The sequence below is a fragment of the Lactuca virosa genome, chromosome 2 (assembly GCF_052849685.1).
Source record: "Lactuca virosa cultivar CGN04683 chromosome 2, Lactuca_virosa_CGN04683_v6, whole genome shotgun sequence".
In the NCBI taxonomy this organism is placed as follows: domain Eukaryota; kingdom Viridiplantae; phylum Streptophyta; class Magnoliopsida; order Asterales; family Asteraceae; genus Lactuca; species Lactuca virosa.
In genome coordinates this window covers 287,284,102-287,356,190 of record NC_136427.1, presented here as the reverse complement: position 1 = coordinate 287,356,190, position 72,089 = coordinate 287,284,102, and the positions used below count along the sequence as shown (strand labels likewise).

General features: G+C 35.7%; 5 protein-coding genes and 1 long non-coding RNA gene across 8 annotated transcripts; 4 read left to right on the top strand and 2 right to left on the bottom strand.

Annotated features, from left to right (window-relative positions):
* Positions 1-7,592: 7,592 nt before the first annotated feature.
* LOC145158615 (protein FAR1-RELATED SEQUENCE 5-like) lies at positions 7,593-27,976 on the top strand. Its single transcript, XM_079077490.1, has 6 exons — positions 7,593-7,716; positions 24,812-24,904; positions 24,985-25,808; positions 25,918-26,175; positions 26,393-27,031; positions 27,356-27,976. Exons 1-6 carry the CDS (start codon positions 7,593-7,595, stop codon positions 27,974-27,976), a joined length of 2,559 nt encoding a protein of 852 aa, XP_078933616.1.
* Positions 27,977-39,634: 11,658 nt separating this feature from the next.
* On the top strand, positions 39,635-42,299 carry LOC145158614 (uncharacterized). The gene is made up of 5 exons (XM_079077489.1): positions 39,635-40,574; positions 40,653-41,328; positions 41,408-41,474; positions 41,550-41,779; positions 41,867-42,299. The coding sequence occupies exons 1-5, from the start codon at positions 39,635-39,637 to the stop codon at positions 42,297-42,299; spliced, it is 2,346 nt and encodes a 781-aa protein (XP_078933615.1).
* Positions 42,300-45,324: 3,025 nt separating this feature from the next.
* On the top strand, positions 45,325-48,895 carry LOC145161336 (LRR receptor-like serine/threonine-protein kinase EFR). Of its 3 annotated transcripts, none has more exons than XM_079080840.1 (2): positions 45,325-48,352; positions 48,468-48,639. In XM_079080840.1, the coding sequence occupies exons 1-2, from the start codon at positions 45,730-45,732 to the stop codon at positions 48,491-48,493; spliced, it is 2,649 nt and encodes an 882-aa protein (XP_078936966.1). In that variant the 5' UTR covers positions 45,325-45,729; the 3' UTR covers positions 48,494-48,639. The 3 variants fall into 3 exon arrangements, with proteins under 3 accessions (XP_078936966.1, XP_078936967.1, XP_078936968.1); XM_079080841.1 differs by having other exon boundaries at positions 48,438-48,556; XM_079080842.1 differs by having other exon boundaries at positions 45,327-48,352; positions 48,419-48,895.
* Positions 48,896-50,225: 1,330 nt separating this feature from the next.
* Positions 50,226-51,739, bottom strand: LOC145157086 (uncharacterized). Its single transcript, XR_013737081.1, has 3 exons — positions 50,708-51,739; positions 50,511-50,565; positions 50,226-50,432 (listed from the first exon to the last, which is right to left on the bottom strand). It is a non-coding gene; the product is annotated as an uncharacterized LOC145157086 (long non-coding RNA).
* Positions 51,740-51,856: 117 nt separating this feature from the next.
* Positions 51,857-54,862, bottom strand: LOC145161335 (callose synthase 10-like). The gene is made up of 4 exons (XM_079080839.1): positions 52,617-54,862; positions 52,433-52,516; positions 52,261-52,346; positions 51,857-52,049 (listed from the first exon to the last, which is right to left on the bottom strand). The coding sequence occupies exons 1-4, from the start codon at positions 52,691-52,693 to the stop codon at positions 52,003-52,005; spliced, it is 294 nt and encodes a 97-aa protein (XP_078936965.1). The 5' UTR covers positions 52,694-54,862; the 3' UTR covers positions 51,857-52,002.
* A 12,694-nt stretch (positions 54,863-67,556) lies between these two features.
* On the top strand, positions 67,557-71,105 carry LOC145161334 (uncharacterized). The gene is made up of 2 exons (XM_079080838.1): positions 67,557-70,549; positions 70,636-71,105. Exons 1-2 carry the CDS (start codon positions 67,690-67,692, stop codon positions 71,004-71,006), a joined length of 3,231 nt encoding a protein of 1,076 aa, XP_078936964.1. The 5' UTR covers positions 67,557-67,689; the 3' UTR covers positions 71,007-71,105.
* Positions 71,106-72,089: the final 984 nt, after the last annotated feature.

The following is a 72,089-nucleotide window of genomic DNA, read 5'->3' as shown; positions in this document are numbered from 1 at the left end:
GTTAATAAGTCGGGACCTTCGTTGGCACTTTGATAATTATTTGAAGACGTGTCTCACAAAGCTATATTGACGGTTACGTGTAGAACAGAGAAAAACCTTTTTATAATGGTAAACAGTTTGTATTATTCTTTTCATAGCTAAAACCTTAGTATCTATGTTCCCTAAACTATACCTGTTATAGTTTATGTGTACGTTCTGTGTGTAATGAAAATCTTAGTATTTAACAGTTTGTATAACAACAATAAAATATTTGAGAAAGATATCCTTTCTGCTCAACTTGTTACAAAATGGTTAAAGTTTTATTTAAACAAGTTTTATAATCATACATATATAAGACATATATAATTTTAGATTAAAAAGGCAGTCGAACAAGTGATTCTTCCCTAAGCCCACAACCAGACAAGGAACAGGAGTTAATGCGAAAACACCAGTCCTATGCCTGTTAAATCTTAAATATATATATATATATATATATATATATATATATATATATATATATATATATATATACACATTTTGTGAAAAACAAAAGCTGAAATATTTGGAGTAGTATGAAATAGTTTAAAATAGTTGAATCAATTGAAATAACTTGAAACTGTTTGAAACAATTTGAAATCGTTCAAATGTTAACACAAGATTCCTTTTGTTTTACTTGTATTCCCCCCTAAAAACATTGAAAATAGTGAAAACGTAGGAGTATGAACTCACCTCAAATGTACGTTCTCGTTTGGATACGAAGTGGTAGCGATGATCCTCGGGTTAGGACCCGTGTGAATAGTCGTATCCTAAAAATAATTATACCCGATATCATATTTAACTTAATAAGATATTAATTTAAATAATAAATTAAATAATGATTTAAATAATAATTAAAGTGTTATACAAAACTTTAATTATGTAAGAAATACTTACAAAAAGCCTTAGGAATTATTTGGAGTATTTCTAGGCGTTTGCGGTGAGCTTGGGGGTTTTCGGTGTTCTTGGGTGGAAGCTTGAATATTTGAAGATTGTTCTTGGTGTTCTTGGGGAAATTATGATGATCTGGGTAAAAATCCCTTGAAGATATGAGGATTCTGTATGAGTTTTGAGAGCAAAATGGGAGTGTTTTCGGCCTAAAAGTTAAGAAATGAATTGTGTTTACGGCTAAACTTAAATATATAGCAATGTGTTTTCGGACTTAAAGGGCCTTGAACTTCGATATTTCGGTCCTTAATGGGCTTTGCTAGTTGTTTTCGGTCTCAAAGTTGGTGATTTCGGTCATAGCAAACTGAAAACCCAAAGTACCTTTATTATACAACCGAAAACCACTTTGTATATTGATTCCAAAAACTGAAATCAACTTGGTTCTAGATTCCTTTGACCGAAAAACCTATTTAGGGTATTACTGTATGGTTTTATGCTTAACCTTATGCCAAATGTTGATTTATACTAACCTAAATTAACTTAGGTTTTAATCCATGCTTAGTTACTAGCTTATAAACATGCCCCTAAGGCTATTAGATGATACAATGCAACAATGATTGAAATGTGGTTTCACTTATAAAATTTCCCAGTGGTGACATTATCTCCCCGTTAGAGGGAATTTCGTCCCGAAATTAGAACTCTGATTGGTAACTCATGAATTAGGGAAAGAGGTGGGTACTTCTATTCCCTTTGATCTCCTCGTCCTCATGTGAATTCAGATCCTTGCTTGGCATTCCAGCGAATCTTCACTATTGCATCTTCCGTTTTGATCGGTAGGATGTCCTATGTTCATCCGAATGGTAGGATGTCCATTCATAGTCCTGGGCAGCTTTGTCCTAAATTTCATGGTAGGACTCATACCTGGTCCATCTATCATCGTCTTGTGTACACAGGTCGTATATGATTAAGATTGATAAGACGGTCGGATGGGTGACTCTGCCTTAAGTCCACAACCAAACAAGGAACAGGAGGTAAGGCGGAAACACACATCCTAAGTCCGTAAAATCTTAATTATATACCACCCTCGCGTATACATTTGGTAGTGATAGGTTAACTGTATTTGTCCCTAGCCTTTGTGCTTGAACTTGATCTGCTCCACGATTGGTATTCCCGAAAGGTCTGATGGGAATACTTCTAGAAGGTTTCGGAATATATGGTACCCCTCGCACGAGTACTTCGGGGTTTGGAAACGAGAGACGGTTCTGAGGTTTGTGTCGGGTTTGTCGTTATGAGTGACGAGGGTTTCGTTAATCGGTTGGATAGGGAGAAGGGTCTTTTTGTAGTACATGAAATTGGTATGGTGAGGACCAAGCTAATCCATGTCAGATGACGTCGTCGGAACTACTCATTGTAATAGGTGTTAAGTCGATTTGGAAGAAGTGTTGGTTACAGCGATTATGCATTCTGTGTGTACTTTCTAGTGCTTTCAGTTTTATCCTGCTATTACTACTGCGAATATCTTGTACCGCATTTAACGAGTACTAGTAGTACGAGTGCTCCAATAATTAGTGATGAAACTTCATAATATGATCCCTACTAGGTCCCTCTATAGTCGCTTGGTGTATACAAGTCATGTATAATTAAGATTGAGAGGACCGTCGACTGAGTGAGTCTGCCCAAAATCCACAACCAGACAAGGAACAGGAAATAAGGCGGAATCACGCATTCTAAGTCCGTAAATATGACCCTAATGTTTACACTAAGCCATCATAGCTCACCTGCAAGAATCCTTAGTTTTTATAAAGGTGATGTGATTTGTTCAGGCGAGAAAGCAGTTTATAATTGTGTTTTAATTGGCACCAGTTTTTAGAAAAATTTATGCTTTAAATATTTTTATTTGAAAGCGTACCGTTAGTCACAGGTGGTTCCGGGAGAGTCTCTCCTGCGGTGATCATCAACACCCTTATATCTCCGCCAGCATTCTTTGTTATTGGACAATCCCTCTTGAAGTCTACAGTCTCGCCACACCCGTAACAGGCCTGACTTACTCCAATCTTGGGGACCTGGGAGATTGGTCATGTCGGTGCCCTGCAGAAACGGGCAGTGTGCCCCTTCATGTTTCAATTCTAGCAATGCATCTCCCGGTAACCTCCAGTGTGATGGAAGTTACACTTGTTACACTTTGGGAGGGTTCCAGCATATCGACTGACAGGTGCTGGAGTGGTAGGTGTTGTGGCAGCATGGACCGCAACAATCTGTTGTCTCTTCGAGGGCTCTTGTGTTAGCTGTCCCTTTTTCTTGCTCCAAGACTTTCGCTTATAGTCACTCCCTTTGGTTGACTCAGGAACGGGGGCCATCACGCCTTGGTGAACTCCATGGTCCACGAGTGTTTGCGCCAAAATGTTTGACACTGTTGAAAATAAGTGGATTTGCAGCTATCACATTTCCTTGGATCTGAGGAGATAATCCCCAGATGTATCTCTCTATCTTCTTGCTCTCCGGGGTAACCATCCCGGGGCATAGTGCCGCTAGATCACCAAATCTATTAGTGTAGGCTACTATGTCCGAACCTGCCATGGTAAGGCTCCAAATCTCTTGCTCCAGCTTTTGTACTTCGCCCCTCGGGTAGTAATCTTCCATCATCAGTGCTTTTAAATTCTCCCAGCCCAATAAGTTAGCCACCGTAAGGGTCAGTGACTTGACATGGCCATTCCACCATGTAAGGGCCCAGTCAGAGAGGGTGCAGACAACAAACTTCACTTTGCTCCCTTCTGGGCATGCGCATATCTCAAAAACCGACTCCGTTTTCTCAAACCATTGCATTAGAGCAATGAATCCCCCTCTTCCATTAAAGGATTTGGGTTTGCAATTCATGAAGTCTTTTTACTAACACTCCCTTGGGTGTCTGTGGCTTTCTCCGTGGTTATAGTTGTTGGCACCACTACCCGCTCCCATTGGTACCATTTGCGTGGATTTGAGTCATGACGGCTGTTACTGCATTTGTTAGAGCAGCCTGAAAGATAGCAGGATCGTACTGTGGTGAAGGTGCTGGCGGTGGTGTTGGTGGTGCGTTGTTTTTGTTTCTGTTTGACTTCTTCGATGACATCTTTCTGCCATAAGGGTTAAAAGATGGAATTGTGGTAAGTCTTTTAGTAGTGGTTATAAGTCGAGTGTTATTTGTAATAAGTTATCTTAGTTTTGTGTGTATCATGTTCCGACTTTTAAAGGGTTTATAAACAATTCATAACAGAGGTATATATAAAATAAACTTATGAATTTTTAATAGTGACCACCCTTAATGGAAACACCAGACAAGGAACAAGTGTTTCCGCCTTAACTCCTGTTCCTTATCTGGTTGTGGGCTTAGGGAAGAATCACTTGTCCGACTGCCTTTTTAATCTAAAATTATACATGTCTTATATATGTATGAGTATAAAACTTGTTTAAATAAAACTTTAACCCTTTTGTAACAAGTCAAGTAAAAAGGGTATCTTTCTCAAATATTTTATTGCTGTTATACAAACTGTTAAATTACTAAGATTTTCATTACACACAGAACATATACATAAACTATAATAGGTATAGTTTAGGGAACATATATAATAAGGTTTTAACTATGAAAAGGATAATACAAACTGTTTATCATTATAAAAAGGTTTTTCTCTATTCTACACGTAACCGTCAATATAGCTTTGTAAGAGATGTCTTCAAGTACTTATCTAAGTGCCAATAAAGTTCCTGACTTATTAACCAGAGTCTCCTGGAGGGAGAGCGTGAGTTTGTGTATAGATCTATACGTGACTGACAATCCCGCACCTTGACTGTTAGCTACAGTTGGAACGGAAGTTCTAGGGTGACAAATGTCATAAACGAATCTGGCGCCTGAAGAACATCGTATTAGGTCATCCATCATATTAGCATGGTTATAAGGACTCACAATTTGGTATTAACAGTACAATTAGTGTATGAATACAAACGCAATTTCAAGTGGTTTTAGTTAATAATAAAACTAGAAAACAAGGCTTTACAAACTAGTAGAACATAAAGGGCCCTTATTGCTAATTCTATGATTTCTTAGTTTATACGCCAGGGTTATATATATATATATATATATATATATATATATATATATATATATATATATATATATATATATATATATATATATATAGATAATATCCAATATGCAATGGGATGCGTGCTTTCCGCCTTATTTCCTGTTCCTTGTTTGGCTGTGGGCTTAGGGCTGAATCCCTCAATCAACTGTTCGTTCGATCTTAATTATATATAACTCGTATATACTAAGTAATCATAGGAGTAATAGATATGGGTCATACCAATACATACAAGTACAATATACTATTTTCTAACACATAACTTACTTTCCAGGAAGAACGTTTAACTACGCTTATACATACAAAAAGGGTTGCATACATATACAACTATAATACGCTACTTTTCTAGTACAATGTAAATCACCTTTCTAAAAGGACCATTACTGTTAACTCTGTGATTACCTAGTGGATACGCCAGGGTTATATACAATGAAGATCGGATAGGTAGTGGAATGTGTGATTTATGCCTTACTTCATGTTCCTTGTTTGGTTGTGGGCTTAGGGCAGAACCACACATTCAATTATCCGTGCGATCTAAATTATATATAACTTGTATACACTAAGTGATTGTAGAAGGAACTGGTATGGGTCGCATTACTTACTAATCCATTACTAAGAAAATATAGGATTTTCTGGAGGAACACACTAAGGTTTTCAAGAAACAATGAACATACTTTCTAAAAGAAATTGCTTATGAACTCACCAACTTTAATGTTGACACTTTCAAAACCACTTGTATTCTTAGGAAACTAGTAGACAAGTACACGTACAGGTTTCGAGAAGACGGAGCATAGTAGCTTCAAGTCTTTGTTTTGCTATTTACTTTTGGAGTCAATCATATGTGATTCAAAAAAAATGTAAACACTATATCATCAATACAGTGGTTGTTGTTGCTTTGATTACTATTATGCAATTGTTGTGATACTGTACATGACGTCCTTCGCTCCCAAACGGTTCCGCCGTTCCGGTTTTGGGGGTGTGACAAGCTCCCCCATGGTCTTTAATAAGAAAGTCATGGACTCCCCACATGGTCTTACATCCAAGTATCATGGGCTCCCCCATGGTCTCTACTTGAAAAGCCATGGGCTCCCCCGCATGGTCTTACATCCAAGTGTCATGGGCTCCCCCATGTTCTTTCATGCAAATATCACATAAACAAATAGCATAGCTTATAACATATAACCAACTAGCATACCACATATCACTACATCAACTAGTGTATCACATATCATAAAATAGGCCGGCCTTGGTGCCTTAGACCCATTGGTATGGTGAGGAGACTCACCTCGCACTGCTGAAGTCCCGCAGATAAACTCTAGCTGTTGGTTGACAGATTCCCGAACTGTCAACATCAAAACGACACCCAATTAATAATTGGGTTCCAACATGTAACCATAAGTCCATGCTTGGGGTAAAAGATTACTTTACCCCTAACTTAGTTATATTCAAGTCCAAGGCCTAATCCAAAGGCCCAAAAGTCAAACTATGAACCAAAGCCCATAATATGGCCCATTTTTCCAAATTAGGCCCAAACCTTTACATACTCTTACCTTAAGTCCCAACCATTTATTCCAGTCCAAACATTTAGCATTCCAACGGTCCAACACCTCATAATCATCAAGGCCCAGTTATGGCCCATCTATGGCCTAGTTTTCCAAATTGGGCCCAAACCCCTCACATTGGCCTTACCCTAAAGTCCATTCAAATATTCTAGTCCATATGATTGTTCTTGGATGGCCCATTGATAGCCCAATCACCAAAGCCCAATAGAAAGGCCCAACTCAAAGCCTAAGCAAAATTAGGGTTTTCACATAAAATGACGATTAGGGTTAAGTGTTTCTTACTTAACCCATTAAGGACTTAATCCATTAAGTCCTTCACTCTACTAGATCATTATACAATGTGGTCGGGATTAATTCATGATTCCAATCCAATGGTCCAAACTTGCGGGTCCCGATAATTCCAAATTAACATATACGAAATTAGGGTTTTCTAAACCCTAATTAGGGTTTCCAATCCATTCACAACCAATTAGTCCATTTGTTAAGCTTTTAGGTTAATTAACTATTAATTAAGTCGGGCACCACCCACTACCACCTCGGGTAATGGTGGTCAATGGCGGCTCACGGCGGCGGCCACAACCTCGTGGTGGTGGTTATGATTTTGCTAAAAATATGTCCAAGCATCCCAAAATAACAATTACACACAAAGGCACACAGCCACCCAAGGTGGCGGCTGGTGGCGGCAGAATGGAGGTGTGAGGTGGTAACCACCACCCCATGGCGATGACGGGTTGTTTTCATTGAATAATTTGGCCATACAATACATTTTACAACGCAATATCTAAATAAACACACACACACACACAAAATAACATACACACAGCCACACTTGTGGTGGCCGGCGGTGGTACACGGTGACAGCTACCTCCTTACGGTGGTGGTGGTTGCTTTTTGATTCCCAATCAAGCAACACGCACACTCACGGCGGCCTGCGGCGGTCATGGCTATTGGCAGCAACCCTCGACGACTGCTCGGAGCGACGGCGGTGGCAAGCGTACGGTAACAGAACGAGATGGAGAAGAGACAAGGTGTTGCGGTTCCTTCTGAGTGCAGCGATAGCGGCGGCATGAAAGAACATCTGCCCACTTACGTCCTAGTCGTCGCCGGCAACGAAATATGTGACGAGCAAGACGATGGTTCACCATGGCGGCGAGGCGTCAACTGGTATCGGTGGTCAATGGAACAGTGACATTCGTAATCCACTACTCCACAGCGATCTTGAGCCATCCCGACGTGGGGGTAAGAATGAAGGTCGACGGTGGCTCCTTTGGTGGCCTTGGTCGGTCGGAAGGATGAGAGAGGGAGGTGGCGGCTGAAAGGTCACGTATGGAAGGTGACGGCTGGAGGAGTTCATTAGGGTTAGAGTTTACGCACCCATCCAATGGGTAGGAAGGGCATCGAGTTTAAATCCTGTCTCCATGCAAACTTATGCATGCTTTACACATTTGGTCCCTTTTCATGAGATCTTTTCAAATTAAGGCTACAATTTACAAAGCAGCCCCCAACATCCAAGATTCATAACAATTCAAGTCCCAAAAGTTACCATTTAACCCTCACGTTCCAAAATCCTTACACTCTAAGTCCAATAATTACCAAACACCCCCTGACTTATGAAAATCTTTACAAAATAAATCCCGGAAATGCACTTTAACCCCCAAAAATCCAAATTATAACATTTGGCTCCCCAAAACCGACACTCCGCTAAATATTATTGATTTAGCTATAAAATAATAATAATAATAATAATTACATCTCGGGGCTTTGGAATTTATTATTTATTTACGCAATTTCAAACGGAGTGTTATAACTCCCCCCCCCCAACTTAAATTAGATTTCGTCCTCGAAATCATTCCTTACCACTCCTGACACGCCAAATAACTTGAGCAACACGGCTACAACCACAAGCATACCCTAACCTTTCCAAGGCAACCAAAACCAACCTCGTAGGGTTCTAAAACCCGAACATGAACGAATTCCTTGCAACATGATCACATTTACTCAATCTGAAACCTGAAGTCTTGAGATGGTCTGTCTCCCTTATAGACCGCCCACACTGAATCATTGTCGAGTTAACTGCACTTATCTCCCAACTGACTACTCGACTTCTGATATTATTTAGCCCAACTGCAAACAACTTAGTATATGCCCCGAATGACAAGCAACTCCACACCCGGACCCCAAATCACTGAAATCACTCCAACTCATCTTGCTGCCACATAGTTGTTTTCCTGAAGAACAACGGGGACCTCCCTGGTCCTTACTTGTCTGCCAACTGTCCGGAACACCGGACACCCACCCGATTGCTGAGCCAAAACACACATACATAACAGCCTCGTATCATATACGATCACCAACTACCCATCTTTTCCTGATTCCAAGATGTTGTGGCTCTATTACAGATTGAACCAACCCGAGACACATCACAACTGCTTAAGCTACCATCAAACCAAATCTATCCATTACCATGGAATCCAGCATTTGATGCCTTTGGCATATAGATGCCCCAAATCTCATCTCATTGATACGAAATCTTGCACTTGCATAATACACCACGACTTCCCGTCATTCCTTACTTGACCGATAAGTAAATACCCTTAAGCCATTCCCCGAGTCTACCAGTCTCACAACTGGTCCAACCACCAGATTCCCAAGAGCTCAATACCGAGGCTACCCAGCCTAGAATCCTCTGCGCCACATATTGATTATTCATATGATCCTGCAACTCAAGATCCAAACCCTTGACTCAACAGTCTCTACCAGTTCCATCCTGAATTTATAATATTTATATCCTAATAAATATCACATTATCAGATCTTTTAGTTAATTTTTATAATTCCTTTTTTTCTAGATTAATTCTTTTTATCGGAATATTACTTTTAATTTATTATTTTATATATAATAAATATAATTTATTATATTATTAATTTATTTTTATTGTATAATATTAATTCTTTTTAATCTTATTAGTTCCACCACAAAGTTGTCAAAATACGCAAAAATGTTGTCTGCTCATCAACGAAAGTCGTCGGGATCACCGTCAAAAACCTTTACCGGAGGTCCGACGTAAACTCTATTAACTTTTTCCACCCAACATCCCTGGTAACCACCTACGATAACCTATTCACAATCCTCTGGAATCCTCCGTATCCCAGACAATGCACAATAAACTCTTATAAACATTAAAAGTGGTGGTAATGATCGGGTGATGGTAGTGGTGTTATAGCAGCTGACTATCATCATCATTGGATGGAAAAGGTTGGTGAGTTTCTATCCGATCTCCGATGAAGATGTTTTGTGGTGATCCCGACGATTTTCGATGATGAGAGGCAACGCTTTTGCGTATTCTGATGACTTTGTGGTGGAAATAATAAAATTAAAAAGAATTAATAGTATACATTAAAAATAAACTAATAAACTAATAATCCAACAAAATAATATTTATTATATAAAAAAACAATAAATTAAAAGTAATATTCCAGTAAAAAAGAAATAATAAAAAAGAAATTAAAAAAATTAACTAAAAGGAATTAATAATCTGATAATGTAATATTTATTAGGATATAAATATTATAAACTAAAAATAATATTTATTAATATATAATAATCCAATAAAAAAGAAATACTCCAATAAACAAAATTAACTAAAATAAATTAGTAGTCTAATATAATAATATTTATTAATATATTAATATTATATATTAAAAATAAGATTTATTCAAATATAATGATCCAATTAAAATATCTGATAACAAAGAAACTAAAAAAAAGTAATTAAAAGAAATTAAAATTTTAATAAAACAATATCTATTAATATATAAATAGTTTATATTAAAAATAATATTTATTAATATATAATAATTCAATAAAAATAAAAAGAAGATATGTACAAATGGTCCTTGTAGTTTGGTTGCAGAAATGGTCCATGAGGGTACAATAGTCATTTTAAAAAAGTTAACAACCAAGTTGTTAAAGTTAATGGAAGAGAGACCAAAACCACAACAAAACTTATTGAAAAGAACCAAATATATAACTTTTCAAAGGTTTGGACCTTAACCACATAAATGTAACACCCGAAAATTTAAGAAGCAACTTTGAGTATAATTCCCTTTTGAGAATTTGAGACGGCGTGTTAGATGCACCAACACGGCGTGTCTAGATAAGGAAAAGGCGCGAGTTTCATTTAGGTAACACGGAGTGTTCCTCTTGGAACACGACGTGTTGATGGCTGAGAATGAAGCCCTAATTTTTCGGGTTTGCCCCCTATCTAAAGGAAAGTGGAGGCTAGGGTTTGTTCACCCTTAGCCCCTCATTAGCCCTTAGAACCCTAATAGTACCATAATCATCTTTCCCTCTTATTTGTGAGCTAGTGTGGTGTTTTTGGAGCCAAAGAAGGAAGAAGTTGGAAGAAGGAAGTAAGGATCCAGCAAGCAGGCTTTCATCTTTAAGTTTGGCACTCTTCTTGATCTTTGTAAGTGTTAAAGATCCGATTTTTATTCCTCTATGTTGCTAGATCTTGAGTGTTGGCCCTTTTTCTTGTTGTTCTTGAGTGAGGGAATGGTTGGATTTCATAAAGTTAGCAACTTTATGAATCTCCAGGTCTAAGTGACCTTGTAGAGTCTTGGATCTGGCCTATTGCCGAGTTTTGATGCCATGCATGGAGAGTAGGTCCTAAATCCCCATTTTGGACATATTTTGGGTTCAATATATGCATTGGACATGCATGTCTATAAAGCATCTGTAACATCCCAAGACCAGGTATACCTTATAAACCCTTTTTCTTTTGGTAATTGTCAAGTTTAGCCCTTATTGAGAAAAAGGTGGTAAATAAGTACGCAGGGCATACGCGTGTGTACGCTCAACGTACTCATATGCGTGTTTTTGACGCGGAAGCCACCTAGTACGCTGGGCATACCAAAGGGTATGCTGGGCGTACTAGGCCCATAGTGAAAATCCTAATTTGGGGATGGCAGTTGGAAATAGAATGGTTGATTGATGGTTGATATGCCGCTATCTATTGTGGAGACCTTGCCATTTCAGTTTCCGAGTTCATGGAAGAAGTGATTAGGTTGTGACCTTCAAGGTTGGGAGGTAAGCCCAGCTTGGGGTCGGTTGGTCACGGTGTTTGGAGACAGGATGTCAGCACAGTAGTGTACAGATGGGTTGATGTGTTATGGATGCTTTGTGATGGGATTAAGGGTCCATGTTCTTCGGTTATAGCAGGACGGGCACCGGACTGGCGGTTGGAAGTGTAGGCAGGGAGTGTATGTTTTGGGATCATAATTCGGTATTGGTTTATGCTCCTGTTAGGGATCCTTAGTGATAAGTGGTCATGGTTGGGAAATTTTGGAGATCTTCATTTGAAATTCAGGATTCTCTTTGGAATTGTGCGATCCTTATCCGGAAGACCATCATGTGTGTATTATTTATTTCGGGGGTCAGGGGATGGTTGTACCTAGTTGGGCCAGGTGAGTTATTGATTGGTTTCACCACTAGTGGGTGGTAGTTCGAACCTTAAGTGGGGGAGAACTGGGTATTCTGCTTGGAGGATCTTCGATATGTTCGGGTTCGTGGTATTGAGGAATGGTTTTTAGGGATCCGCGGTGCGAGTATGTGGAATCTCAGTTCAGGGGTTGTCACTCATCAGGAAGGGAGTGATCAAGGAGCTCGTTGCAGATATTGATTCTTGTTGGGGTGCTAATGAATAGATAAGAATCGCTGGGATTACTCAGGTCTAGTATCGGTGGTGGAGGGAAAATTGTCAGCTGGGTGTAATGATTTCTAATTATAGTCTAGTTTGGGGCAGGGATCGATCAAGGAATTAGTTTCAGAATTTGGTGCGTTCGGCCCCACAAGGGTTTTGGTTCACTCTATTTAATATCACGTGTTCACTATTATTGGTCGCATTGTTTCTCTTTCCGTAAAGGTTCCTGAAGGTATTCAGTATGGCAGCTGAAGTTTTACGGATGGGTCAACCTATCATCAATTTCAGTACGTTCTATGTTCCTTTGGCCTTTGGGTATGTTTACCCTCAATGGTGAAGTGGAATTTTGGTTCATAGCAGACTTAGGTTCTAGTAACATTCAAGATCACCTTGGAAGTCTTCTCGAGCTAGTTCTGTATTGGTGGAGTCTGTCAATCATTTTTAGGATCTTGTTTTGACCGATCATGAGGATGTCTTTTGCTAGTGGTTGAGGTGCTGTTTCGATTTGACTCTGGTATTTCTACTCTTTTGGATAAGGTTATGGGTTCCCTAAGGATGTGCACTGTGGTAATTCATTGTGTGTATATGGGCTGGGCAAGATAACCTTGGGGCTTGGTTCAAATTATGCGCATGGTTCATTTGGGTGGTAGCCTTTGAATTGGGTCAAGGGTGCAACTATTGTCTGGTTCTCGGTCGTGGGCGACCATGATTTTGTTGTCTCTGCAAGTAGTAGCAGTTAGCACTATGAAGGGAATTGGGCGTGGTATAGTCTTGGCTTTGTTGTGCAGTTAGTGTTGAGAGGGACGTTGTTTAGGTCCCTACAAGGCGGTGGAAAGAGGTTGAGAGTCTTTTGGCCGCAGGGGGGGTCGCGAGTTCCAGGTAAAGATGTAATGTCGATATGATTGGCGTAATAGAAGAATGTTTGGGTTAGGATGTCCTAGTCTTTCGGGTTCTTGGGAACCTGGCTGTTGGATCAGGTTAGAGACTGGTAGTCTCAGTGGCGGTTTAGGAAAATCTTTGTATCCAAGTTTACTGGCGGGTTGCCATGAAGGTTTCGGGAAATGTGAGGGTAGGTCCTTAGATTTCAGGTCATGAATTTAGACCCGAGTTATGTGTATTTTGGCATTCCAATCTAGGGTATTATATCCTGAGGATGACTGGACCTTATGATTGATTGGACCCGACATGTTTGGTTTTCTAACCCGATGGTTGATTGGACCAAACATGCTTATGATACAAGGGTATTCCATCCCGAGGATGACTGGGCCCATCATATGCATGCTTGGTATTCCATCCCGAGGCTGATTGGGCTAGGCGTGAGAGTTTGTGCTTGTGAGTTGGTTGTTGTGTGTGTGTTGGTTCGGGAGTTAAAGGAAGCAGTGTATGGTTGGCACTAGAAGGGTCATCTCCCATTTTGTCTCCCGTTGTTCATTATATCCCTGGAAATTTTGTCATCAGAATGAGCTTTCTCTCGAAGGAATATCTAATCCCTTGTGTCAAGTGAAGAGTTGTCGGCAGCCGTGTAGGATTTGCGATCTTGTTTTCTAGGGGGAACCTTAGGTTATCAGAAGTTAAGTAGTCAATTTGAGGCTTAAGTGGAATGGTATTAGAAATGTTTCATTACGGGCAGTCTTTCAGGGAGTCAGAACAAATTTGAGACTCCAGATTTCAGGTTTCGGTAAGGTAGAAGTGGTTTTCCAGCAAGGGATTAAAGATTCGTTTATTTTCGGGTTTGGAGAATTTTGGTAAGAATGGGTTCGATTAATGGAAGGCCGGGTAAGTTGTTCGGTTTGGGCTGTGAAGTTGAGTCCTTGTGGGGGCAGTTTTGTTTGGTGCTATATGTCATGGAGTCCGACATTGTTCAGGGTTTTCAATTCCAGGCATAACGGTTGGATGCTTGTTGGCCTAAGGAAAAGTTGAGGTTTATTCTTGTTAGGGTTTGTGATATCTTCTATTTTGGGTTCGACATCAGTAAGGGTGGGCGGTCATTTGAATGGGGTGACTTCCCCAGTCATTTTGGGATTCGGGGAATCCTGCCAGGATCGTTAGTTCGGTAAAGGAGATAGTAAGGACTGATTTAGTGGACGAAATCTAATTTAAGTGGGGGAGAGTTGTAACACCCGGAAATTTGAGAAGTAACCTTGAGTATAATTCCCTTTTGAGAATTTGACACGACGTGTTGGAGGCATCAACATGGCGTGTTTAGATAAGGAAAAGTCGCAGGTTTCATTTAGGAAACACAACATGTTCCTCTTGGAACACGGTGTGTTGATGGCTATGAATGAAACCCTAATTTTTCGGGTTCCCCCCTATATAAGGAAAGTGGAGGCTAGGGTTTGTTCACCCTCAGCCCCCATCAACCCCTAAAACCCTAAGATAACCCTAATCATCTTTCCTTCTTATTTGTGAGCTAGTGTGGTGTTTTTAGAGCCAAAGAAGGAAGAAGTTGGAAGAAGGAATAAGGATCCAGCAAGCAAGCTCTCATCTTTCAATTTGGCACTCTTCTGGACCTTTGTAAGTGTCCAAGATCCGATTTTTATTCCTCTATGTTTCTAGATCTTGAGTTTTGGCCCTTTTTCATGTTGTTCTTGAGTGAGGGAATGGTTGGATTTCATAAAGTTAGCAACTTTATGAATCTCCAGGTCTAAGTGACCTTGTAGAGTCTTGGATCTGGCCTATAGTCGAGTTTTGATGCCATGCATGGAGAGTAGGTCATAAATCCCATTTTTTGACCTATTTTGGGTTCAATACATGCATTGGACATGCATGTCTATAAAGCATCTGTAACATCCCAAGACCAGGTATACCTTATAAACCCTTTTTCTTTTGGTAATTGTCAAGTTTAGCCCTTATTCAGAAAAAGGTGGTAAATGAGTACACAGGGCATACGCGTGTGTACGCTCAGCGTACTCATATGCGTGTTTTTGACGCGGAAGCCACCTAGTACGCTGGGCATACCAAAGGGTATGCTGGGCGTACTAGGCCCAGAGTGAAAATCCTAATTTGGGGTGTGTCCCTATATAAAGGATATGATGACCTCATTCTTGGCCACCATCCTCAGACAAGCAACCCTCTCAAACCCAAATTCTCGTTCATTGAGCTTGTGTGTCCATTTGAGAGAACTTAAGTGATCTTGTGTGTTCTTGGAGTGAAGAAGGAGCTTTGAAGAAGGAGGAGGGGGAGTCCAGGCTGTGGATCTGAGCATATCTGTGTTGGGAGCTTCATTTAGAGGTATAAAGCTCAAAGCTTTCTCACTCTCTTGATATGTGCTTCATGTTAGATCATTTTAGGGTTTTGGTCCCAAAGTTGGATGCTTTATGAGATATTGAGCTCCAAAGACTATGACCAGCTCCTTTGAGCGTCTTTAGTGGTGTAGTGTCATACAAATCGAGACTTGGACGTTTGAATCAACCCATGCATGAGATATGAGCATTTTGAGATAAGAGAATGAGAGTTTTGGGTGTTTGTGATTTTTCAGCCATGCAAAGGCTTAAAGTCACATCCTTTATGGAGTAAGAGCCTTTAGGGAGTCCAAATCTGTGATATGAGCTAAGGTCTTAACTGATTAAGACCAAACGAGTAGGAAGAGCAAAATTGGGGCGTACGCCGAGCGTAATCCCAGTACACGCAGCGTAGGGTCGAGAAACCCCAATGCATGCATGGCATCAGAGTACGCCCATCGTAGAAAGCTTGTACATGCAGCGTACGTGCTGCCATTAACTTTTGGTTGACTTTTAGGGTTTGGTTAAATTGTGGACTATTAAGGCCATGGAGGGGTAAAATGGGCTTTTGCCCTTCTGTGAGTCTGTAGAAGGGTTAGTCTAGCTTCTTGAGAGCCGTTATTAATTAGGGATAATTATTATATGTGTTAGGTGTAGGCTAGACCGGTGATTTGAGTTCGAGGTTATCAGGTTTCTTGCGAGGTGAGTCTTCTCACTATACTTTACCTAGAGTGGTAATTATGTGCGACCAGAGTATCTTACGTGCTTATACTGTGTATTATGATATTTGTATTATGTGTTGTATTTTATGCGGTGTTATTCTGAGCTTACTGAGTTAGGGCCAGAGGGTCCACCCGAGTTGTGGGATCGGAGGGTCCCACTGAGACACATTGACCGGAGGGTCTTATTGATTATAGCATGAGAGGCTAATGAGATATGTGTGGTATTTTAGGGAACTCACTAAGCTTCGTGCTTACCGTGTTATGTGCTATGTGTTTCAGGTACCTCTCAGAATCACGGGAAGGCACCAACATGATTGTACACACTTGTTTGAGACCATATTGAGGATTCTGGGATAGTGATTTTTACTTTTTGAATTTTGATGACATTTGAGATATTTGTGGTTTTGAGAAAATGTAAAATGAGTTTACCATGTTATTTTTACGAAAAATTTGGCTTGAAAATTTACGGTGTTACATCATCGATCTTTGAGATGGTTTTGGTGCTAGAATCTCTTCTGGAAAGGATGGGTTTCAGTCTTCAAGGATTTAGTGCTTCTTGGTTAAGCCTTTGAACCTTAAAGCTTTATGGTTGGCTTTTGGGACCTATGGAGTAGTTCCAAAGGATAAATTGGAAGCTTTATCCTTCTTGATAGCATTTGGGTCTAGATTTGAGGCTTGGAGACCCTAGAATCGAAGGAAACAATTGAATGTATTAAGCTGCTGGGACTCGGGCGAACACGACATGTTTGCAAGCCAACACGGCATGTTGGCTGGAGTTTTCCCGATCGTCTCGATGCTATCGAAACACGACGTGTTTGCTAGTAAACACGGCGTGTTGGGTTAACATGGACTGTTGACCTTGACCATTGACTTTGACTTTGACCAAGTTGGACCTTGATGGTATTTTGGGATTTTGATGGAATTGGTATCTTGGTGGATAGGTATCGGTTGGAGCTGAGATTCGGAGTCGGGACCTCATCAGTTATGGATCAGTTTGAGAGGTGAGTTTGTGCTCACTGTACTTGTGGGTCGAAGGCACCAATGTCGAACCTTGGATTGATATTTTGTTATGCATGTTTTATGCTGTTATGATCTGTTATATCAGTATCCTGGTAGATAGGATGTTGCGATGATGTTATGATCTGTTAGATTGGTATCCTCGTATATGGAATGTTGCTATGCTTAGTGATCTGTAGATTTGTGGAACTGGCTGTAGGCTGTTATATAATTTCCTATTATACGTGTATATGTTTGGTCGGTGGCTGAGGCTTCACTGCTTTGTGCGTAAGCCAACAGGCCCGGGCATGCCAAAACGATGGTTGAGGGGCCTAGAGTATTCCATCCCGAGGATGATTAGACTTATAGTATATTGGCATTCCAACCTGATGGTTGGGGGGCTAGAGTATTCCATCCGGAGGATGATTGGACTCATAGTATATTGGCATTCCAACCCGATGGTTGAGGGGAATGGAGTATTCCATCCCGAGGATGATTGAACTCATAGTATATTGGCATTCCGACCCGATTATTGGCATTTCCAACCCGATGCTTGAGGGGCCTGCAGTATTCCAACCCGATGGTTGATTGGACACATAGTATGTTATTCTTATATACGGGCTATTTGTTTGTGTGTTGGTATTTTGGGGGAAACTCACTAAGCTTCGTGCTTACAGTTTTGGTTTATGGTTTCAGGTGCTTCAATGGACCGTGGCAAGGCATAGGCATGACCCTACACATCCTTGGTTTACAACTGATTGGATCCTAGAAAACTCTGATTTTAATTAACATTTTGGAATTAATAGATTGTAAACACTTTTATTAATAAATTGGTCGTTTTTGAAAGGTTTAATATTTTTTGAAAATTTTGGGATGTTACAATAAAATGAGAAACCATAGGGACCATTTGTGCAGTTTTGTCGTTTTCTTATCTTTTTATATCTCTGATTTTTGCCACCATTTCTGCTTTTGATGGTGGTAACAAGACCGATCATCAGGCGTTGTTGCAGTTCAAGTCGATGATTACCAATTAGCGGTGGGAATCGGTTCGGTTTATGACTTCTTCGGTTTCCTCGGTTTGAATATTTTTTGTCCAATTCGAAAACCGAATCCAATCGAATTCAAATTCTCTATACCAAACCAAAAACCGAATTCTAATTCGGTTTGGTTCGATTTGAAAAACAAGGAAACCAAATATTAACTAAAACAATAGTGTTGAAAATTTTCAAACATTAATTACAATGTTTTAACATAGAAATCTAAAGTTGCAAACATAAAGATATAAAGTCTCATACAAAAAGATCCAAAGTTTCATATATAAAGTGATACAATGGTACTAGTACTAGCTAGAAACATAAAGTTTAACTTCCAAGTTTTAAGTTCCAAACAAAGGTATAAAACATTAAGTTCGAAAGTTGTTCCTAGTGGCTTGCTAGTATTTGATCTCATTTATGTATAAAGGACAATTGATTTCGTTGTCGATTGGTGCAAGTGTACAATAGAACATTTTAAAATCAATACATAACATACCAAATGGGATAAAACTATTTTTACTTTATAATTAATATTTTTATTTAATATATACAATATAATATATTTTTTATTTAATTTATTTATGAAACTAGGTTTTTCGGTTCGGTTTGGTTTAAACTTTGTGAGACCAAAACTCGAACGAAAAACCAAATTCACAATTCAGTTTGGTCACGGACCAAACCAAAAACAAAATTTGAATATGGTTTGGTTTGAAATCGGTTTTGGTTCGATTTGGTTTTTGGGTTTTTCGGTTCCAGAACAAATAATTGATGAATTTTATGCAAAACAAATAAACTTAAACTCTTAAGTGTGCATGCAACCGTAATAAAGATCTATGTTTCTCGATTGAATCTATAACTATGAAGATCAAAAGGAAACCCTAAGAACACTAGGCTATTTTCGAAAATACCAAAATAGGGTTAAGGATTACATACCTTGATTGTTATTGTAGCAAAAATAATAAAGAAAGCTTCTTGTTGATCCTTTGGAAGCAAGCACCACAATTGTCGTGCCTCTAATGGAATCACACCCAACACAAGTAAGAGGATGAGAGGAGAGGGGAGAAGAATTTCGTCCAAAGCTTCTAATGAGGAGGAGCGTCCGAAATTGTGAAGGGCTTAGGTCCTTTATATAGCTGATATAGTTTGGTGCAAAAGGTTAGGGTTTAAGGAGGAAACCCTAAATTCATTTGCTTTGTGACCTAGCAGCCCATTCCCCTCATCCAAGGGGCTTGGAAGAAAATTCATTGGGCTTGCCCAAGTGATTTTCGTCCACCTCATCCAATGAGGTCCTTGGGTTTCTTTTCTCAACTTTCAATAAATAACCAAACTGACCTTGCACTTTTAATTAATCGAAATAATTCCAATTAATTTCTGATTAATTATTAATTAAATAATATGATTTCTAATCAATATATTATTTTCATAATATATTAATAAATCAATTATTTCAATTTATTACTCAAATAATAAATCAACATCTCTCTCTCCAAAAATCATCATGTGTAGTTGCTAGGTTTGAGGGCAACCCAAAAGGACTATGCTACTATCAATTTAAGTATATATGAATTATAGTTATGGGCTTAGACACCTAATCCAACAATAATTCCCACCCCTATTACTTATGACCTATTAAGCTCATGGAACATTTCCTTTCATTTCTATGATTGGAGTGGTGTTTAATGTGGGAAACGACATAGACGAGTGAGTGCTCTACGAATACTGAAGTTATAAGGCCTATAAGGCTCGTTGTTCCCTCATGTAGGGAACCTCAGTTTCCTATGTGTGTTTTCACTCAAGAACAACAGCTTTCAAGGAACCATCCCTCATGAACTCGGTCATCTATCCATGTTAAGTTTCCGTGATCTTGGTCATAACAAATTCAATGAAGTCATTCCAACTAACTTGTCTTGTTGCTCAAACATTGAAATGCTTAGACTCGATAAGAACAAGCTAGTTTGAAGCATACCTATAAAGATTGGTTTCCTCTCGAAACTTACTCTCATTACCAATAGGAGGGATCGTGGCTTTCTTAGGGAATATAACATCAATGGAAGTGTTCGATGCTATGGAAAATCTGTTGGGAGGGATCCTTCCAGATAGATTAGGCCATTGGAAAAGCTTAACGGAATTATACATTGGTGGTTGTAACTTATCTGGAGCCATCCCTCGTTCCATTTATAACCTTTCACTGCTAACTACTGTTGCATTGGCTGGGAATCCGTTTATTGATAGTATTCCCTCGGACTTAGGTGCAACACTCCCTCATCTTGAGTACCTTCAAATAAGGAACAACCAACTGACTGGACCTCTTCCACACTCGATATCTAAATATTCAAAATTGAAAATTCTTGAAACACCAACAATAGTTTTAGTGGGAAGTTGACGATCGACTTTGCAAAAGTAAAAGATATCTATCAAACTTAGGATATAACATCTATAGATTTGGAGAAGCCGATGATATGAAGTTTATTGACACTTTGAAAAATTGCACCAAATTAGATAGATTGTATCTTACTAATTGCAAGTTTCAAGGAGTGTCACCCCCATCAATTGGTAACCTCTCTAATGAATTACATTTTCTAAGTTTAGGAGACAATCATTTATATGGAAACCTCCCTTCAAGTGTAGGCAATCTTGTTGGCTTGACCACTTTAATTTTAGAAGACAACCGATTCACAGGAGAAATCCTGTATCGATAAGCTTCTTGTAGGTTTTGAAAATCTACCCTGAAAATTTGTTCCCATATAGATAAGCTTCTTGTAGGTTTTAAAAATCTACCTCATACTATCTACAATAAAAAAAACCTCAAGCATTTCTAATGGAAAATAAAACAAGATATTAATAATTGATTAAATAAAGAAGAATAATCAAATCTAAACTTTTAAGGACTATATATATAGCCGATAATACTTATATGTTAATCAAGTTCATTTAACAATATTAGAGAAAGATGGTAGATATACTATTTTAGTTATATCTACAATAATGAAACTAAAATAACCAAAAAATGAATGGTTTATAGAATTGTAGAAGTAGTTTTGAACTCCAAATATTCAAACGGTAGGTTTCAAAGTCACAACATATTAAAACATATTACTTTAACTATTTTTGACATGAATCTTCAAAATAAAAATACAAAACTTAGTATTTAAAACATCAAACTAATCAAACAAAAAACAATCATATATATATATATATATATATATATATATATATATATATATATATATATATATATATATATATAGGCTTAGGTTATTGTATTCTAACTATCAATTGTGTAGATGTAGGATTGATTGTGGACCAATCATTTTAGTTATTTTAAGAAAATGATTAATACATATTATTAAATTAAAGATAATAGAAAAACACCATCTAATTCATTATAAGGGTATTTTAGTCAATTGAGATAAATTTAAAAAGGGAAAATTCCTGATTTGTGCGGAAAATTAATTCCCTTCATTTAAAAATTCTGTTTTTTAACTAATTCAATTTAATTCTAACGTAATTTTTAATTAACCTGGTTTTATTATATCAGAATGATTTTCTGATATAATGATATTCTATAAGAATGTCATAATACATATTTTGATTAAATGAACTTCTTGAAAAAAATACAACATTCTTGAACTATTAGTTGAAAAATAACAAAAGCCTTGTACATAAATTGAGATCAATGCAAATATAGATTCATAAAATATTCTTACAAAATAATAGTCTTATACATTTTAATACAATTATACATATTCCGACAAAATTTTATATAAATGAAATAAATTCTTAAAAAACATAGCATTATTAAATATACAATCATTGAAAGAATGCACTTCATCTTCTTCAATGGTCCTGAGTCGAATTGATTCTAATTATTCTTACGAGAATGACATTCTTTGATACTAACATCGGGTGAGAACTACATTATGTAAGAATACCATTCTAACATAATTCATACCACATGGTCAGATTCTATTTACCTATAAAAAACAATCAACAAGTTAAATCAAACAAATCAATTTGTATGCACAAGATATCTCCATAGAGATACAGAATGAAATACAAATTCAAAAAGGAAGTGCACTACCTCTTGGTGATGCACACTTATAAACTAAAAAAACAAAAAACAAACAAATAATCCCATTATACCTATACAAAAATCCTAAATCATTAATTGGATTCCTTGAAGCCATTAACCTGTGAAAAACTTAGGGAAACAATCAACAAGCACGTATTTGGTTCTTCTTTTTCTTTACTTGATTTATTTCTTTCAGAATTTATAGCTTAGGGGCAGAAATGCGTTAGTCTGTACCATCTTTGCAATGAAAAAAAACGCCATAGTTACAACATATTTTACACACAATTCAGTATTTCATCGAGCACTTGGGGGCAGAAAATGTAAGAAAAAATTCAAGAAAAAGATATCCACAAATGCGTTAGTTTGTACCATCTTTGCACCATTATTATTATTTTTATTTATTTTTGACAAACATCCAAAACAATATGTTGAGAAAACCACAACAATAGATGGAGTGAAACAATTCGAGTTTGTTCGTTAACAACTGACAAAATCCAAGGTTTTTCACAAATGTATAATATATCAGTTGAATACTTCTGATTGATCTCATGCGTAAATTGATTATCATATACGTAAAGGCTATATTGGTCGGGTGTCATTGCGAACTCAAGAACAGAAAATTACAACAGTTAATCAAGTTTCAAATATATGAAGGAAATCATACAAGTACCAACAACAGTCAAATCGTCTTTGTTTCTCAAAATCCCTAATTTGAGGAAAAGAACATTAATTCAATCAATTTGTTGGTGTGATTATGTGCTCTTTTTGACCGATGTAGTGGAAACATGGATTTGTGTTATTATATACTATCTAATGAAAGCAAAATAAACATTTCGTATATAGTTATCCATATTTGAATTGTACTCAAGCAAAGGCATTTTGTCGAACACAAAATATGCAATAATGAAAAATCAAAATTAAACACTATCACCACTTGTTGTATGAAATTGCTACAGGGAACATCTAATTAATTCGAATTTTACCTCAATTAGAACTTCCAATGACTATTATTTTGAATTAGAAGTGTATTACCTGCAACCATTTGGCCAAGAATGGAGCAATTTTTTTAGGAATAAGACAATGGTGATTTACTGCATGATTACCTGGAACGATAAGAAGATGGTGATATACCCTTACAATCTTTCGGTGGCGGTGACAAAAAAGAGAGGCGGAGTGCAACGATTCGTGGATGGAGGAGAACAATAATTGATGCAAGAACGATGCGTAGCTGGCGGTGAAGAAGAAGGAGGACGAAGTTGGGTTGATGCCGAATCAAAGAGACAGAGGTGCTATGGTCGGTCGATGGTAAGGGTGTTTGGCTGATGGATAAAGGGATAATTTCGGGTTAGAAAAATTCAATTACTTTTTTCATAATTAACCGCCTAATATATAGGATTTAAATTTAGGATCAATATCAAATTAATTAAATTAAAAATATTAATTAAATATAAGATTACAAAATTATCCTTTTGAAATTATTGGCTCACAATCATTCATACATCCACACAATAGATAGTTAGAATAAATTAACATAGCTCTCTCTCTCTCTCTCTCTCTATATATATATATATATATATATATATATATATATATATATATATATATATATATATATATGGAAAAGTTCAATAGAAAACCAATATGGATCAAAGAATCAAGGAACCCATCTTAACCATCTATTTTCTTTTAATCTTGGCCATTAATCCTTAATTAACCAAAAAAAAACACGGAGGGGCATTTTGGTAAGTTCAGCGTCTAATCTAATGTTGTTGTTTGTCTCCGTTAGCGTCTTCTGTCACTGTCCTTCATCGATCGATCCAAAATCTCGGCTGTTCTTCGAAATCAACCTTTTTCATCCAATTTACTAATAGTTTCTTCAGATTTCAGCTAATAATCAGGTATTTTTAATATCTATTCATCTTTCGTTTATGATTATTAGGTCAATTCCGATGCATTGTTTATCAACTTACTTTTATTGTTATTGTAATCGTCTATTGTCAAATTCTGTTGATTTTACCGTTTAATCTTCAAATTGTTATGTTTTTATTGTTAATTTGCTATTTTTATGTCGTATGTTGAATTTGCGTTTGATGTTACTGTTTTTCATTCGACCGTTTTTGTAATCATTTGTCTGTAATGCATATTCGACATTTAGATAATCAATTATATCTTGTGCATCTTCTGACATTTAAGTTTTTTCCAAACTTTTAGTGATTTTGAGAATCTTATCTTATCTTGTGCATATATTTTAAAGTTTTGTGATTATCTTGTTTATTTGTTTCCTTTTTTGTATAATTATCAATTCTAAATTTCTAATATGTATATAAACTCTAGGTTACCGACGATTCATTATGAGTTCTTTGTATTCTTGTTCAGATTTGCATTCAACTATTAATGAACAATCACGTAAGTTTTTTTTTCTTAATATAAATTTCACATTTTCTATATAATGTAATAAAATATATGTTTTTTTTTGGTTTTGCAGTTCATGATCAGTCATCTTCAAATATGAATGTTGATCATTCAAATAACAGTAATTCTTGTTCAGATTTGCATTCAATTATTAATGAACAATCACGTAAGTTTTTTTTTCTTAATATAAGTTTCACATTTTATATATATAATGTAATGAAATAGATGTTTTGTTTGGTTTTGCAGTTCATGATCAATCATCTTCAAGTATGAATATTGATCATTCAAATAGCAGTAATTCTCGTTATAGTTTTGATTTTGAGCTCTACAATACTGAAAGTTTTAAGCTTGTTCCTTATGATAAGTTGATACATAAGAAGCCTTTCAAAGGACTGCTGTTTGATTCATTGGACATTGGTCTTGACTTTTACAAGACTTATGGTCAAGAATGTGGTTTTGATGTGAATATGTCAAGTCAAAAAAGATACAATGATGGCACAATTCGTATGAGATATTCGACATGTAGTAGATCTGGTTTCACGGAGTCATTCAAGAATGAAAATGTTAATGTGAAATTTTCAGATGTTAAGAGAAGCAGAACTTCTTCTAAGAAGAACGGATGCCCCGCTGTTTCAAAGTTCAAAAATCTCCGATGTTCTTTAATGTTCTACATTTATGTGTTTGTTGAAGATCACAATCATGAACTTGTTGCTCAAGATCAGTTGCACTTATTAAGGATTAATAGGACAATGGATTTTCTTGATGAATCCTTTATACATAAGGTTGGTACTTGTAACATTGGTGCTTCAAAAGCTTATAACTTGGTGAGTAGTATGAAGGGTGGCTTTGATTCTAGGGGAGGGACTGCATTTGACTTTAAAATTTTTTATAGAGATTTGAATTGTAAAATTGGTGTCAAAGATTCCCAAATGGTTGTGGATATATTGACAAACAAAAAATTGTGTTTCTCTAATTTTTCATTTGAGGTTCAAAAAGATGTTGATGATCATCTTACTGGACTTTTTTGGGCTGATGATACTTCGAAAGCCAACTATAAGGAATTTGGAGATGTACTATCTTTTGATGCTACTTATCAAACAAACAAGTAATTTCTAATCCTTATTTTTTCTTTTTATGGTATTTGTTCTTTTTAATAATACCTATAAAAAAAAATTCAAGTATTCTATGGTATTTGTTCTTTTTACTGGAGTTGACTACCACAAGCGTTGTGTTACTTTTGCTGCTGGTTTACTAGCTCGTGAGACAGCAGATGCATATGTGTGGTTGCTTGAAGTGTTTTGTAAAGCATTTGTCAAGCCTCCCATGATGATTGTAACAGATCAGGATTCATCAATGAAGAAAGCTGTTAATTTTGTTTTTCCTGAATCGAAGCATAGACTATGCATGTGGCACATCACTCAAAAACTTGAGGAAAAGGTATATTTTTTGTTTCTTGATTCCTATGTATGTTTATAACCATATAGATCATAAAGCATATAGTGAATTCACAATGTAAATTTTCATATGATGAAAGGAACAAATCTAAATCATAAATCACACTGTGAATTCATAATGTGAACCAAATGTTATGTTAATATGAATTACATCAAATATTCAACATATGTAATGATTCTTATGTGTTTCTTTTTTTTAGATTCCTATCGATGTTTATAACCATCCGGACTTCAAGAAGATATTTTTTGATATTATATGGAATTTTCAATGTTCTCCACAAGATTTTGAAAGTTCGTGGTCAACAATGTTAGATAAGTTTCATCTAAAAGAAAATGATTGGTTAAGGTCTGTTTTTAAAATAAGGGATTTATGGATTCCAACTTTTATGAGAGATCTTGAACTTTTTGGTTTGATGCGAACTACTTCAAGATCAGAGAGTCTGAATAATGCTTTCTCACATTTTTTGCATCATAAATCAAATTTGGTGAAGTTCATGATGTCGTTTGATAGTGCAATGGAGAAGCAAAGGCATCATCAATCTTTATTAGATTATCAGTCCACAACTATTACCCCCAAGCTAAGGACTCCTTTGGCTATTGAAAAGCATGCATCAGAAATTTATACACATAATATTTTCTTGGACATTCAGAAAGAGTTATATAAATCCGTGTTTTATTGTGTTCAAGAATCTGTAGTTATTGAAGATGAAAGTGAAGTTTATGTTTTGAGAGATAAGAAGAAAAAAAAGTTGATTGATAAAAATGTGAATGAGGATGAAAAATATGATGACTTTTATCGAAATAGTCTTCCTTCTCATTGTCCTAATACTCGTTACAAGGTATGTCTCTTTGTCCTAATACAGTTTATTAAATATAAAATGTAGTTTCAAAATTCACACTGTGAATGTAGGATGTTTTGCTAATTAATAGTGTGAATTTTTATAGAGTTATAAATTGGTTTGTACTTTTCATTAGATTAGTATGGAATATGTTTTTTTTGTGAATTTGATTTGAAGTACATATTTATATTATAGTATTATGATTTCTAATGTCCTGTTGATTAATAATGTGAATTGATGTTAATTTGTATAATTTTTATCGAATGGTATGAGATAGAATTTCTTATTCACATATTAATTTGTTTATTAATGATAATTTTGTAGGTTGTATTTAGTAGAATGGGTGATAGCATTAGCATCAGTTGTAGCTGCATGCTTTTTGTCCAGGAAGGATTGTTATGTCGTCATATGTTTTTCATATTAAATATGAAAGAGTATGATGAAATTCCATCAAATTTCATTTTGAGGAGATGGGGAAAAGATATCATAGCTGATGAATTGTTGAGAAAAAAGTACTCATATCCTCATAAAGGCAGTAAAAATGAATGTTTGATTCAAGATGCATATGCTATTCTTCGTTTGTCCATTAACAAGATAGCAAATAATGAGGATGAGTTGGCTAAATATATAAAGCAACTTCAGGAGGTTGATAGTGGTATTCCTTTATGTACCTCATCAAGGGCATCTTCGAGTAGATCAGTTCACATTGAAAAAATTATTGGAGCTGCAGTACCTGATGTTATCAACATTCATAATCCAGAGGGGATCAGAAACAAGGGATGGGCCAGTGGTAAAAGAATCAAGAGCACTAGAGAGAAAGTGATTGAGAAATCTAAAAAGGGTACTAGGTTGTGCAGTTTATGTTATAAACCAAATCACAATGCTAGGAGTTGCATTTTGAGGTTTAAGAAGTCTGATTTAGAATCTGAGGTTACAGAAGGCTGATTGTTTCTAATTTTTTCTTTTTAAGACGACTAAAATAAGATTTGATTTTTGTAATGATCATTCAATGGATAGAAATGTTGAAATATTGATGTTAATTTTGATATTCATTGTTTTAGAGTTTATTTCTAATAATAGAATATATTTTTTTCAAATTTATTGTTTTTGGTTAAAGATATTTTTTTATTGTTAGTTTTTTGAATATTTTCTAATAAAAATTTCATGCTAATGATTTAATTTATGTATATTAATTATCATTGATAATCTCATATATAAAATTTTTATGTTAAAGATTGTCTTAATGTAATTTTCACGTTGTGAATCTCAACTATTAACTATTTTAATGATCTATATGTACCATAATTCACATTGTGAACCTCACATATAAAATATACATGTTATAATATGTACTGTAATTCACATAGTTAATCTTACATATAAAATCTTCACAAGGTTAACGTATAAACAATGTAAATTTTCTACATATATTGTATTGTTATTACATTAACATTTAATCATTTAGACCAAAAGAAATGAAGTAAATGTATGAAATGACAATGTAATTTCAATTCTTTATTCAGAGTAGAAATATAATCACTTCCCCCACCCACACACCAATATCATATTTTTAATAAAACATGTAATTGTATAACATACATGTAGACATTCACATGAAAATATAAACATCTTTTAAGTATTTAGTAAAGTTCATTATATTTGATATAGAAACTAACATCAAGTTGTAACATAACAAGCATGTATATGTTCTTAAAGAAATTAAAGTGCATCTAAACTTATACTAATAATGAATAGAAAACTAAGTTTTAAGTTTTACACTTCTTTTTCCAATCCTTGAAGTACTGTATCCTTTCTCCCCTTTTTTCTCATCCCTTGTCGAGCAAATCTTTTATTTCTTCATTAGTCTTTTTGCAAACTTAGCTGTTTGTGCAATGATTTTTAACATGTGTGTGTTTGCGTCACTCAATAGTATCTTTGTCAAATACTTAATGCATAAATCGTTTAACACACTTTGTTGTTGTTTTGATTCTTTTGGCAATCCACATGTCCAATTTATTGTTTTATCTCCCATATATGTCTCCATATGACGCATGCAAAAAACTCCACAGTCAACATGATTATCCCTCGTGCGCCAATTCATGTTCACCCTTTCTGGTTCAACACCCTCCAAAGTTAAAGCTGATTTGTGATTGACCCTCATCAAGTACCTACTAAAAAGTATTTTCTGCAAAAAAGAAATTGTCATTTTCTATAGTTATTATTTTATTTAGATTATCAGTCTATTAATACTTATATTTACAATGTAAATTTAATATTCTTACCAATTCATTAGGTGCATCACGATAAGCTCTAGAAAACTTTGCAACTGAATTCCTATTGTCAATGACATCAACTGCTGGTTCCTCTAAGTTTATGCAGATGATGTAAAAGTGATTTTTTTGATGAACTAGTAAAAACACCTGTTTAATAATATAAATTGTTAAACTTTGTTAAAAATATGTAATATATTCAACTAAAGAACAGTTTATTACCAAGTGAAAATTTTCAAATGTCAGAAGTTCTTTGTCCTTTTTCATTGCATCTTTGATATTTGACTCAAATTTATCAAATCTTTGATTGAAAGGGATATTTTTGTCAAATATGAACTGTCTCTGCAAAAAAATTTAAATATACATCAATCTTTAAAGAGTAAATTGTTAAATTCACAATAAGTTAAATTTTAAATTTAAAATTATTCACACGGTGAATTATAATGGGATTCACTGTGTGAATTTTATTACTTATTCAGAACTATTGAAAATTGTATTTATTATATTATCAACATTATCATGATATATATTTTTTTTAATTAACTTACCACAATTGATGTATCAAAGAAATACCGATTCAGTGTAGAATTTGATTTAAGCTTTTCTTCATAGTTCAAAATATCAGTCCAAGCATCAATGACATGTGCATGTACCCATAATCCTGCCTGCATTGTTTCGATCATTCCTCTTCCAATCACATACCCTCTCTTAGTCTGAAATACCTTCTCACTTAATTTGTAATCAATTAAAACAAAAAAGCAGTTAATAGAAAATTAATTTGTATTTGTATTTTATATACTATTGTATTTAAATAAAAGATAACATGAATTATTACATGCTATTACCAATTCTGGAAAAAAATTCTATCTGATACTTTTACTTCATCTGGATCTACAAATTTTGATGCACATACCTGTTTTTTATTATAAGGAGAAGATAGCTTCAGTGATGGTTTTTTTAATCTTTTTCCTACTTCTCTTTTTTTGTCTTCATCATCTTCAATTCCCAAGATATTATTGTCACATTCTGTTTCTTCTGAATCATAACTTTCTCCTTCATCAAGTTTTTCATCTTTTATTTCTTTCTTCATGTGTTCATCTTCACTGCTTTCATCTCCTTCCTGAAACTCTTGTGTTAGACCAAGACCAAGTCCAAGTGAAAAACTAGGCATTGATGATTTTCTAGTATTTTTTTTTCTTTTTTTTATCATCTATTTTTTGTTCTCTAAAACTTTTTACATTTTCAAAATCGTCATAATTATCAAAATTTAAAATACATTGAATAGAATCAGCAATCTCATGCACTATTGGATCATTGTACAAATTTCCTGGTGTTACCGTGATTGTTTGATTCTTTATTTCATGTTCATTCAAATTCTCTTCGCTTTTTTTTCATCTTCATCCCTGTCACCTTTTGCATCATCTTCATTTTGAGTTTTATAAATGAATTCTTGTTCAACGACTTTCTTCATATCTTTCAACTCATCGCTTTCTGTGAATTTTGTTGTTGAAAACTCAATTAACTTTCCAAACTTCATTTTATCATTCACTAGTTTTTTGTAATCCTTTTTCGCTTTGAATACCAATTCCTGCGAAATGAGATAAAAAATGTCAAAGAAAATGATTTTTTTTTAACTTTTTTCTATAATAAATTACAGTTTCAGAATATGAATGCATTGATGAGGTATCACATTTTTAATGCATTTTAATAAATTACATATTCACTTTGTGAATTTATTATAGAGAAAGTAATAAAATACACTTTTATATTCACAATGTGAATCACTTTATGAATTTCATTTTAACTACAATTTTATAACATATATCTGTAATTTAACTTCAATTTTTTTTAATTATATAGATTATTAACTTACATCGAGTTTCATATCTTCATTTTCATCGGTGTCGGATTCTTCATCATTCTCTATAACATCATCATTCCATTCCAAAGTTTCAAAGTCACCACTCTTTAACTCAGCTTTTTCCCTTTTCACCATCATTTCATAATCCCAAAAATGTAGTGCATGTATTTGTCTTTTTTCATTCTTATCATTTCTCATAAACTCCAAATAAGCTAGCTGTTTGTGTAAACAAAATTATGATTAATTAGTTTTCTTATAATAATATAAATAAAAGTGTTAATTATAAGAATTTTCCTTATCAATAATACAAGAAGTGGCCCACAATTGTAGTTTCCTCTATCGGTTTCATCCCATGTCGTCTTTGACATTTTCAAGCAATTGGTTATAAAACCACACCAGTCAATTTCTCTCATAGGTGTTTTGCCTAACAAATGTGGCAATACTGTTGTCTTACAAGTTCCAGGCTTATTCTGTTCATAAATGGTATTAACAAACAGTAATACAAAGTTTGTTCTGAAAATAATCCCTGAATCTGATGATTCTTTAATTTTCTCTTCAACATCCGATGGTCTCATAGCCTTGAAATTGTATTGTTGCTTCCAGTCCATTAATTCTTTTCCTTCACATTGATCAGTGTTATATATATCTTTTCCACCTAGAGGAATTCCAAGCAAATCATGAATAAGTTCTGGTGTTATGTCTATCTTTGCCTTTTTTTTTCTTTGACTAGTTCCAGAGTCTTTGTTTTTCTTTTTCTTTTTCCTGTTAGTCAATAATTTTCATAAGCTTCTCATAATATAACATATATAATCTAAAATAACTAACAATACAAGAAATTCACATGTGAATTTGTTTTGCAAAATATAATATAATACATAAAATAAACATGTGAATTTGTTTATAACTTTGTAAATTAAACATGTGAATAGTAATAAACAAACCTGTTATTTTTTCATCAGATTCTTTCTTTACAAGGCTATCTTCAACTTTAATAGGAGTCACAGATTTTTTGTATTCAATCATTTTAAGTCTTGGACTCTGTCTGATTTCTGTTCATGTTTTAACAAATTTATAAAGAATTAATTTTATAATACCAAATTCAATTATAATTTTATAAATACTAACCTTGAGTTGTTTTCTTTTCAGGTGTCTTGAAAACAGATTTTTCTTGCTTCATCGACTTTTTCGTTTTTGTTTTATGTAATCTTGGACTTTGTCTGATTTCTGTTCATTTAAAAAAAAAATTAAAGATAATTGATTTTATATATTAAAGTAAATTATAATTTTATAAATACTAACCTTGAGTTGTTTTCTTTTCAAGTGTCTTCAAAACAGATTCATCTTGCTTCATCATTTTTTTTGTTTGCTTTTTTTGAATCTCATCAGCTTCTAAATTTTTTTCTTTTTCAACATTTTCTTCAATAGTCTTTTCATCTTCATTTTTTCTTAACTTATTAACTATTTCCACCACGGTTCTCATTGCTGTGTTTTTGGTATATTTTTTTGAACCTTCAACTACATAATGTGAAATTTTTAATATGAATGTCAAAAATATAAGTAGTATTAATACATGTCAAACAATATAAAACTGAACATGTGATGATCAAATTGCAAAAACTTTTTAGAAATTCACATTGTGAATCTGTTAAGCTATGAGCTATATTCAAGATTCACATTGTGAATTTATGCATTTAACAGCAAAAGAGTTTGAGGTTCACCAAGTGATGTACACATACACATGGTGAATTTTTACAATTACATTGAGCATAGTCAAATACAAACAAAAGTGTTGATCAACTTGCAAAAAAAAAATATGTTTTTAAGAGTTTCACATTGTGAATCTGTTTGAATGTGAGATACACATCCAAGATTCACATTGTGCATAGTCAAATACAAACAAAAGTGTTGATCACCTTGCAAAAAAAAAACATTTTTTTAACAGATTCACATTGTGAATCTATGTGAATGTGAGATACACATCCAAGATTCACATTGTGAATTTTATGCATTTAACAGCAAAAGTGTTTGAGTTTCACCAAATGATGTACACATACACATGGTGAATTTTTACAATTACATTGTGCATAGTCAAATACAAACAAAAGTGTTGATAAACTTGCAAAAAAAAAAATATGTTTTTAAGAGATTCACATTGTGAATCTGTTTGAATGTGACATACACATCCAAGATTCACATTGTGAATTTATGCATTTAACAGCAAAAGTGTTTGAGTTTCACCAAATGATGTACATATACACATGGTGAATTTTTACAATTACATTGTGCATAGTCAAATACAAACAAAAATGTCGATCAACTTTCAAAAAAAATATTTTTTTAGAGATTCACATTGCTAATCTGTTTGAATGTGAGATACACATTCAAGATTCACATTGTAAATTTATGCATTCAATAGCAAAAGAGCTTGAGGTTCACCAAGTGATGTACACATACACATGGTGAATTTTTACAATTACATTGTGCATAGTCAAATACAAACAAAAGTGTTGATCAACTTGCAAAAGAAAAAAAACATTTTTTTAACAGATTCACATTGTGAATCTGTGTGAATGTGAGATACACATCCAAGATTCACATTGTGAATTTATGCGTTTAATAGCAAAAGAGTTTGAGGTTCACCAAGTGATGTACACATACACATGGTGAATTTTTACAATTACATTGTGCATATTCAAATACAAACAAAAGTGCTGATCAACTTGCAAAAGAAAAAAAAACATTTTTTAACAGATTCACATTGTGAATCTGTGTGAATGTAAGATACACATCCAAGATTCACATTGTGAATTTATGCATTTAACAGCAAAAGAGTTTGAGGTTCACCAAGTGATGTACACATACACATGGTGAATTTTTACAATTACATTGTGCATAGTCTAATACAAACAAAAGTGTTGATCAACTTGCAAAAATAAATATGTTTTTAAGAGATTCACATTGTGAATCTGTTTGAATGTGAGATACACATCCAAGATTCACATTGTGAATTTATGCATTTAATAGCAAAAGAGTTTGAGGTTCACCAAGTGATGTACACATACACATGGTGAATTTTTACAATTACATTGTGCATAGTCAAATACAAACAAAAGTGTTGATCAACTTGCAAAAGAAAAAAAAACATTTTTTTAACAGATTCACATTGTGAATCTGTGTGAATGTGAGATACACATCCAAGATTCACGTTGTGAATTTATGCATTTAATAGCAAAAGAGTTTGAGGTTCACCAAGTGATGTACACATACACATGGTGAATTTTTACAATTACATTGTGCATATTCAAATACAAACAAAAGTGTTGATCAACTTGCAAAAGCAAAAAAATAACATTTTTTTAACAGATTCACATTGTGAATCTGTGTGAATGTGAGATACACATCCAAGATTCACATTCAAGATTCACATTGTGAATTTATGCATTTAACAGCAAAAGAGTTTGAGGTTCACCAAATGATGTACACATACACATGGTGAATTTTTACAATTACATTGTGCATATTCAAATACAAACAAAAGTGTTGATCAACTTGCAAAAGAATAAAAAAACATTTTTTTAACAGATTCACATTGTGAATCTGTGTGAATGTGAGATACACATCCAAGATTCACATTGTGAATTTATGCATTTAACAGCAAAAGAGTTTGAGGTTCACCAAGTGATGTACACATACACATGGTGAATTTTTACAATTACATTGTGCACAGTCAAATACAAACAAAAGTGTTGATCAACTTGCAAAAAAAAATGTTTTTAAGAGATTCACATTGTGAATCTGTTTGAATGTGAGATACACATCCAAGATTCACATTGTGAATTAGTTTTTTTAATAAGTGTGTAGTATATGATTAGATAATTAGTTATTTTAATCTGAATGCAAATGTTCTAACCTTTTTTTTATCTTGAATATCTTCAATTTTTTCACTTGTAGTTGAAGGTAGAACATCTTTTAGACTTCTTGTCAATTTCATTCTTTTTTTATTATCCTTTTTTTCATTGATCTTTTCTTCATTTCCTGTTTTTGATTAACAAATTAATTCAAACATCAATTTCATGGTATGAAAGTTATGATTTATTCACATTGTGAATTCAATTTGAATCAAAACATTACCAATGCAACTCTTTATAAATTTACAATGAGAAGCACAATAAGAGATACAATATGAATTAAACATAGATACACAATGTGAATTTCACAAGATGAAAAAATCAAATGTAAATGATAAATCACCCTGTGAATTCACAATTTGAATAAATGATATGTTAAATTGATATATAATCATGATTCACTTTGTGAATTGTCAAATAATATAATACTTAGAAACATTGAATCCTTTCAAAATAATCAAATGTAAATCACAAAGCACAGTGTGAATTCAAAATGTGAAATTAGTTTTTCAGTTTAATGAATAAATTCAGAAACCACATAGATTCACAAAGTTTTTAGGAAATTACGGTTTGTAATTTAGATATTCATGATTTCTGTATCAATTTGAAGAAATTTATATCATTAGGTTTTTGGTAATTATACGAATTCTCAAAAGTTCATGAAATTAGGGTTTCGATTTACTTAATAAACTCATATTCGAGTTAGATTCACAAAGTTTTAGGAAATTTCAGTTTGTAATATAGATATTCATTAGGTTTTCGTTATGTATAAAAATTATTAAAAGTTCATCATCCGACGAGGGTTTCAAATCAGTCTAAAACGATTTTGTTAATAAAATAGTGTATTAACAGATTCATCGAATACATAATGTAACAGATAGTTTAGATTTGTCGTTTTGAAATTTATCAATCGAAAAAATATAATGTTGAAAATGGATTAAATGAGATAATCGAAAGTGAATAGCAGTAAAATATACCTTCTAGATTCATTTTGACGAACTTTTCGGGAAGATTCACTGTGGATATTGACTGAATCGTCGCCGGAGATTCGTTTGAAATCGATGTCGTCGGTGGAGTAAAAGATCGCTTTCAATGAGAGGGTAAAATCGATTTCACTGAATTGAAACTGATGAACTAACGACGTTAATTAACAGTGAGAATTAAAAAGTTTTAGTTTGACGACAATGCCCCCTTAAGTTACGTGTTTGGTTATAATCAGCTGCACACTATTGTTTTTCATACTTTTACATCTCAAATCCAATGGCTGTTAATATTTTGATCCAACCATCTTAATAGGTTCCTTGGTTCCTCCACCCATATTGGTTCTCTATTGAACCCATCCATATATATATATATATATATATATATATATATATATATATATATATATACATAGTTAGGTTCAAATGTTTTTACTATCTATTGTGTGCTTGTAGGATTGATTCTGGACCAATCATTTTAGTTATTTTAAGAAAATAATTAATGCATATTAAATGCTTAAGTTCTAATTAATGCTCATTATATCTTTAACATCTAATATGCATTAATTACTTTCTTAAAATAACTAAAATGATTGGTCCAGAATCAATCCTACATTCACACAATAGATAGTTAGAACAATATAACATAACCCTATATATATATATATATATATATATATATATATATATATATATATATATATATATATATATATATATAGTAAAAAGGCAATAATTATATATAGGATACCTTCCCATATCACGAGTAAATTAAAATAGAAAAGTATGGATCAACTTTACGAGAGCAAATTTTAATTTTCAATTCAATTGTAAAAAGCATATTATATTACACTACAAGAAATATACCCTTTAGCGGCGACACTATTACCGGCGACAAGGGGCTTTACCGACGACTCTAGATATTGTCGCCGCTAAAAACCATTGTCGACGGTAATAGTGTCGCCGCTAAAGGGTTGCCACCCGGATCCGCACTTTCCCCCTCTGTTACATCTGAACCGCTAAAGGGCTTTACCGACACATATGTCGCCGCTAAAGGTTAAAAAAAGTCGCCGCTAATAGTTCACTAAAAATGACGCGGTACCCTTCCCTACAGTTTGTCGCCGGTAAAGGGTTCCGTGTCGCCACTAAAGGAGTCGCCGCTATTGCCTCTCGTAGATAAAAAAAACGCACGCAGAAACCCTCCATTCTTGATTTGCCTTCTGTTTGCTGCGCTTTGCCCTTCGCCATTTCCCACTCTCGCCGACTTTCTCTTCAATTTGCTTGTTCCAAGCAAATTTCTCCCCACATTGTTCCAAGCAAATTTCTCTAGGTGTGGTTAAAGCTTTTGGGACCAATTTCTAACTCCATTTCTTGAAGAAAGGTAAGTTGATTTAGTAATTTCATTTTTAATTTGTATGTTAATTTCGATTTGTAGCTTCATCTAGTGATTGAATGGTAATAAATTGTTCATATTCTTGTTTTTGGTGGTGTTGTTTTGGATTAGAAGTAAGTTGTTCAATTTCTTGTTTGTGGTGATTGAATGGCAATTAGTTGTATAACTTCCACTTGTAGTTTAGCCTTTAGGGACATTTGATGATTATTAAAAGCTGAATTTGATGACTAAATTGCAATAAATTGTTCAATTTCAGTGATTTTGGTGGTGTTGTTCAGTTTTTCCGGTGAGGGTACTTTCGGGTGAAGACTAGTTTTTCCGGCTACATATCCGTTGATTTCCGCCACTACAGGTTCTATTATTTCATTTTTTCGTGAATTTTGTATTTATATGTGAAATTATGTGAAAATTGTCATATGTGAAAATTAGATTGTATATTTCGTATTTGTTTGAATATATGTGAATTTGGTGTATATATGCCAATGTATGTGTGTTTGATGTATATGTGGTATATGAGTATTTGGTAGAAATTATATGTATTTGTTATAAGTAGGATGTTATTGTGTGTATGTGAATGTATGTATGTTTGTTGTAAATGTGGTATATGATTGTGAAACTTTTGTATTTGGTATAAATAGGATGTTATTATGTATATATGTGAAATTATGTGTATTTGGTTTAAGTAGGATGTTATTTTGTGTGTATGTGTATGTATTTGTATTTGGTGTATATGTGGTATATGTATGTAAAAGTATGTGAATTTCATCCTCTTATGTATTATGTAAAAGTATGTGGTTTTGGTATAAGTAGGATGCTATAATTGAAAAAAAAATAAAAAAAAAATTATTGTTATAATTTGAAAAAAAAACACAAAAAAAAAATTATAAAATTGTTTAAAAACTTATATACAAAAACTAGAAAGTTTCTAGTTTTTACCCAAGCTAACTCCAAATTAATTAACCAATAAGTTATATAGTTAACTTATAATCTTCAAATTAATTTATAAGGTTATAATTGAAAAGAAAATAAAAATTAATTATTGTTATAATTGAAAAAAAAACACAAAAAAAATGTTATATAGTTTCTACCCAAGCTAAACCCAAAGTAACCAATAAGTTATATAGTTAACTTACAATAGTAATAAATGTTTTTTATGGATCTTTGACCATTTTATTTAATATTTACAACTTTTGCATATATAAATTACAAGTAATTGTAATTAAAATTAATTAAAAAAATGCATAAATAAAAAATTTTAATTTAATTTTTTTAATTTTTTAATTTTTTATATTTTTATTATTTTAATTGTAAAAAAAATGTGGATTGGAAAAAAAACAATGCTAATTATGTATACTAAACTCTAAACCCAAAATTATGTTTCAGCAACATCATGTCTATTGATAAAAGCTGGACTATTAATCCATATCGAAACCATCCCGAGTTCCAAGCAGGACTCAAAGCTTTTATCGAGAAGTCGAAGTCACACCTTGATAGTAATGGTAAAATCAGATGTGCGTGTGAAAAATGTGATAACCGTTACTTCAAGTACCCGACTGCAGTTGAACGCCATATATTTATAAATGGTTTCAGTAAGTCGTACAAAATTTGGATCTATCATGGTGAATCTTTTATTCCTCCAGTCGTCTTGCCAAGTAACCAAATGGCCGATTTAATCGACGATGTGATGTGGGAGTCGAGAGAAAATGATACCAACCTTGATGAAGGAACCTCGAATACAAGTGGTAGCGGTGTGGATGATGATTTTGCACAGTTGTTGGAAGAAATGGAAACTAAATTGTATCCTGGTTGCATCTTTTCTTCCCTTGAGTTTCTAGCAAAGTTAATGCATATCAAGGTGAACAACAAATGGACTGATAGTTCATTTGATCAACTCCTTGAGTTGTTGCAATTAGCATTTCCCAAAGGCAACAAGGTTCCCCTTTCACATTATCTAGCCAAAAAGAAACTAAAGTCTATTGGCCTGGGGTATGAGTCGATACATGTGTGCAAAAACGATTGTTGTCTCTTTTGGAAAGAACACGATTCATTGCAAGTTTGTCCCGTTTGTAAAGAGAGCTGATGGATCGATAAAAACACCAAGGGTAAGAAAGTACCTCATAAGGTGTTACGGTACTTTCCTGTGACCCCTAGACTACGACGTTTATATTGTTCGAGGCACACTGCCAAAAATATGATTTGGCATAGTACCAGACGTTCAGAAGATGGTGTGATGCTTCATCCTGTTGATGGGGAACATTGGCAAGATTTTGATAAAAAATACCCCGACTTCTCCAGTGAACCCCGTAACGTACGCCTAGGTCTTTCAGCTGACGGTTTCAATCCATTTGGAAACATGTGTAATCCACATAGCACATGGCCGGTCATACTCACCACATACAATCTGCCACCCTGGCTTTGTATGAAAGAGTCATCATTCATGTTGACTTTGTTGATTCCAGGCCCGAAAGCTCCTGGCAAGGATATGGATGTTTTCCTTAGACCGTTGGTGGAAGAGCTTAAACATTTGTGGAACTCAGGCGTACGTATTAAAGATGCAGCGACAAACACATTCTTCACGATGAGAGCTATGTTGCTGTGGACAATAAATGATTGGCCAGCTCGTAGTAGTCTATCAGGTTGGAGTGGGCAAGGGTATAGAGCATGTGCTACTTGCAATGAAGACACTCCTTCGTACCGTGCAACAAACAAAGTCGTATATATCGGTCATCGTCGTTTCCTAGATGCTAATGATCCGTTAAGAAAGAGGTTGGACTTTAACGGGATGGAAGAGACAAGACCCGCTCCGAGACACTTTAGTAATGATGACATACAAGAGCAACTAGGTCGCCTACTAACTCGTAAACCGGGTAAACATCCTGAGCATGGAGGCGGGGAGCCAAAGCGACAAGATTACGAGTTGAACTGGTCGAAACGAAGCATTTTCTACGAACTCGAGTATTGGTCTTCTCTACAGTTGAAACACAACATAGATCTCATGCATGTCCAGAAAAATATGGATGAGAGTTTGTTAGGTACTCTTCTAATGAACGATAAAAGCAAAGACACATCAAATGCACGAGAGGACTTGAGAATTCTAAAAATTCGGAGAAATGAATGGTTGCAAAAAAATGGTGACAAGTTTCATAGACCCCAAGCAAGATACTCTTTCACGAAATCTACTCGATAACTCTTTTGTCAATTTATAAAAGAGGTTAAACTGCCGGATGGGTTTGGTTCTAACATCAGTAAGAAAGTGAACGATACCAATACTAACATTATTGGGTTGAAATCGCATGACCACCACATTCTTATGCAACGTTTGATACCGATTGGAGTAAGAGGGTTGTTAGACAAAGATACGTATACACCTATTGTAGAACTTTGTACGTTTTTCAAGCAACTTTGTTCCAGAACATTGAAGGTGGAGGATATGAGGAAAGCAAAAGTAGACATTATTGCAATCTTGTGCAAGTTAGAATTGATTTATCCTCCAACATTTTTTGACATTATGGTTCATTTAGTTTTGCATTTACCTGATGAAGCGATTGCCGGAGGCCCGGTATGTATGAGATGGATGTATCCCTTCGAAAGGTATATGAAAAGACTAAAAAACTATGTCAGAAACAAGGCGAAGCCGGAAGGTTGTATAGCTGAGGGTTATGTTGCTGAAGAAGCTTTATCATTTTGTTTGATGTACCTTCAAGATGTAAAGAATCGTCCGGAAAGAAATGAAGATGTTGTCATTGAAAAAACAAAGTTTTGGATGTTTGAGTCTAAATGTCGACCGGCCAGCACAACTCAAATCAAAACTCTTAATTTAACGAAAATGCATAACATGGAATGGTTTGTATTGAATAGTTGTGAAGAAGTCAGACAGTATATCAAGTAATTAATCTTATCTCTAACTTTCATCCTTAATTTTTTTTTATCTTTTTAAATCTATATCTTTTGGTCATCAACATAGGAAATTCAAATATGCGCATCTCCAAAGTGATGAAAAGAGAGAATTTCGTAATTGGTTTCGTGAAAAGGTAATATAAATTAATAAACAAATTTGTTTCATTGATCTAACGAATACATAATACATATTAATTTATAATTTCTAGGTTCATCAAATGAAAATAGAAAACTCTCCAGAATTCCACAAAGAGTTGTCGGCTCTTGCAATGGGTCCGCAAATGAATGCTTATTCTTACACCGCATGCATAGTCAATGGTGTTAGGTTTATGGTACTTAGTCGTGACACACAACGTACAACACAAAACTCTGGGGTTTTAGCGGTGGGTCAGAAAGGCGAGAAATATTATGGCCAGTTAGAAGAGATTATAGAGTTGAGGTATACACATGATTATTCAACTGTACTATTTCATTGCAAGTGGTTTGATACTCGAACATGAGTTATTTCTAGTGATAATTTCACCAGTATCGACACACGACGCGAAGCATACAAAGATGATCAACTCATATATGCTTCACAAGCCAAACAAGTGTTCTACATCAGAGAGCCAAACAATAACCATCAGTGTGTTGTCGAGCATGTTAATCATCGAAGTATTTGGGATCTACCATCGAACAATGACCTTGTTCAAAATGTTGACAATGTCTCACACGAAAATGTAGACAATGTCGATGTACTTCAAAATATCTCTTCATCCGATGCTCCACTTTTTATCGATTTCAGCATGTACTTTCAAAACATTCCTAGAGTCATTGTTGATGTAGAAAGTGCAACTGAAGTTCCTCCGCCAACTGGTAGAGTCAATGATGTTTCTGATTGCGAGACTGATTACGATGAGACCGATTCTGATTATGATACCGAAGAAGACACTGAAGGATATGAGGAAGATTCAGATTAGAATAGTTGTTATGTAATGTGTATTTGTAATATGTGTTTGTAATATGAACTTTATTTGGATTTCTAGTTTAAATAGAAATGTGTATTCCTATGTAAATGTTTATTTTTATGTAATGTGTATCTGTAATAATAATTGTATTTGTATATCTTATAGTTTTTCAGGAAATGATGAGCATATGGATTTTGTTTATGTATACCATGGCTGTTGTCATGGGTCGTGGACATGGGGGAGACGGAGCTGAGGACCCACCTATCCCAGGTGGTAGAGGTCCTGGTCAGCATGAGCAAGACGGTAAATCTTATTATGAATTTTTATTTAATATTTTTGTTCAATTATTATAAATTAAATATCGTTTCTAATAATTTTTAATTATATTTGTAGTTGAGGAACGTGCCCGAAGGAAAGTTCGAGGCAAAGCAAAAAACATAAAACTTGAAAAAGCAATCTTACGGAACCAGGGGAAACCAATTAGCTTGCAATATGATAGGGATATCACATTTGATCCCGTAGGAGAGCCGAAAGACATGTTTTCCCGAGAAGTTGGAAAAACAATGTGGCAGATGGTCCCGTTTGACAAATGGACTTGGAAAAAAGTTTCCCCTTCAATACAGGACACCGTATTACAACATTTAGCGGTAATTATTTATTTAAATATATTTTATATGGTTAACTATAATTGTTTTTTACTTGGTTAACTTTTTTTTTTGTAGACAAAGTTTGATTTGGATCAGATGTACCAGGATGTACAAGCTAATCTGTTGACAGAGAGTTTTCAAGCAGCTTTGTTAAAAGGTTATCGAGAACGTAAAGCTGACGCAAAAGAATATTTTAAGTCAGTTGGAGGGTATGATGATATCCCGAGAGCATTAGCCAATCCTCCGGAGGGTATGCTAGTTGATAACTGGGCGAAGGCAGTTGAGTATTTTCAAACGGAGGAACACAAAATTGCTTCAGAAAGGAACAAAAAAATCCGTGAAATGCAAACAAATGTGAATCGTGGGGGGTCGAGCTCGTATAGCAGTACTTGCTATAAGAAGGTAACGTACGATACATGTAATTATTTATTTAAAATATAATCTAATTTTTAAAGTTAAACAGAACCTGAAGAGAGTGGAAACGTTTCGCAAAGCTCATACCGATAAGAATGATATATTTGTTACTGCTGAGGCGGAACAACAATATGTAAGTATTTAATTATAATTTTATCATATAATTAAATGTTTATTTATACTTAATTGTTACTCACTTTTGGGAGTTACAGAATCGGTTAGTTGAAGAGCTGTTAGAACAAACTCAAGGTGAAAGTCAGTTAACTCCCGCTCAAGAAAGAGCTGCGTTTGAGAAAGTATTAGGAGAGCGACGTGGCCATATTAGAGGCATTAGCCGTAAACCTTCTGCTCTCCCGCCGATTCCACAGCCTTCGCAACCATCACCACAACCATCACAACCATCACAGGTAAAACAATCTACTTTGGTTTTGTGGTGATTATTTGCTAAAAAGTTTTGTAATTAAGTTTTTGTCCCAAGTGCAAAAAATAACAACGTACTTTGGTTTTTTGTCGTAGTTTAAAAATAGCAATCTACTTTAGCATCGTAAAATGCATGTTGAATTGGTAATTTTGGTTTTGTGGTGATTATTTGCTAAAAAGTTTGGTAATTTGGTTTTTGTCCCAAGTGCAAGAAATAGCAATGTACTTTGGTTTTCTATCTTAGTTTTAAAATAGCAATCTACTTTAGCATCGTAAAATGCATGTTGAATTGGTAATTTTGGTTTTGTGGTGATTATTTGCTAAAAAGTTTGGTAATTTGGTTTTTGTCCCAAGTGCAAGAAATAGCAATGTACTTTGGTTTTCTATCTTAGTTTTAAAATAGCAATCTACTTTAGCATCGTAAAATGCATGTTGAATTGGTAATTTTGGTTTTGTGGTGATTATTTGCTAAAAATTTTGGTAATTGGGTTTTTGTCCCAAGTGCAAGAAATAGCAATGTACTTTGGTTTTCTATCTTAGTTTAAAAATAGCAATGTATTTTGATAGTTTTTGTTTATGTTTGACAATCTAACTTATAAGTTTATATATATATATATATATTGTTATTAATTATGTAGTTGGAAAATCTTCGTGCAATGCTCAGCGACCCGGCATGTAGGGATGAGCTTTATTCGTTTTTTCAATCCCATAATAATCAAGGAAACGATGGGAACGAAGATGATGGTATGTAAGGATGTGTTTTATTTGCATATGTTGTCATGCTTTGCTACTTGGTAGATTGTAAAACTTTGGTTGTTTTGCTACTCGGATATTATGACTTTTGATATTTAATTGTAATCGGATGTTTGTTTGTAATTTGCATTGACACTATTATGTTTGATATTTAATCGGATGTTTGTTAATATTTAATTTGTAATTAGCGTCGACACTATTATTTTTGATATTTAATCGAATATTGTTATTACCGGCGACACTTTTACCGGCGACATTATCACCGCCAACCAAAATCATTAATTAAAAAAAAATAAAAAAAATGAAAACTGTTATTACCGGCGACAAGGGTCATTACCGGCGACATGGTTATTAGCGGCGACTCAACTCATTAGCGGCGACATGGTCAATAGCGGCGACGTTTCTCATTAGCGGCGACAAAGTGATCAATAGCGACGAAGCAGTAGCGGCGACTCAGTACCGGCGACGCGTCGCCGCTATTAGTATTACCGGCGACTTTTGTCGCCGGTAATGGCCTTTTTCCTTGTAGTGTTAGTTCAATGTCTGCATAAGTTCTAATTAGTTTATATTTACAAATAAACAACCTTGACTAAACTATTTTATTTACATTATAAATAAATAAATAAATAAATAAAAATTTATCTTGGTCAAGGTGATAAGTCATTTGTGGATGACGATCATCTCACCATTTACATGTCTCGTACGTTAACAATATGCAAAAACTGAGTATAAATCTGAAACCAAGCATGTAGTTATCCTTGTACTCCAATAATTTGTTCCACAAAATGTAGGGTTTAATTCTGACTTTAGTCAATAAAAGGTGACCGGGTATTTGGAAAATGGAGAGTGCTGTCTTTTCTTTAGGAATAAGTCACGGGTTGTTATTTAGCATTTAAAACTTAAAAGTATTGATTAAGTAGTAGTGTCGGCTATACGGTTTTGTAAGTTAGTATAGGAGTGGTGGCCTTTCTATATATATTGCATGTTGTGTTTGTTTGTAAGCGTGGGCAAGATGTAGCAGTCAATGAGACTTGCCCCACCCCTTTTTTTAGTTTTATGAATGAGAAAAACACACAGAAATTCGCACCAAAATCTTTTTTTCTTCTCCTTCTCTTCGTGTGATACAGTCCCAACAGTTGGTCCGTTTTTTTCTCTTCTTTCGTATGCAGAAGCATATCAGGGAGTGAGGGTTTAATCCAACACAAAAAATGAAATCTAGTATTGCTTTCCTCTTTTCTAGTCTTGTTATATTTCTGATTACAGCCACTATCTCTGCTTCGGGTGGCGGTAATGAAACCGATTATCAGGCTTTGTTGCAGTTGAAGTTGATGATCACCCATGATCCACATGAAGCTCTAAGTTCATGGAATGCTTCCTTTCATTTCTGTGATTGGAGTGGTGTTTCATGTGGGAAGCGACACAGAAGAGTCACTGCTCTACGACTGTATTCGCAAGACCTTGAAGGGTCGTTGTCTCCATATGTAGGGAACCTCAGCTTCCTTCATTTCTTTTCTATCGCAAACAACAGCTTGGAAGGAATGATCCCACCTGAACTGGGCCGTCTATCCAGGCTACGGATCCTCAATCTTGGCCATAACAAATTTAACGGGGTCATTCCAACTAACCTGTCTGGTTGTTCTAACATTGAAGAGCTTAGACTTTATTATAACAATTTAGTCGGAAGCATACCTGAAGAGATCAGTTTCCTCCCGAAACTTACTCTTTTTGCAGTTGGATTTAATTACTTAACAGGTGGAATCCCCCCTGCCTTGGGGAACATAACATCCATGGAAGTGTGCTCCATAGCCTACAATCCGTTGGGTGGGAGCATTCCGGACACGTTAGGCCAATGGAAAAGCTTAATAGAGTTTGGCGTTGGTCTTTGTAACTTATCTGGAGTCATCCCTCATTCCATTTTTAACCTCTCACTCCTTACTCATTTTTCCGTGGCTGAGAATCAGCTTACTGGTACTCTTCCCTCGTTGTTAGGTGCAATGCTCCCTCATCTTGAGTACCTTCAGATATGGGGTAACCAACTGACTGGACCTCTTCCACCCTCGATATCTAATTGTTCCAAATTACAACTTGTCGAAGTGAACAACAACAATTTTAGGGGGAAGTTGACAATCAACTTTGCTGGTCTAAAAGATCTCGTCTTTTTAGACTTAGGTGATAACATCTATGGATCCGGACAAGCTGATGATATGAAGTTTATTGATTCTTTAAAAAACTGCAGCAAATTAGATACATTAGATGTTCGTAGGTGCAAGTTAAAAGGAGTGTTGCCAACATCAATTGGTAATCTTTCTGATCAACTTTCTTATCTAGATCTAGGAGGAAATTGTTTATATGGACACCTCCCATCAGGAATAGGTAATCTAGTAGGCTTGACCACATTATATTTACGGAAGAACCGATTCACGGGAAAAATCCCCTCCACCATTGGTAAGCTTCAAAAGCTACAACTTGCTTATCTATATGAGAATCAGTTTTCAGGGCCCATTCCGGATGCCATCGGGAACTTGTCATTATTGACTAGACTCGATTTAAGTTCCAACAGATTGGAATGGCATATTCCATCAAGCCTGGGAAATTGTAGCCATCTATTGGAGTTGTACCTTGAAGAGAATAAACTCAGTGGCAGAATACCTAAAGAACTTCTTCAAATTTCATCTCTAACCATAGCATTAGATCTCTCTCAAAACAACCTGTCTGGGTCACTTCCAACAGAGGTTGGAGACCTCAACATGTTGACTTCTCTAGATTTGTCTAATAATAATTTATCAGGTAACATTCCCAATAGCATTGGTGGCTGCACTAGCCTTGTATTCTTATCCCTCAAAGGTAACCTCTTTCAAGGCATGGTACCTTCGTCATTAATCTCCATGAGAGGAGTTTCAACACTCGATCTTTCTCATAATAAGTTATCGGGACAAATTCCTCAATTCTTGCGACGGTTCTCATTTGAATATGTAAAACTATCCTTTAATGATTTCGAGGGTGAAGTACCAATCCAAGGTGTGTTTGCCAATGCAAGCGCATTCTCTGTTTTGGGAAATAGTAGGCTTTGTGGTGGCTTGCCTGAACTTGGGTTGCCCAAATGCAAGGAGACACATGATAAACATAAAAAAAGGTTTCCTTTGTTCGTCATATTCATTCTGATTGCATCCACACTTTTTACCATATCATGTTTTGCATATGTTTGGTGTAAGAAAAGGAAGGGCCAACTATCTCTATCATCAAAGGACGAACGGTTCATGAAAGTATCATATGGTCAACTTCTAAAGGCTACCAATGGATTCTCCGAGGACAATTTGATTGGTGAGGGTGGGTTCAGCTCTGTTTATAAAGGAGTCCTTGGTGATCATGTTGATAGAATTGTTGCAGTCAAACTCATACATCTTCAAAACCGAGGTGCTCACAAAAGCTTTATGGCAGAGTGTGAAGCATGGCGAAGTATTCGACACCGGAATCTATTGAAGATTATAACTTCGTGTTCAAGTGTTGATTTTCAAGGAAATGACTTCAAAGCTTTGGTATACGAGTTCATGCCCAATGGGAGTCTAAATGATTGGTTGCATTCAACTGCAAGTGCATCCAAACTGAATCTTCTTCAAAGAATAAAGATTCTCATTGATGTCGCATCCGCACTTGATTATCTTCACAATCACTGCCTACCAACCATCGTTCACTGTGACGTGAAGCCTAGCAATATTCTACTTGATGATGATATGGTGGCCCATGTTGGAACAAATTCAAACCAAAACAGCACAAATTCAAACCAAAACAGCACAAGTGGCATTAGAGGAACAATTGGATATGCACCACCAGGTAAAATTCATGTATTCCCATATGCTTATATTTATTTATGGTGTTCAATTTTCTAAACTAATTGTTAATATGTTGCTGTTGGGAGTGAGATAACAAGTAGTGGAGATGTCTGCAGTTTTGGAATACTATTGTTGGAGGTGATGACAGGGAAGAGGCCCACAGACAACATCTTTAACGAAGGCCTTAGCCTTCATGAGTTTGCAGACATGGTCATGCCAGACCATGTAACTGATGTTATTGATGATGATCTTCTGAATTTTCTTCAAGAGGATGCTATTGCTACACAATATACATCAGCACATGCAAAGAAAATAGAGGAATGTTTGTCTTCAACTGTCAAGATTGGAGTATCATGCTCCATGGAGTCCCCACTACAACGGATGAATATCGAAAATGTTGTCCATGAGTTGCAACATATTCTGGATAAGCTTCAAAATATGTGAGGTGTCACGTTAGTCAATATATTGGGTGTTGATTGATTAATACGGATATATTTGTGTATGTAATTGTTGGAATAAAATATGAAATAAATGGAATTGGGGTTTTCTTTTTAAAAATATGGTGATCTTAAGGTAGCCATAACATTTTGAAGTACATTTGAAGAAATAGATTTGTAGTCTTAATAAAGTTTGAAAAGTACATAAACCCAATTATTAAATATATTTCTTTTCATCATGACTTTTTGGCGGTAGAGATCAAAAAGACAGGAACGACTTTGTTGTGAGAACCGAATAACGAATTGAGATTATCAGGACTAAGAACTATCTGTTGATATAATCAACTGGATTAGCGTTCTCTGTTGTGGAATAGATTGAAGGATCGAATTTGTGGTCACAGGTTTGAGATAGATGCACTGTTTTGGTATAATATATATTGACTAATTCTTGCTAATTATAATTAGCGATAAATGATACTAGGGATTACCAAAAGGCTCCTAGCCGAGCAGTAGCGGTATCTGGTGTTGCATGCCCTCCCTCATTGGTATCCGGTGTTGCCCTCCCTCATTGAGATTGAGGGTTCAAGTTCCGTTGTGGATATAGGTGAAATTAAGAAGTAGTTTAGGAAGGAATAAATTAGATATTTTTTTTTCAAAAAAAAAAAACTGATACTAGGGATTGGAATCAAATGTGCTTCATGAAATCAGTTGTTAATGAGTTTGAATTATAATGTGACAATTGGCAAGCATATACTGATTATCACTGAAGATGAGATATGTAAAGTTGAGGTAGATAAGTTGATGTCACACTACAAAATATATGTCATTTAGTGGCACACAAGAAGTGCCACTAAAAACAAAAAAAAAATGCCATTAAAGGCATTTCAAAGAATCCGCGACACATATAATATGTGCCACTAGAAACGCTCCCACTAAAACCCTTTAGTGACACATTTTGTTTTTGCCGCTACAATTTTTTAGGCTTTAGTGGCATTTTTTTGTTTGTCGCAATACAAGAAAAGTTTTTTATGGCAGATATTTTATGCCATTGAATGCTTGTATTATTGAAGAATTCATGCTACTTTTAGTTACACATTTTAAGATTTTAAGATTTTAGTGACACTTTTATTTGCCACAATAAAAAATATAGTTTGTGGCATTTATTTATTTGTCACAATAGAAAAAACGTTTTTTGTGGCACATATTTTGTGCCACTAAAAACTCACGTGATTGAATTATTTTTTTCAAATTTTGGTTACATATTTTATGATTTTAGTGGTATTTTTCTATTTGCCACCATACAAAAAAATATTTAAAATATATTTTGTGTCATATTTTGTATCCGTAAATATGATAATCTATAATTTAAGCTATTTATATCTATATAATTTTTATCTTTAATAATAAAATAAAATGAATAATTAATTTATAGTACGCAAAAAATAACAAAATACATCAAAATATGATGGCAAAATTATAGTATTTCACCTAACAAGAGTCATGTAATAGAAGTCAAAAACTCACAAATTACTAATATAATCTTCTTCTCTAAGATTCTTTACAATCTCATTCTAGAACGGTTAATATCTAGCAGCATCAAACTTCTCTTTTACAAGAACCTGATTAATTACCTTAAGAGAATTCCTACAAAGTATAATTAAATATTAATATAACAGAAAATATAATTCAACAAATTATGTCACAGAAAGAGATCAAGAAAACCTGTTAGAAAGAGGAACCTCTCAATGTTTTTGTGGACAGAACTCAAAGACCTAATCTGAAAGCATTAAGAAAAAACAAATTAGTTTTTAGTAGATATGGAAATATAGATTATGAATTAGTTTCTTAAGAAGTATGCATGTCTTTCTAATGAGGTTTACACATTATGTGAGTACACAAGGACGAAAAGGTAAATTTACCTCACCAAGACAGTCTCTAGCTCCAAGCAAGAAACCAACAACAAAAAATATATTAATGTAAAATATGTGGATGTCTAAAAGATAGATCTGCAATTCAAACATATATATTAGCATGAAGAGAAATAAAGTAAAAAAAAACAAAAAACAAAATACAAACATAATGTTTAACATACACAAAACACAAGGGACCACAAGCTAGCAATAATCAAGGCATTATAGTTGTATGCATGTAAAATCATTAAAATAAATATCAAACAAATGATGTTCAAAATATGTTGTCAATATCACCAGTTTTTACAGCTAACTTTTCGATACAAAATCATGACAAGAATGCTCGTTATCTTCTATTGTCCTAAAAATGATAAAAATAAAACAAGGTAAATGTGTTGGTATAAAATGTAAAAAATGATGCATAAATTTTAAAAAGAATAAAAGAACTCACTTCTACCACTCGACACTAGATGGATTAAACAAGGAGCAAAAAGCCATGAAATGGCCATGAACCAACTAATCCACCTTGATTATAAAAAGACATTAAAACTAGAAAGAGAGAGTGGATATGAGAAAGAAAGACTTAGAGAGTACCAGTTGCATGCATGATTATAGAGAAAGTAAAAATAAAAAATAAAAAATAAAAAACAATCCTTTGCACTGTCATGAAGAGTTTTTCTACCAAAGTAATGTGTTCCTGTCCCAAGAGAAAATGTAAAGAACAATACAAAATAGAGATAAAAACTGAGAACTTTTTTTAAAAAAAAAGGTTTAAAAAGAAATATATTTATGTAAATAACAATCTACATGCAAAAGACGAGCATACCCTTAAGAATGCCAATTCTAAGATGAAACCCAAAACCATGGGTAAAACAGTAAATACACAAATCTGGAACAAAAACTGTGTAATCAAGGCTGTATTTAGAGCAGTGTTGTTGAGAAATTTGGCAATCAGCTCTAGATTGAATGCCTAAAAATATATGAAAATTAGATAAAACACTAATGAGAAGCTTTACATAAAAAAATTAAAACTTGCCAAATACATTTTTCAATAAAAAAAAATGCGTACATGGTGATCATTTCTAACTGCATATCAAAACACAAAAGTTGTTAGGAAAGTTTTTTTAAAAATTAATATAAGTTAATCAAAAAAGTGTGTAGTGTACGATACTACCATGGAGCAAAAGTAAAATCTAACTGTTGTAAAATAGAAGGAAATGATCTGGAATAAGCCAAAGAGTTGACAAAGTTTGTACATATCCCTACTAAGAACCTGCTCCCCATTTCCTCCAGCTACTTTTCCTTCAAACAGAGCAATCTGATTCAGCCCAACATCTCGTCCCTTTACATCCTTCACAACATTTTAAAGTCAAAAAATATTAAAAACAATTGTTTTTTATTTGACAAAAATAATAAATACATGGATGTATTCTCAGTGTGTGATATTTCCTTGACGCAAAGTTAAACTAAAAAAAATCAATTTTAAAGGTTATATCAAATATATTAAGAAAAATAAGAAAATAAGAAATAAAGAGTGAATATATTATTATTTTTATACATACCTGCGTAAATATCTTTACTAATACCACCTTGAGTTATATGGACCACTCTATCAAACGCATCAGGATATCCATCATGCATGCGAACCCTGAAAATATTTCAAAAAAATACCAAAATACCAAAATTAACCCTAGGATAAAGAACAAAAAAAGGTTTAAATAATTTTGAACTTACTTTAGAGGACTTGCAAGAACACGTTGTCCAAGAGTTACAAAAGTAGTTTCATGATTGGACAAGAATGATGCTAAAGAAGAAACACTGCATAAATGGTTCAAAACATTAAACTGTGTATGAGTATGTGTGTGGGTGTGTTTGTATGTAAGTTCAGTACATTATTATTTTTATTTAATATTTATACCTTTCTGTAAAAACATGCTCCCTGACACCAAGAATGATACCATGATATGCATGGAATTCTTGTTGAAGATTCCTCATCTTTAAAGTTTCCTCATCTTTAAAGTTTCCTCAAAATTAATTATCATGATTCATTTCAATTGTATGAAAAGTATTTCCACGAGTAAAAACAATCACAAATTTGATTTTTGCACAATGTGGGACGCCACATCTAAGTAAATGCAATGCAATAATCTCTCCTACTTCAATTCTTATACACAAAAACGGAAGATTATTATTTCGCAACTGAAAGTTTGTTTAACTCAAAAGTCAAACTTGATATAAGGTTCTTGGACCTGTAATTTGTAAAGAAGAATATGCATGATGTAATGAATACAATTAGAATAATATGCAAAAACAAATCTGTTGAGTAGGTGAAGCCACTCAAATATTAGTGGCAGAAATCATGATACCACTCAAATATTAGTGGTTGAAAAGCAAGTCAAAAGTGGAAAAGGAGAGGTGATCCAGTTTTCCCGTTTGCATGTTTCATGGTCTGCTTTTCTTGTCTAATTATCATTTCAGACTCTATATATATGAATCTCATTTGTATTGTAAAATGCGTGAAAGAAAAAACACAGAGTGAGTGCAGATTAGCACCAAGAAATATAAACTCCTAGTTACCGAGAGTGGACGTAGGTCGGAGATTGGACCGAACCACTATAAATCTTGTTGTTCTTGAGTTTAGCGTGTGTTGTGTGTTGTATGTTCGTGTGATTCTCGTGTGTCGAGCCTAACAATTGGTATCAGAGCTGTGGCTCTTGATCGTTTCACACGAACCAGCTGAGGTGAAGAAGGAAGTCGCTTACCTGTGAGAATCGGAACTAGTGCTCCGATCAGAAACCATCGTCAGCCGCTGCCGACCGTTCAACCCGCCGTAGGTTCCGTCGTCGTGAACCAATTCCGACTCTCGAGGAAGAAGGAAAGACGGTGTTCTTTTTTTAAGAAAGAAGAAAAGAAATGGATTGTAGAGAAGCAATTTTTTCTTGTGGAGAAGAATACTGATTCTCGTGGTGCTCAGTGGAAACAAAAGAAAAAATAAATAAATAACAAGTGGATCTTTCCACCAAAAGCTACGCATGCAGTGGAAAAGCATTTGAAAAGCAAAAGAAACGCACACGCAAAGCAAACGCACGCTTTGTCTAGTTTTTTTTTATTATTTTCAGAAAATTGCAGTTTAGCCCCTGAACGTTCAGAAAATTGCAGTTTAGCCCCTGAACTTTCAGAAAATTGCAGTTTAGCCTCTGAACTTTCAGAAAATTGCAGTTTAGCCCCTGAACTTTCAGAAAATTGTAGTTTATCCCCTGAACTTTCAGAAAATTGCAGTTTAGCCCCTGAACTTTCAGAAAATTGCAGCTTAGCCCCTAAACTTTCAGAAAGTTGCAGTTTAGCCCTTGAAGTTTCAGAAAATTACAAAATGGCAGAAGATGGTAAAATCAAGATTGACAAGTTTGATGGAACCGATTATGGATTTTGGAAAATGCAAATTGAAGACTTGTTGTACCAGAAAAGTTTGCATTTACTCATGTTGGGCGAACAACCAGATGAAATGTACGATGACGAATGGAAGCTGTTGGACAGACAAGCCTTGGGTGTAGTTAGGCTTTCATTGGCGAAGAGTGTTGCGTATAACATTGTCAATGAAACAACTACTTATGGAGTATTTAAGGCTTTGTCCAACATGTACGAGAAGCCATCCGCTTCCAACAAAGTGTTTCTCATCAAACAATTAGTTAACACCAAGATGAAGGAGGGCATGTCAGTTACCGCTCACATAAATGAGTTTAACTCGATTATCTCTCGTTTAGCCTCAGTTGCAATAAAGTTTGAAGATGAAGTACAAGCACTCCTCCTTTTATCATCTTTGCCCGATAGTTGGTCAGGCACAGTCACAGCTGTTAGTAGTGCATCCGGCACTATCAAACTCGCTTTCGAGAGCATTCGTGACTTGATTGTAAATGAAGATATCAGACGGAGAAGCAATGGTGAGACTTCTAATTCTAGTTCTTTATTGCATACAGAAAGTAGAGGAAGAAGAAACGAAAGAGGACGTAGTCGAGGCAGATCAAAGTCCAGAAAAAGGGGGCAGTCCAAAAACCGGAAGGATAGTGAATGTTGGAATTGCAAAGAAAAAGGTCATTTCAGAAACCAGTGTCCAAAATCAAAAGCTGAAAAGAAAGAAGTAAACAGTGTATCCTCAGAAGAATCAGGAGAATTTCTCATATGTAGTGTTGAGAATTCAGAGGAATCCTGGATTATGGATTCAGGCGCTTCTTTCCACGCTTTCTCATGTCTAGATACGGTCAAAAACCTACGAACAGGTGATTTTGGCAAAGTTAGTTTGGCCGATGATCAAGTGCTTGATATTACGGGTATTGGAGATGTAGATGTGAAGACCTCTATGGGAACCACGTGGACATTGAAAGATGTCAGGGTTATCCCAAACTTGAGGAGAAAGTTGATTTCAGTTGGTAAATTGGATGATGAAGGGTTTCATGTTCACTTTGGGGGTGGACAATGGAAAGTGATCAAAGGTAACTTGGTGATTGCAAAAGGAAAGAAGAAAGGTACTCTATACATGGTAGAGATACCCAGTGATGGTGTTCATGCCGTAACTGCCAATTCGAGTCCATCTAAATTGTGGCATCAACGACTCGGACACATGACCAGTAAGGGATTGAAGATGTTGGCTCAAAATGGGAAGTTTCCAGACTTGAAGAAAGTGGAAACAGAATTTCGTGAATCATGTGTTCTCGGGAAACAAAAGCGGGTCACTTCTGTTAAGAAGGGGAAGACACCGAAAGCTCAGAAGTTGGAGCTTGTTCACTCAGATGTATATGGACCAACATCAGTTTCATCTCTAGGAGGTTCAAACTACTATGTTACCTTTATTGATGATTCAACACGCAAGGTATGGGTCTATTTTCTTAAAAATAAATCTGATGTATTTGATACTTTTAAGATATGGAAATCTGCTGTTGAAAATGAAACTGATTTGAAGGTAAAGTGCCTGAAGTCGGATAATGGTGGTGAATACATAAGCAAGGAGTTTGTTGACTATTGTGCCAAGCAAGGGATAAAGATGATCAAGACGGTCCCAGGAACCCCTCAGCAGAATGGTATTGCTGAAAGAATGAATAGAACTCTAAATGAAAGGGCTAGAAGCATGAGGTTGAATGCCGGTTTACCCAAGACGTTCTGGGCCGATGCAGTTAACACTGCTGCCTACTTGATCAATCGTTCACCGTGTTTTCCCTTGGATTTTAAATTACCAGAAGAAATGTGGCAAGGGAAGGAAGTAAGTCTCAAACACCTGAAAGTCTTTGGTAGTACTGCTTACAGTTTGTTAAAAGATGGTGACAGAGATAAACTTGATTCAAAGACCAAGAAGTGCACATTCATTGGTTATGGGTCAGATGAAATGGGTTACAGGCTTTGGGATAGTGAAAGCAGAAAGATAATCCGAAGCAAGAATGTCACCTTTAACGAAGCCGAGTTATACAAAGACAGAAACAACAAAAGTCCAGAAGATCAGAAGGAGTATGTTGAGTTTGAAGGTGTTGAAAAGAAGAAAGAAGCTCCAGTCGAAATCCCTGAATCTGGCGATGATTCAACTGACAGTGGGAGCTCAGGGGATAATTCCAGTAATGATTCTGAAGATGAAGAAACTAGTCCTCCAACTCCAGAATCTCCGGTCACACCTCAAGTCCAACTAAGAAGATCTTCCAGAGTCATCAGACCACCACAAAAATACTCACCATCTGTCAACTATATTCTCCTGACAGAAAATGGTGAACCCCAGTGTTACTCTGAAGCTAAGAGGTTAAAAGATTCATTGCAGTGGGAACTAGCAATGAAAGATGAAATGAAGTCGCTTGAGAAGAACAAGACTTGGCACTTAACAAAGCTTCCAGTTGGGAAGAAGACTCTTCAAAATAAATGGGTTTTCAGGGTCAAGGATGAACATGATGGTACCAAACGGTACAAAGCCCGATCAGTAGTCAAGGGGTTTCAACAAAAAGAGGGAGTTGATTTCAATGAAATTTTTTCTCCAGTGGTGAAAATGACTACTATTCGGCTGGTTCTCAGTATTGTAGCAGCAGAGGGCTTGCATCTAGAGCAACTAGATGTCAAGACAGCTTTCCTACATGGTGACCTAAATGAAGACATTTACATGATACAACCTGAGGGTTTTCAGGTTAAAGGCAAAGAAAACCTAGTATGTAAACTGAAGAAGAGTTTGTATGGTCTGAAACAAGCACCCAGACAATGGTATTTGAAGTTTGATAACTTCATGAGAAGAGTTGGTTACAAGAGATGTGACAATGATCATTGTTGTTACATCAAGAAGTTTAAGGGTTCTTATATCATTCTACTACTCTATGTAGACGATATGTTGATTGCAGGTTCAGACATGTCAGAGATCAACAAGTTGAAGAAACAGATGTCTGAAGAGTTCGAAATGAAAGACTTGGGAGCTGCAAAGCAAATACTCGGGATGAGTATATTCAGAAACAAAGATGGTTCTTTAACACTATCTCAAGAAAAGTACATTAAGAAAGTATTAGAGAAATTCAGCCTTAAAGATGCCAAGATCAGAAGCACACCTTTGGGAAGTCACTTTAAGCTTTCTAAAGCTCAGTCACCCAGATCAGATGATGACAAGAAAGAAATGGCTAAAGTTCCTTATGCATCCGCAGTTGGTAGCCTCATGTATGCAATGGTATGCACGAGACCAGATATAGCTCATGCAGTGGGAGTTGTTAGTCGATTTATGTCCAATCCGGGGAGAGAACATTGGGAAGCAGTTAAATGGCTGCTAAGATATTTGAAGGGGACTTCAAAAGTGGCATTACATTTTAAGGGGAAAGATGTTATTCTGAAGGGTTTTGCGGATGCAGACCTTGGTGGTTGCAAAGAATCATACAAAAGCACCACCGGATATGTCTTTACAGTGGAAGGCACTGCGGTAAGTTGGATGTCCAAACTACAGAAAAGTGTTGCTCTTTCAACCACAGAAGCAGAGTATATGGCAGTTGCTGAAGCAAACAAAGAACTTATATGGTTGAAGAATTTTCTCATCGAACTTGGCAAAGAACAAGATAATTGTGAACTATTCTGTGACAATCAAAGTGCAATTCATCTTGCAAAGAATCCCGTCTTTCATTCGAAGACAAAGCACATACAGCTGAGATATCACTTCATCAGAGAAAGAATTAATGATGGCACTCTGAAGTTGAATAAGATCAAAGGAACTGAAAACCCAGCTGATATGTTGACTAAGGTTGTCACCTTAGAGAAGTTGAAGCTTTGCATAGCTTCAACTGGCCTTCAGGATAATTGAAGAGAAGGTCGGGTAACTAGGATGAAATCAAGATCAAAAGCGTTTTACAGAAATTCAAATGCACAGTTGAAGCACATGTGAAGATTATTCCGTGGCTTCAAGTGGGAGATTGTTGAGTAGGTGAAGCCACTCAAATATTAGTGGCATAAATCATGATACCACTCAAATATTAGTGGTTGAAAAGCAAGTCAAAAGTGAAAAAGGAGAGGTGATCCAGTTTTCCCGTTTGCATGTTTCATGGTCTGCTTTTCTTGTCTAATTATCATTTCAGACTCTATATATATGAATCTCATTTGTATTGTAAAATGCGTGAAAGAAAAAACACAGAGTGAGTGCAGATTAGCACCAAGAAATATAAACTCCTAGTTACCGAGAGTGGACGTAGGTCGGAGATTGGACCGAACCACTATAAATCTTGTTGTTCTTGAGTTTAGCGTGTGTTGTGTGTTGTATGTTCGTGTGATTCTCGTGTGTCGAGCCTAACAAAATCAACCCTAGAAAGTAATAGAAAGAAAATTAATCACAACAATTTAAAATTTGCATGAGTATCAGGGATCTCCTTAATTAAGATCTGCATCCACAAAGAACACAAAGGAAACAAGATCTACAAGGGAGAAGGAGTTGTTGTATGGTAATGGTAGTGGTAGTGGTAGTGGTAGTGGTAGTGGCAGTGGCAGTAAGCTTAAAGTTGTTGTATGATTTTGTAAATAGACTCTGGTTCAAGTTGTTGTTGTATGGTAATGGTAGTGGTAGTGGCAGTAAGCTTAAAGTTGTTGTATGATTTTGTAAATAGACTCTGGTTCAAGTGTTAAACAATTGAATAGTATACATCCATCAATTGATATTACTCGTTTTTTCTCCCTCTATATCTAAAAAAAGAAAAATGGTAAATCAAATCCTTCTTGTCTCCAATTGGCGGCCTATGCATATAAACTATGCAAAATAATTTAATCACCAATTAATTTTTTAGAATGATGCATACCGGACCACTAATGATGAATTGATATTTGTAGCCTCAGCAGATAAGATGAAAGAGATAGATGAACTCATCCTCAGTTATCTTGAAGAGAATCCTGTGATTGTTCTCACTGCTTTGGGAAAGACTAGCAACAAGCTTATAGTGGTGTGTGCAACAGATAATTGTAAAGAAACAAGGACTAACATATTATTGTTAGTCTTTCAGAATGTTAAATCACATAACAAGAAATAAGTATTCAGCCTCAAGTTATAAGGAAGCCAAGGGTTCAAATTCCGATACAAAATTATAATCGTATTGAAACAGGTAATAGTTGAACGAGAACCTGGAATTTGGACAACGGAGTTTTAGAATTTAGAATACGTGATGTTTGAAACCTAATTCTGATATGTGATGTTCAGCAACTTGTAGCCCGAGTCTTATGGTCGTGAGGCTCTCGGCTCTGAGCAAGTTGTGAATGACGATCAAATCAGCGCAACCAGAAACAAAATCATAATCGAATTTCAACTTGTGAATGACGATCAAATCAACTTGTGATTGTCTTTCTGCAACTTGATGTCAGAGTCCAACGATGGTGGGGTGGGGCTCTTGAATATAAAGAGCTTGTGAAGGGCAATAATATTAGGCATGGAGTGATCGAGAAGAGCGTGAAAGGGGAAACGAGATTTCAGCTAACGTGTTACCGTCTTCAATTACTTTTGGGTCTTTTAGTGGCACAAAACAAAACCCTAATCCTCGAATCGTATTAAATTCAAAGAGGAGTAGGATTATGCGTATATAGACAAAAGGCAAACACATATAATACTGTTAAATGCCACTAAAGGTGGCTCGATATATAGTGGCAAAAATATATATATAAAAAGAAAATTATATATTACAATAAAAAAATTTGTGATATTTAATAAATTGCATAACACAATATATATATTTTTAATGTCATTTTCTATCATTGTGCCACTAATAACTATGGATATTAGTGACACAAATTGTTAAATGCCACTAAAGCTTTTAATTTTTAGGGAAAATGACATATATGTCCAATTATGTTTCTAGGGTTTACCCATTTAGCCACTTAACTTATTTTGTGGCTTTATAAGGGAACGAATTACACTTTGTCGGGTCGATTAGGTCCTTTTGGGCAAAATGAAGGGGTCATCCGGTTACCCCTTTGCCACATCAGATGTTTGTTGACCAATTATTCCTTAACCTAGTACTATTCATCTTCTTCCCACCACTTTTTCCCATTTCTAAATCGTCCAACAGAGAGAGCCTTCTTACTACCATTCTAATGTCGATCTACAACTTCTCTTCTCATACGCTACCGTTGTAGGGCATTTATGTCATTTTCCCTTCTTACTCCCTTCAAAATCAATTTCGATATGTTCATCGTCTCTTCGAATCAAGTTCATCAACATAAAATAACTTGGACACATCTTCATCTTCCATCGAATCGAAACTCAAAACCAAACAAAACCAGTCAATAGAATTTGAAAGTCCATCTTCTTTCAAGAACCATTGAAAGAACCCAAAAATATTTTCATCAATTAACCATCGAGACGCTAATGACGTCGTTATACGAATTCCAAATCCTCGTGTTTTTCATTCCAACAACAATAAAATAAGAACAAAACAATATCACAATCAATACCCATACCCAATTCATTTTCGAGTTCACATCATTCCTAGAGTTCACTTCATTCCCAGATGCCAATGAATAGCCATTGTTGTTTCATAGTTCTTTGTAACATCCCAAAATACGAGCCAAAAAAATTTCATTTTTGAAACATATACTTAGCAAACATTAGAAATAAAACATTCACTGATCATATCATTTCATAAAAATGTCGCGTGTCCGGAAACCATTTTATAAAAACATAATAATGTCAGAGTACAAATCCCAGAATAACTCATGATGCGAAAATCAATGTGTGTGTATGATGTGCCGCTACCGCGCCAGCTCTTTCCCCTTCGACGAAGAGGTACCTGAAAACAAAACTATAAACTGTAAGCACAAAGCTTAGTGAGTTCCCCCATCATACCACCTACCATACAGTTACATAACATACATATATTGTCCGGCATATCTGGGTGCCCGACCTACCCCTTTGGTCCTCCCGACCGGATACTGTCTAGCATATCTGGGAGCTGGCCTCCCCTTCGGTCCTCTCGACCGGGTTCTGACTAGCATATCTGGGTGTTGGTCTCCCCTTCGGTCCTCTCGACCGGGTACTGTCTAGCATATCTGGGAGCTGGCCTCCCCTTCGGTCCTCTCGACCGGGTACTGACTAGCATATCTGGGTGCTGGTCTCCCCTTCGGTCCTCTCGACCGGGTACTGGGAACTATTTCACCCCCTTACTACTACCACATAACACATTTATCACATAATCTATCTAGCATGGCTGGGCACGACCGCCCCTTCGACCCTATTGGCCGGTAATCTGGGGACTATCTCCCCCTACAATCACTAGTACATAGCATCATGTCATTTTAGCACATAAACATATCACAGGTAGTAACAACCCTAGATGAATATCACAGAGACAATCATCTATCATGCAACTCCTACTGGTGGGCCGGCATTGTGGCCGTAGACCCACCGCTACTGGAAGGTAACTCACCTCAAAGTGGCTGCTGATCTGCGTGGGAACTGACTGACTTCTGCTGCTGCTGCTCCGGAAATCCTCCAGCTATAATTCCCACAAAAACACTCAGTCAAATACTGCTAACCGCCCTCAGGGTAAAATGACCATTTACCCCTCACTAAACCAAGAGTCAAAATCAAAGTCAACTTCCAGTTGACCCGACTCGCCGAGTTGGCTTGCCAACTCGCCGAGTCCCTATCCACTCGATTGACCATAATCTCGTCTCTACTCGTCGAGTTAGGCATTGACTCGACGAGTTTCCTTCTAAACCGATGACCACTAGTCCTTCATCCTACTCGCCGAGTTGTATGAACAACTCGTCGAGTTCATCTTCAACCGAAGAACATTCTATGCTGAGACTCGCCGAGTCGTATGAACAACTCGCCGAGTCTGTTCTTGAGGCTCGCCGAGTCAGGGCATTGACTCGCCGAGTTCCTCCATGAGTGAGTCTGGCTTCCGACTCACTGAGTCACCCCCCCCATGACTCACGACTCCACTCAGCAACACGAAAAGAGGAAAACTCGAGGACTCGCGACTCGACTCGCCGAGTCCGATGAACGACTCGCCGAGTCGGCCACATGCCACTAATATATACTCGATTTTGCTTGGATCCAGCTCATTCCATACGTAGATCTAGGTTCCTAGGGCTTGATTAACATGTAAAGTTTCCAACTTTACGTGTAAATAAACACCAATGAAGGTTTTAGGGCTCAAAATGCACTAAAAGAGTAGATCTAGGGCTTTCATGCAATATGGCTTCATAAAGGCAGTGGATCCGAGCTCCTAGAGCTCAATCATGCCTAGATCTAAAGGTTAATCAGCTTATCACAGACCCTAGTTCATACCCAAGCTTAGAAATGGCTCAAGAAGGACTTTAATGGAGCTCTAAGGGACTATAAGCATGAGAACAGAGGGAAACTGAGTTATACCTCAAGGAAATCTCTGAAATAACACCAAGATGCCTGGCCTCCTTCCTCTCCTCTTGATCTACTCTCCTTTCTCTCTCAAAGTCTTCAAGAAATCACACCAAGCACTTCAATTTCACAAGGAACGATGTTAGAACGATATAGGGGGCTCTGAGGGTGAATGGGGGCGAGCTTGGGGCGCATAAGGTTGGTTTAAATAGGGTGCAAACCCTTGGAATTAGGGTTTCACCAGACAGCGGGGACTCGTCGAGTCCAGAATATGGACTCGCCGAGTCGCCAACTTAAACGTGTTCCATGTCCCGGCTCTACTCGGCGAGTCGGGCCTACAACTCGCCGAGTCCAAGGCTAAAAATGCAAAATACTTAGATAAATTTACATACCAGAAACCAGGTGCTACATTCTTGTTCTTCGTTGGCAAAACTCTTAACTTAGTCTTCAACATGAGGGAACCAGATAACATTTTCATCAAGATAATAGCATTGCAATTCATGTCTCATGTGAAATTGCGTCCTGTTGACCTGCACATATGGTCAATTACCATATGAATCATTGACCATTTTTCCCTTTAGAGATATCAATTGTAGGGTTACCCAGGTATGTGTAATTTATGAACTGCTTGATTCAAGCTGCAAGAAAAAAGAACAGGGGTAAACAGAGATCAAGAAAAACTATGGAGGGGTATTTTTGTCCAACTTTCTGTTGGGACTTTTATTGAACCCAAAAACCCATCACGGTAAACATCAAAAAATGATCTTGTATATACAAGAAAAAAACAAACTAACTAATTGATTTTATCTCTAAATTGCAGGAAATGATAAAGCTAGGAAAAATAAAAAACAAATAGCTCTAGCAATTGGATATTCCGGATTATTCCAACGGTATGAAGATCCAAACTCCAAATACATCTGAGAATGCAAAGGGTAAAAAATATTTGAATCCAAATGGCCTGATATAGGATCACAAAGGCCTTGTAAATCAAGATAAACGAGAGGGTTAACACTTGCTGCATTAGTATTTGACCAGTCAACATCGAAGTGACATGCTTAGAAGGAGGATCCTCAGTGCAAGACTTCACAATGGAAAGGGATGAAGCATGGTTCTGATCAACATCAATTAACTTTGGACTTCCAGAAAAATATCGGTGAGGGGAATAAATTTTCCAACGAGGTTGAAGGAGTTCTTTATCAAGAAAAGTAATTGCGGTGCAAACTATGTGTGTGTGAATGAGTGTGAGAGAGAGAGGGAGGGAGGGACACGTGCACAAGAGATATTATTTAATGAAATTTTCAATTTATTAAATGAGTTACCGGTAATTCCAGGTTAAAGGGACCAAAAGAAAAGGTAATAGCTCACCTTATGCCCTCGTAAAGCAACATAAATACTTTCAGGACTAAATAGACCAACCCTAGAAACATAATAGGGCATATATGTCATTTTCCCTAATTTTTATAGTGGCACATAAGATATGCCATAAAAAACTTGATATAGTGGCATAAAAATATATGCTATTAAAAGTGTATGCACTAAATGACATATTCTTTGTAGTGTCATAAGTATGTTTATTTATTTAGGATTATGAGTTTGGTTGAAAGAAACTAATTAAAAGTGATGTAAGGCTCGTTTTGGATGAGAAATCAGGGGGATGAGTTACATGATGCTGTTGTGTGCATTAAGGAAGTGAACATGCTAGTGCATAAGTTTTCCTAGATCTATATAATGACCTGGCAACATCTAGGGATGAATCACACGATCCTAACATCCCAGTCAACAGCTTGAGTACCAAGATGGTTTATGAAAACTTCGCTTATACGATCAAAAATATTTATCTGATATCAAATGCTATATCCAAATTGAATTTGAGCTTGTTGCTTAGGTTGTATTGAATTAAATTGTAAGGTATGTTCTAGAAATGTCACAAATCGAAGTTTTGCACGTGTTTGGTTGCCTTGATAAGGCATGTTAAGCTAATATATATGCTATCTTGATTGAAATCTTGCATACTGTTGAACTGAAATGTTGAATTATGATAGATTATGTGTACAAGCAAAGTAATATGTATCAATATATGGGCATTGGAAGGAAAGTTATATTGGCTATTATCTTCAATTTGACTTAGTTGGTGGCACTAAAACTGCTAGATTGTGAATACTAACATTTAACTGACTTAACAAATTAAAGTTAAATGTTTACCCAACTGTTTACGTGACAGTTATTTTAATTTTATTTGTGAATGGATATATATTGCATTTTAACATATAAATCCTTGAACTCGCTAGGTGTAAAATCAACCTAACCCTTTTTGTGTTGTTGACGTATATCCTAGTCTGAGTTGCAAAGGCACACAGTACTGATAATACCTTGTTAGGAGAAGCTACTATATGGAAGATAGCATTTTTGGTAAAAATATGTAGCAACGTAACGCCCGAATTATAGTTTTATTTTTGAACGGAAAATTTTATTTTAACTAGCAAAATGCTTGAAAAGGTGGAGCGAGTTACATATTACAAGAGAGAAGCTAGTACCTCCAATGGTTTACAAACCCAATCAATCCAACCGTCATTGATCTTGAAAAGAGCAGATTAATTTGAATATTGTCTGTGAGTTTATGGACTGAGATGTGTTTTGATTGGAATGTTGCCTCGCTCCGAAACCTCCATAGGCATCATATCAAAGTAAGGAGAATTAATTACCCCTGAGTGTTTGAATCTTTTTGCATCATTTAAGTCCAGGCATCTCTCCATTATCTTCAGTGACTTGCCTAAGTTTCTCTTCCTCTTCAATTCATATATATGGAATCCAGTAAGCATTCCAACCTCTATGGACATGGAACTCTTGATCAATGATGCGGAGTCGGATACGCATGTGTAGGATTTGGGTGGGAGGAATGGCTGCTGTTTTCTTCTTTTGCCTTTACGCCTCGTTCCCGAGTTTAACAAAAGAAAAGAAGAGAAGAGAAAAGAAAGTCATGAGAGAAATGAAGAGAAAGGAAAGGAAAGTTAGGAGGGAAAGTGATCCTCCCATTTCCCTCCACTTCCTTCCACTTCCTTCCTTTAATGAAACTCGGGAACACCAATTTCTTTTATTTTCTTCTCATTTCCACCCATTTCCTTTCCTTTCTCTCGTTAAGTTGAACTCGAGAACGGGGTGTTAGCCTTTTCCCCTTGGCTGTAGTCTGTAGGAATTCGTATGTTGGGGCGAGGCGACGATGAATTATTTGATATAAGACTGTGTTCGATGGGCTCAAGTGGCAGAAACTGCAGGCCCAATAAGAAGATCCGGATTAGAAGGGGGTTGGAAATTGGCGAAGGTGTATCGCCGTGACGTGAGGGGAGGGGTCTGTCGATCTCTGGGCTACAAAGTATATCTTAGATGAAAGGATCCATATCGTTATTCTTTGGGTGATTCGAGGCACCACCGAACCATTTGATCAACGGAAAAATTATGAGGAAATTGTGGAGAGTTGATATCGGCCCACAACTGATCAGAGGAGCAGTTTTTTACAAAGTCGTTTTTTTCTTCACCAGCCAAGAAATCCAAATCGCTGAGGAATTTCGGCAAAACTTCCACTGTTTGGACGGACTCGGGTATGGAGATGTCGTCGTCTAACGCGAATCTGAATCCCCATTTTATCCAATAAGACGCCCATCGTTGTGTTAATTTATGAAAGTTTAAGTCCGAGTTAGGATGCAAACTATTCCAGCTGATGACGTCAGAATCAGGTGAGAAAGGTATCAGGACCTTTCCAAACTGTTCAGCTAGCGAGGAGGAGCGCACCTGGGGGAGATCAGAGATTCGCGGCCAGGTGAAAATTCGGTTCCCGTGTCTTTACCCATTTAAGATTAAACCAATCGACCTTCTGTTGTTCATGAAATCAGTGTTGTGTGTTCCATTTGTGGCTGATGAATTTCAACCGGCGGTCTGCATTTCTTCAATCACTTCATATATAGTATTTTCTAAGGAGATCAAACAGAGCAGCTTCATTCATGCCATCCGGCATATTGGTGACAAAAAATGTGATAGGATTGATCTTGTCAATTTACTTCCTGCTTTCGTTGGGTTGATGTTATATGTATATAAACATGTGACATATTTTGGCAAATCATGTTATTATAGACGGATGCTGCAGAAAATTTCAAAATTTGAAATGTTCTTGTATATGGTTGTTACATTCTCTTTTTTTAACTTGAGTGAAATAGAAGTAAAGAAGGTTTTTTTTTTTAATGCATCGATGTTTATTACAAAACAGTATAGTTGAATTTTTTTTTTTTTTCGCAATCATGACTATTTTGGTCTTGTGCCTAATTTTTTACTAAATTTGGTACAGAGGCAATTGAAGAACTTAATTACGACAAGCCAATCACGTATGTCTAAGTTATTGAGGACTAAACACCGTTTTGTTTGAGGAGCTAGGCAAGTATGCCATTTCACTGGAAATTTAGTAATCTGCTGGTATGTTAATGTTTGAATTAATCGTTTCCTTTCCATTAAGATTTGGTAGTTTAATTGTAGACAAATGAATTCAGCTGCAAACCTAGTGAGGGAATATTGAAAGGCATCCTCTTTTTTAGTCAAGTGAAAGTGTTTTTTGATTAAAAGTAAAAGAAATAGATATCTCATATATATCACTTTCTTTGGGTTTGTTTTGAAGCTTTGTACGTACTATGTGTACAATAAACTTTATAATCGTTTTAGTTAACTTTTTATTTGATTGGTTGGTCAATGTAATCGCTCTTGGATTATTTCTTATGTTCAAAACAAACAAAAATAAAACAAATGGCTGGAAATATGATAATTAAGAAATATCTTATCATCAATCATCATCTCAATTTATTGCTATCATTTATTTGACGAGGAGGATTAATCTCGATTTGACTTGGTCTGCAAGGTGATAAGGAATTTGTGGATGGCTTTCATTTCACCATTTGCATGTCAGCATATGCTAATCAACATGCAAAAGCTAGCTGACTATAAATTTAAAAGCCAGCAATTATTGACGTGCTCCAAAATTTAGTTCCAAATTCCAAAAATGAACTTTCATATTGCTTTCCTCTTTTCTTGTCTTGTTACATCTCTAATAATTACCTCCACTGCCTCTGCTTCCGGTGGTGGTAATGAGACCGATTAGCAGGCGTTGCTGCATTTCAAGTCTATGATCACCAACGATCCACTAATCTCATGGAATGCTTCCTTCCATTTCTGTGATTGGAGTGGTGTTTCATGTGGGAAGCGCCACAGAAGAGTCATTGATGTATCGTTGGAGTCGCAAGGGCTAGAAGGCTCGTTGTCTCCTTATGTAGGGAACCTCAGCTTCCTTCGTTTCTTTTCTCTTTGGAACAACAGCTTTCAAGGAACCATCCCTCATGAAATTGGTCGTCTCTCCAGGCTACAAGACCTCTCTCTTGACTACAACAAATTCAACGGACTCATTCCAACCAACCTGTCCCGTTGTTCTAAACTTGAAAACCTTGGAGTTGGTGATAACAAGCTAGTTGGAAGCATACCCAAAGAGATCAGTTTTCTCTCCAAACTTACTTTTTTTTATGCTAGTACAAACAAGTTAACAGGTGGGATCCCTCCTGTCTTGGGGAATATAACATCAATGAAACTGTTCTCTGCTTCTGAAAATTCGTTTGGAGGGAGCATTCCAAACACCTTAGGCCATTGGAAAAGCTTAACAGATTTTTACTGTGAAGATTGTAACTTACATGGAACCATTCCTCATGAACTGGGTCGTCTCTCTAGACTACGTTTCCTCTATCTTGGTTCTAACGAATTCAACGGAGTCATTCCAGCTAACCTGTCTGCTTGTTCTAACCTTGTAGTGCTTGAACTTTCTGATAACAAGCTAGTTGGAAGCATACCCAAAGAGATCAGTTTCCTCTCCAAACTTACTTATCTTTCAGTTTATGATAATAAGTTAACCGGTGGAATCCCGCCTGTCTTGGGGAATATAACATCAATGGAAGCGTTCTTTGTTGCTGAAAATCCGTTGGGTGGGAGCATTCCAGACACCTTAGGCCAGTGGAAAAGCTTAACACAACTTTACCTTGGTGCTTGTAACTTATCTGGAACCATCCCTCATTCCATTTATAACCTTTCACTCCTAGCTAATATTTCCTTGGCTGAGAATCAGCTTACTGGTAGTCTTCCCTCTTCATTTGGTGAAATGCTCCCTCATCTTGAGCTCCTTCAGTTACGGAATAACCAACTGACCGGACCTCTTCCACCCTCGTTATCTAACTGTTCGAAACTTAGGTTTCTTGAAGTGAACTACAACAATTTTAGTGGGAAGCTGAAAATTGACTTTGCAAAACTAAAGGATATATATTTTGTATCCTTGGGTAATAACATCTATGGATTTGGAGAAGCAGACGATATGAAGTTTATTGATACTTTTAAGAACTGCAGCAGAATAAAGGTGTTACATCTTAGTAACTGCAATTTTCAAGGAGTGCTGCCCACATCAATTGGTAATCTTTCTGATCAAATAAGTATTCTAACTTTAGATAGAAATGATTTTCATGGAAACCTCCCTTCAAGTATAGGTAATCTGGTCGGCTTGATCGGTTTCTCTTTAACAGAAAACCGATTTACAGGGAAAATCCCCTCCACCATTGGTAAGCTTCAAAACCTACAAGAAGCTTACCTATATAAGAACCAATTTTCAGGGCCAATTCCAGATGCCATCGGGAACTTATCATTGTTGACTGGCCTTTGGTTAAATTCCAACAGATTGGAAGGACATATTCCATCAAGCCTGGGAAATTGTCATCATCTATTGGAGTTGCACCTTGATGATAATAAACTCAGTGGAAAAATACCTACTCAACTTCTTCAACTTACATCTCTAACCATCAGACTAAATCTTTCTCAAAACAACCTGTCTGGGTCACTTCCAGTAGAGGTTGGCGACCTCAAGATGTTGACTTATTTGGATTTATCTGATAACAATTTATCAGGAGACATTCCTAGTAGCATTGGTGGTTGTACTAGCCTTTTATTCTTATCCCTCAAAGGCAACACATTTCAAGGCATGGTACCACCGTCATTAAGTTTCATGAAAGGAGTTTCGACCCTCGATCTTTCGCATAATAATTTATCGGGCCAATTTCCTCAATTCTTGGAACAGTTGATCTTATTAAAATATGTAAACCTGTCCTTTAATGACTTTGAGGGCGATGTACCGGTGGTCGGAGTGTTTGCCAATGCAAGTGCATTCTCTGTTTCCGGGAATAGTAGGCTTTGTGGTGGCTTGACTGAACTTGGGTTGCTCAAATGCAATACAAAAAAACATAAGAAAAGGTTTCCTTTGTTCGAAATAGTCATTTTGATTCCATTCACACTTTTCAGCATATTATGTATTGTGTATGCTTCATGTAAGAAAAGGAAGGGCCAAGCATCTCACTCTCAATCATTGAGGGACAAACGATTCATGCAAGTCTCACACAGTCAACTTCTCAAGGCTACCAATGGCTTCTCTGAAGCCAATTTGATTGGTGAGGGTGGATTCAGCTCTGTTTACAAAGGGATCCTTAATCGCGATGATAGATTTGTTGCAGTCAAAGTTATACATCTTCAAAACCATGGTGCTCACAAAAGCTTTATAGTGGAGTGTGAAGCATGGAGGAGTATTCGTCACCGGAATCTATTGAAGATAATAACTTCATGTTCAAGTGTTGATTTTCAAGGCAATGACTTCAAAGCTTTAGTATATGAGTTCATGCCCAATGGGAGCTTACATGATTGGTTGCATTCAAGTGTAAGTAAATCAAGACTGAATCTTCTTCAAAGAATAAATATTCTCATTGATATTGCATCTGCACTTGATTATCTTCACAATCACTGTCTGCCAACCATCGTTCACTGTGACCTGAAGCCTAGCAACGTTCTACTTGATGATGATATGGTGGCCCATGTTGGAGATTTTGGCTTAGCTCAATTTCCTGGAACAAATTCAAACCAAAAGAACACAAGTGGCATTAGGGGAACAATTGGATATGCACCTCCAGGTAAAATTCATGCATCCCAAGATCCCCATATTTATTTACTGTATTTGCTTTTTATAAAGTAATTGCTTATAAGTTATAAGTTGCAGAGTATGGTGTCGGGAATGAGATGACAAGTAGTGGGGATGTGTATAGTTTTGGAATACTACTATTGGAAGTGATGACAGGAAAAAGGCCTACAGACAACATCTTTACTGAAGGTCTAAACCTTCATAAGTTTGCGTGCATTGCCTTGCCACACTCTGTAACCAAAGTTATTGATGATGACCTTCTGAATAAGCTTCAAGAAGATGCTACTTCTAAGCAATATACATTAACAAATGCAAATAAGATAGAGCAATGCCTTGCTTCAATTGTCAACATAGGAGTATCATGCTCTGTGGATTCCTCACAACGAATGAATATCGCAAGTGTTGTCCATGAGTTGCAACATATTCTGGATAAGCTTCAAAATATTTGATGTGTCATGTTAGTAAGCTTTTAGGTGATAATTGTTAAATACAGATGTATTTTTGTATTCCGTGAATCTTGTAAATTGATGGTATGAAATGTTAAATAAATGTATACTTTGAAAATTAGACGGTTTTTAATGAAAAGCTAAAGGTAAAATTAGAGAACATAAACATTGGGGTCAAATTGAAAATCTTGGAAGTTCGAAAAACTTATAAACTCAATTATTTTAGGGTTAATCATTTTCCTTGTTAGGTTTTTACGGCCGAAATCACAAAGAAAGCAAAGATCGTATACTGTGAATCTTACGAGAATCCAAGCACAAATTGAGTAAGTTATCAAAACTAAGAACCAATAATATATGAAGTTGTGTTAGGGTTTTGATACAATCTCATCTGTAGATCAGCATGTGCATCAGTCAACCTAGACGACTTGCTCTAGTCACGTGCTTGAAGACTTGGTCTCATTTCAATTTCCAGTAGAAGTTAATTGCAGTAAAGTAGGATTCATGTTTAATTTCAGCATGCATATTTTCCTTCATTTTAGCTAGTCAGTAACTCCATGTTTTCTATAAATTGTAACCTGCATTTGATAAAAAGAGGAGAGAAAATCATTCCAAAGATTGTGTATTGTTCTTATTTTATCAGGAGATTAGTCATCTCGAAATAGACTGTATCAATTGGTGCTTTCATTCCCTCATCTGCATGCCTCCAAAACCACAGTTAGGATCCACTTCAGATACCTCTCATGTTGTCCTTCATGATCAGATGCAAACACTTATTCGTCTTTCCACAACCACAGCTTCAAAACTCGAACAACTTGTCAACATCCTCGTCAACAAAGAACATCAACCACCACCACCGCCACCCCCAAACCATCAACCACGCCCTCCAAAAAATTATTTTGCCTAATTTCGATGGGTCCAACACATTAGATTGGATCTTTCAAGCTAACTACTATTTTGATTATTATAACATGCCTAATAATCAAAGGTTACCCTTGGCTGTTTTTTACTTCACGGGTGAAGCCCTTAGCTGGTACAAACACCTAACCATCAATCAGTTACTTACCAATTGGACAGAATTCTGCAGAG

Excerpts from the sequence above, each read along its gene's own strand:
- LOC145158615 (XM_079077490.1), top strand. The coding sequence starts at position 7,593 with ATGGAGAAGAGACAAGGTGTTGCGGTTCCTTCTGAGTGCAGCGATAGC. Across the intron at positions 24,905-24,984 it reads AATTATTAATGAACAATCAC|TTCATGATCAATCATCTTCA; the intron begins GTAAGTTTTTTT and ends TTGGTTTTGCAG. Across the intron at positions 26,176-26,392 it reads CTCAAAAACTTGAGGAAAAG|ATTCCTATCGATGTTTATAA; the intron begins GTATATTTTTTG and ends TCTTTTTTTTAG.
- LOC145158614 (XM_079077489.1), top strand. The coding sequence starts at position 39,635 with ATGATTTGGCATAGTACCAGACGTTCAGAAGATGGTGTGATGCTTCAT. Across the intron at positions 41,475-41,549 it reads GTAATTGGTTTCGTGAAAAG|GTTCATCAAATGAAAATAGA; the intron begins GTAATATAAATT and ends TATAATTTCTAG. Across the intron at positions 41,780-41,866 it reads GAAGAGATTATAGAGTTGAG|TATCGACACACGACGCGAAG; the intron begins GTATACACATGA and ends TAATTTCACCAG.
- LOC145161336 (XM_079080842.1), top strand. The coding sequence starts at position 45,730 with ATGAAATCTAGTATTGCTTTCCTCTTTTCTAGTCTTGTTATATTTCTG. Across the intron at positions 48,353-48,418 it reads AATTGGATATGCACCACCAG|AATATGTTGCTGTTGGGAGT; the intron begins GTAAAATTCATG and ends AAACTAATTGTT.
- LOC145161335 (XM_079080839.1), bottom strand. The coding sequence starts at position 52,693 with ATGAGGAATCTTCAACAAGAATTCCATGCATATCATGGTATCATTCTT. Across the intron at positions 52,347-52,432 it reads GTTCTTGCAAGTCCTCTAAA|GGTTCGCATGCATGATGGAT; the intron begins GTAAGTTCAAAA and ends AAATATTTTCAG. Across the intron at positions 52,050-52,260 it reads TAGTAAAGATATTTACGCAG|GATGTAAAGGGACGAGATGT; the intron begins GTATGTATAAAA and ends AATGTTGTGAAG.
- LOC145161334 (XM_079080838.1), top strand. The coding sequence starts at position 67,690 with ATGATCACCAACGATCCACTAATCTCATGGAATGCTTCCTTCCATTTC. Across the intron at positions 70,550-70,635 it reads AATTGGATATGCACCTCCAG|AGTATGGTGTCGGGAATGAG; the intron begins GTAAAATTCATG and ends TATAAGTTGCAG.